This window comes from Haplochromis burtoni, unplaced genomic scaffold (genome assembly GCF_018398535.1).
Source record: "Haplochromis burtoni strain Fernald_Lab_line unplaced genomic scaffold, NCSU_Asbu1 Contig_1, whole genome shotgun sequence".
NCBI lineage: Eukaryota > Metazoa > Chordata > Actinopteri > Cichliformes > Cichlidae > Haplochromis > Haplochromis burtoni.
The window spans coordinates 2,006,593-2,068,956 of record NW_024582362.1 but is presented as its reverse complement, the minus strand read 5'-3'; the positions used below and the strand labels follow the sequence as shown (position 1 = coordinate 2,068,956).

The following is a 62,364-nucleotide window of genomic DNA, read 5'->3' as shown; positions in this document are numbered from 1 at the left end:
TCTCTTGAAGCAATACATTTGGGATAAAAATAAGAACGCAGTGTAAGTTTATAGCTTACCGCTGATGTAATTTCCTCTCTGGGAGCTGTGATTGAGGAGCAGCTCTCTGACACACATGATCACACCTCTTCTCTGCCACAGCTTTGTAACACACAGGCAGTGTCCAGACAGAAGACAATACTCTGTGCTTTGTGCAGTCACATTGCTCCCACTATCTAAGCACCATTTCAAACACCTTCATCCAAGTGGCAGTCACTATCCCACAACCTGCATCTTGTACTGATTACAGCTCAATTGCATACTCGCTTTCTATTGGCTCAACTGTCAACAGCTTTCTCTGCAGCATCAGCACACTATTTATTATAACAGTGTCATAATTGCCAAGTGCATAATTGTGTGCTCTCAGAGTGCAAGCTACAGGTGAGATGCACTTTAATGGTTGTCCTTGGAAGAAATGCTGCAGTCATGCCCATTGAGGATCAGATTAGACTCTCACTGCTGATTGTTTGTGAGGTGATTGTACGACTGTGCCGGTCATGCAAAATAAAAGAAGGACGCTCTGACGAGAGTGGAAGCATTCAGATTATTCAGTATTCAAATAGTTTTATAGTTTTTAGAGTTCATTCGTCTTGTGCAGGTTTGTGTGGAAGCATGTAGTTGTATAGAAAATATAAAAGATAAAAATCCAAGTATATCCAGCAAAAATAATAAGCTTCCAAGGTTAAGACAGTAAAGCAACCGACTTCACATAATCTTGGAATATACAAGTTGCAGAAAGCTTCTTTAGCAGGCATTGATGTGGCCGGCCTGGTTGCGCTTGCTGACGTGAATGTGCGGCTGCAGAGGATTAAAGACGACGGCTGAGTGGCACTGCAGGTGGCAGGCTGTTCTTGCCGACCTCACCAGAGAGAGAAAATCAAGTTGGCTGTCAGTATGATTGCTGTCACAGCGATGTACCTCCATTATGATGCACCATGTGTATCACATTTTCACCTTTCACTTCTGCCAGCAGCAGCATTTAGCACACCTCTGTTCTACATTTTTGAGGCATGAGAAGCCTTTAAACAACAAGAGCTCTTAAACCGTCTGACCATGGGGAACACTGGTAACTGAAGTCTGGCACAAACAGCCATAAATAGATGCTTCCGTTACTGACATGAAAAACCTTCTGCTCTAACCAAAAGGCTAGTTCAAGTGAAAGGAAATCTATCTTTGAACCTTTTAAAGTTAATCAAATTAAGCAATTGATTAATTTGTGTCACATTACAGAAAGTACAGTTTTATCACTGATCTGTTCAATATACAGTCGTGAGACTGTATGAATGTAGTCCTGTGAAAAACTAACTACACCCATTAGAATTAAGAGGGTAAGTAGCAGCCAGGTGCTGTTAACAAATGCACTTGATTAATAGATAATCTGCAAGTGTGAGCACCTCTATACTAAAACAGACATTTTGGCAGTTTGTGGGTCTAAAGCATTCAGGTGTGTTAAGACAATACCAAAGGGGAAAGATATAAACAATGATATTATAAAAAAAAAAAATCAATTGTGGCTGCCCATCAATCTGGGAAGGGTTATAAGGCCATTTTCATACAATCTGAAGTCCATCATTCTACAGTGTAAAAGACAGCTGCCAATGCTCCCTGGAGTCGACACACAAGTTAATTAAATCCGAGGTGAGACTGTGAAATGCTCAGAAAAACTGCAAAAATCTAAGAGCTGCATATCTGTACAGGCCTGAGTTAGCATGTTAAATGTTAATGCTCATAAGAGTACAATTAGAAAAACACTGAATAAGTATGGTTTCCTCAGAAGTTTTTTTTTTTTTACTGAAAAAAGGTCATAGCAACATAGTTTAGGTTTGCAAAGTCTGAATCTGAACAAATCAAAGACTTGTGGAACAACGACAAAGAAGCCAAAGTGGAGATATCTGCCCATAATCTATAGCACCACAGTTGGTAACAACCCACCATGCTGTGGTACTGTCAAGCATGGTGAGGGAGGGGTGATGATTTGGGCTTGTTTTGCAACTTTGTACTCGTCTGAGTATCAAAGTATTCCAGAGTCAACTGTGAGGACGTCTGTGCAACAGCCAAAGGTTGGCACAAGCTGGGGGATGCAGCATGACGAGGAGTCCAAACACAGCAGCAGATCTGCAACAGGATCACTGAAAAGGAAAAACATCAAGGTGTTGCGGTGGCTGCACCTCAACCCGACTCAATGCTGTAATTAGACCCTAAGAGAGCTGTGCATAAATAAATGGTCAGATGCCTCAATGAGATGAAACAATATTCATTGTAAAGAGGACTGAGCAGAAATGCCTCCCCAATGAGAGACTGATAAGCTCATACCAAAAGGATTTTCTTTGAATTATTGCTGCCAAAGGTGATCCTACAAACTTGAATCATGGAGTGTACTTAGTTTTTCACACACTGCTTCCACACTTTGGCTCAGTTTTTGTAAAATAAATAATGACACTGTGTCACATCACACATGTTTTTGTTCTTCTGACATGTTGCTTATGTAATTTTAAAACCTGATGATTTTTTTTTATTATGTTCTGATAGGTAAAACCAAAGAATTAACAGAAGATGTATTTGCTTTTACCATAACTGTATAAAACCTGATAGATATAACAATTGGCCTGAAACTGTGAGCAACACTTTCCTGATGCTTGAATTGATAGCCTGTGAGCTCCACATGAATCTTTTTCCTCAATATTTTCCTTGCCTACAGGAAGCTTTTAGCTTCTCAGGAAGAGACAACGCCTGCAGTCTCTATCGGACGTCAGTCAGATGAAAAGGGATGTGACTGCAATATTTACAATTTATCACAATGCAGAGACAGCACATAATGGAACAAAAAAACCTCAATGAAAGATTCCTGAGATATAGCTCCTATCTCAAGCATGTTATTGAGAATATTTCTGATTTCCTCCCACTTTGTTTTATATCATTGAAACTCATTTGAACCCATTATACTTCAGACTCAGAATTAATTGCTGTGCACTTGATTTGAATAAACAAGGACATACTTATTATTTTTCCCGTGTCCACAATTAACAAAGAGATGTTCCAAATTGTAAAATGTCTTTGTGTTTAACAAAAAAAAAAACCAACCCCCCAAAAACACAGGTATACAAACCGTCTTCCAATTTCCTCTTGTTCTATTCACTCATAACAGGCTCAGCTGGCTGAAGTCCTGCATGCTGTGTGCTTGAATCACAGGCTGACAATGACACTCACAGACACTAATGGTCTCACCTTCACCTTGGGTTAAGGCTCTTTTTTAGAAAATGCAGGCAGGAAAGAAATTCTTGGTGCTTTGATGAACAGCAGCTGCAGCAATGGAAGAATGAATAGGAAAAATGCTGTGTGGGATTATAATGATGGTGCTTGAATTTACCGTGTTTATTGTTTCCCATGCAAACAAATGAAATGTGGACCACCTTGGGGGCAAAACTGTACATGCATTTATTAGCGTGACTGATTTGCTAAACACTCTGCATTAATATTTAAAATCAAGCTCACTGAGCATTAATTAAAACTGAAAGAGATTATCATAAAAGCATTCTAGATATATCCCATTTATTAAGTTTTACAGTTTTAGAGAGAGAACCCCCAAAATTTAAAGGCTAAATTACCTCCTCAACATGTCTTGAAGTTCTCCAGAGGCCTGGTAATGAACTAATCATTTGATTCAGGTGTGCTGACCCAGGGTGAGATCTAAAACCTGCAGGACACCGGCCCTTGAGGCCTGGAGTTCAACACCCCTGGTGTAGGTCCTCAATCATCCACATCATTGTGGTCTTAATCACTTTAGTTAAAAGAAAGCGTTTCACCTCTCATCCAAGAGCCTTTTTCAGGTCAAAAACTGATGGATTAAAGATTTAACCCCTAGTGAGACTATCACCTTGGAGGTGGTGCCACGAGTCATTGGCCCCACCTTGTTACCATGTCAGTCAACCACAATTCATAAGACAGATGTGAGTGGGGGTTGAATTGACTGGAAGGGTTCTCCAGATTGAGTTGTAGGGGGCTGATAGTTGGTGTCGTATGTTGTAAAAGAGGGCACCACCTTTGTTTTCACTCCTCACTCAAACCATTTTGGTCAAAAAATGTGAACATTCACACTCATAAAATCGTCTTTTCTTCATTAATTGCGGATGCACAGCTTAGTCCTGTTCACTTGTGTCTTACATTTGTGGTGCATGCACTTGGCCTCTCCTATGTTCTGTATGTCCAAACTCTACTCACTGCATTGCGCAGCTTACACAACACTGTCCATCTAGTGTTCAGGTGTTTTTGTCCTCTGGGATGAACTGGGATGGAGTTTCTCTGACAAACCCGCTAAATAAAAGGTATTACTCTACCTGTTGTTCTGTTTCCTCTGGTTAATGTCTCAGCTTTTTTGTCATGCTTAATAAAGACCCAGTTGGGATAATAGCATGCTTTGAGCACTCTCTTAATGATTGTGCTAATTTTCTTTCCGTTCTGCCTTGCAGGGAACGTTTTCTGCCAAGTGGCATAAGGTCCTGATAACCTCAAGTCTGTGTTCAAGATAGTGGTGGGAGTCAAAGAGCAGGTGCTGGCCTGTATTTGGGTTTCTGGCAAACTTCAAAGTCCAGGCTATCGTCCTCCCCAAAGTACACAACACAGTCCAGGAGTGATAACCTGTTTTCTTTGGTATCCTCCCTGGTGAGCACATTAACTCAGTGAACAGAAACAAGTTCTGCAGGGAGGATACCGAAGAATCATGATTAGGGAACAAGAAGTCCGCTAAGCTACTGAAACTCAGGATTTAGGTGAGGACAAAGGCAAAAGCTTTGACACTGAGCTCACAGCTTTGACAAAACCCAACCACACTCACTCTGACTTTTTCTGTGTTAAATGTGACTCAGTACAATATCTGCCACAAACTTTAATAAACCTCTTTCTGAGATTCTGCAGAATGAATAGTAAATTCCTATAAATGCAAAAGGCCAGCTGCAAAATTAACTGGATAGTAAAAATCGGCTGTAGGCACAAGAGGGAATTGTCTGGAACCAACTATTAGTAAATCTGGGACTTTGAATAATAACATAAAACCCATTTTATGTCGCATTCATTTTGTTTAACTTAAAATCACATTAAGTCTGAGTAACCCTTGGATGCAGGGTAAAGCACCACCTACCTATAAAGCATTTCCCTTGTTAGCTTTGTAGCTGACAGATAGTAATGGGTATTATCGGCTCTGGTAACCCTCTTGTATACTTCCTACCCCTGCTGTATACCAGTCGGCTGTAGCCTTCGCTCCCACTGACAGCTCCGTTAAAATCTCCTCTCACAATCAGTTCAACACACCCTGTTATTTTATCCGTCACTGCAACATTTTATTGACAATTCACAGATGTAGTTGCCACATCGCCGTGAATCTCTTCGCATATGCATGGCCCATCAGGCATAGAAAAACTAGAGAAGCTGCTAAAATCACAGGTAATGTAACTTACTTAAACCTGCAAATTGAACCCAACAGAATTCATCTTACTTCTTACTGAAAATGTGCTGAAGCATTTGAGATGATTAAAGGAAATGTCAAAATTAGAGTCTACCTACCTAATCCTTAATATTTTCGGAGGCTTCAAGGAGCAATTTATCCTACTTGAGCTATAATTTGGAGAATTTATTTTTTGCCATCCTTTGCCTGTTCATTGTGAAACCATCCCTACACATGGAGGTGGCCTAAGATGAATTCGGTAGCCTGAAAGACTCTTGACTTTACCCACAGAGAAGTCTGTTAATTTTCCATGGTCTGGTGGTCTAATATATCACTCTCTGGATCTAAAGGTCAGATGTGATTCAAATCCAACCAAATAAGAGAAACTATAGATTTATTTTAACCTAATGACTTAAAAAATTGTCTCTTTCAGCACAAAGGCTGCTCTTTGTTACCCATCTGAAGGGAACGCAAAGAGGTTTGTGCAGTCATATATACTTTGTAACAGCATCAGCTCTTTTCAGTAACTCAAAAAATAAGTTTTATAAAACCGTGCCTACTGTATATAAGAAAAAGATTTATCCACCTGACAGGGATCACAGCTTTTCAGTACAGTAGCAGCAAAATGTAAGCCCTGATTCATAAACATTTGCCTGACAGTGGTGCTAAAAATGTTTTAACTCGATGAAAACTGCATTTATATTTTATCTTTGCATACGATCCTACGTTTATTTGCATATTCATTAGTGGTTATATGGCAAATATACTGCAGTGTGCTTTAAAACTACCAAGGCAGCATGCTTAAATGAAACACAAACCAGGGAGTGATGCCATAAGATAGAAATAACCTGTGATGTCACACAAAGCAAGGATTAAGTAAAACAAGAACGCTCTATGTGTTGGTATGTGTTCTGTTGTGTTACGATGGCCTGAGCCAACCACACTATCTATCAATATTCATGGGAGAGCTCAGGCAGAGAAGTCCTTACTGTGCTGTGAGGTCTAGTCAGCTGTGAGTGGAGCCACCGTGACACAGACGGCATGTGGGTACCGCTGTGACTTAAGAAGATGGAGGGGTCGCCCGATGCTGCAGCCAGGATGGATGATGAGTGTATTTGTGTGACTGCAGGGGGACGAGACAATTTTAGAGGCTCTGCGAGAACTTATAGGCAATTTTGTGTCTCTCACTTGGTGCGGCATGTTATTTTTAATCACACTGTGCTCATCTTTGTGAATTAGCAATTACAAAGGGATTGCCCACTTCAATTTGGGTAATGGACTTTTTGTCATTGAAGGAAGTAGCTGTTCAGTGCATCCCTCTTTATAGATTTCTTACCCTTGTGTCAGATCAGGCTTTTACCCCAACATTAGGGTAACGAGCTGCTGGCCACCTGCACTAGACGCGTCTCCTCCTTCCTGCCGCCATAACCACAGAGTGCATCTTCAACCTCATAACTTTTGTTTTCAGAAAACTTTCAGAAACCTTTATCTTATTATCATGCCTTCAAGGATTATTGTATTAATTTATACTGTTGTAAGAGTGGATATACAGTAATGGTTTCCAAACAAAGATGCCTTCAGGCAGCTTTTTTTTTGTATTTGCAGGTACATTAAATTACTGTGAGTGATTATTCAAGTTACCTTTGTGCTATTTTATGTGTCAGATGTCAGTAATTTTTTGCAGGAGTTTGATTCAGTCTTGCCTAAGTTCAGAGATATAAGTGCGATCCCCACGCAGGGAACAGGGAAGCTGGGTTCCCTGTTCCTAGCTCCCAGCTAAAATGTCCAGGCTTAGTGGCTTAAAGTTACATGGTCACTTTATTTGGTAGGCTGATGTTAACACAGGCTGCTAGACATTTGCTAGGTCTAACATCACCTAATTCAAGCATTTCATCTCTGTTTTTGGAGCGTTTTCAGTGCAATTACCCAGCAAACGATACGTCTTCTTGTAGTTAATTGTTAACAGAGTACATTCAAGAAGTCTGCACTGATTTTTGTGTGAGTGAAATTCCATCCATCCATTTTTTTTCATCTAAATCAGGAGGGCGGACTGGAGCCTGTCTCAACTATCATTGGCAGTTACTTGCAGGGTACACCCTGGACAGGTCCAATCCATCACAGAGCTATCACATTAAGTGTGCCCTAAGCATCCTTCGAAGGACGTGGCCTATCACGAGGAGCCGAAGTGAGCGGTTAAATGGAATAGTCTAGCCTACGATGCGCCGCTTCTGTTGCCTAGCAGCTACAGACCTTATCATTGCTCAACATAGATATAGGAGAAAATCTTCATTTTGCCTCATTTGTTTTTACTTTTACTAGAGGAAATTAAGATGTCTGTGATCTGTCTGAGGCTGAGAGACTATAGTCACATAAAAACAAGACTGTTAGCCAAATGTAAAACGTTAGCTTGTAAACAACAGCTAGCTAATGTCATTTATGCGACTGGTGTCATTACAATATAATTTGAATAATATAAAGGGGCCTACATTGACAATGTTATATATATTTTTAATCAAAAATGACAAGTGGTGCAGTTTAACTCAGATGACTCATACTGAGCTTCAGTAAAAGTTTAAGATACATTTCCATTTCATATCATTGAATAGCATCACTGCTCTATCTCAGCGATAAAAAATATTGTTAATATAGCGCAACCTACATTTGTCTGAAAGCTTTACTTATTTATATCTTCTGTCTTTCCCCAGGCTGTCGGACTACTTTACTACGCCCCCTTACTTCGATCACTACTCGATTAATGTGTTACAATAAGGCACTTACCTATACAGGCTATAATAGCTTTGCACACTGGACTGAATATAAGCATTTTGCACATCATGATCCACCTACATATTGCATTTGCTCCCTTCTTGCTCATAACATTTACATATTTTTCAAATTCTGATTTGTATCCTAATAATATCTGTAGGCAGTTGGTATATATTCCTATTGTGTGCACTTATACTAATATTTATATGGCTATGTATGTATTGCATATACTATTCTATATTTTATTTCTGTGTCACTATTTTATTACACCGTGACACCGAAACAATTTCCTCCTGGTTTACATTTAAGCGCAGTATCCCGTAATTTTAGCAAAAGTTAGAAAAAGAACTAACAAGATGTGACCATTTTATGTTTCTCATAAAGTGAAGGACAAATTGATGCTCTTAATATTTCTTTACTGAGTTATAAAATAATTTCATAACTACCATGACAGGGACAGCAAACCATTCACACCAACAGACAGTTAATAGACAAGTAAGCACATGTTACTTCTATATTTAAAAGCTAAATGCTAATTACCTTAAAATCAAACTCACAAACTTACCCAACATGCATAGCGGTTCCAGCCCAGGACCTTATTGCTGTAAATCAACAGTGCTAGCTACACAAAGTGAAAGTCTAGCAATATTGTATTTAAAAGTTAGCAAATGTTAGCAGCTATTGTCTGAATGCTACAGCAATACAGATGGATGGGCTCTGATAACCAAGCTAGCTTTTCTTAGCTTATAACTCAACACTTCACTGCTCCTGTCCAAACATCCAAACAAAAGATGAAAGTGCTTAAACCAGGCGTCAGAACCTCTAATCTACAAACCAATGGATGTCTTCGCCGTGACTTTCTCTGTGTCGTACTGTATACAAGCATCCATCCATCCATGCTTCCTTGCAGTTAGTTTCACAGCCCCCTCTTGATATACATTTGATGGTAGTGAAATGCAAAGTAGTGACGCACTCGAAGAAGAAAACACTAAGCACGAAAACAATACGCACGACAAATATTTAGTGAGTCAGCTTGGTAAATATTTCATGTTTCAGGAAGAAACATATAAAATTGTATGTCATGTTTATTTCGGATTGTAATATTCTCAGTCTCTCCATAATCAATGTTTTGACTCTTTGAATAATGCAATCATCTATGGTTCTAACACATGCAACACAATACTTCAGAAAATCTGCAGGAAAACACCAACCCACACTTGCAGGGTTTATTCCGCAGTGTGTGTTGCCACTAGCCCCGCTGTGGAGAATCGGCGTGTTTGTCTACAAAAGCATGCATTGTGTTCACAATTAACCAGCCTGACAGACTTGTCAGCAGTCTTCAGGGACGTGACAGGCGGCGTGGAGTTGTGAATGGGAGAGGGGGCGGGTACAGGGAAGCAGACGCAGCTCTCCTGCCGGAGGAGCGCACACAGAAAAGCGCAATCCGATGGAGCGTAGGCGGTTTACCTCACACACCTAAACACGCGTAAACATACGCACTCACTTCTCCTCAAACACTTAAACCAGTCTCCAAAGGAGGTTTTTTTTTTTTTACCCAAAGAGAATAAAAAAAATCTAAGGACAGGATGGATTCTGCACAGCTGCTCCTTCTGGTGTTGTGCGGATACCTGCCAAAAGTAAGTCTCTTTCTCTCTTCATACTGAAACCATTAATTTATACTTTTACTACAGGCATATTAGATCAAATCCGCTGTTGGACTCTTAAAAAACATTTTCGAGTGTGTTTAATGTAATAAAACAAAAACCCTTTTACTTCTATTTTACTTTTCCCGCTCTACGATATTTCCTGTTCATCTCCTCGTAAGACATCTGGCTTTAGAAAGATAAACTAGGCTGCTTTCACCCAGCAATATATGTGTGGTTGGGTAATTTCAGTAGCTGGCAACGTGAACAGTTGGCTTTAAAAAAAAAAACAAAAAACCGTGAGTGTAGTAAAATAAAAAGTCCTCTAAATTCTTAAAGATCTCACATGATAGTGGTTCAGATCAGAAACCTTTGTGTGTGAAATCCACCAGCCTGGCTGCTTTTTACTTTGTTCCTCCGCCTGTTTGATTTATTGTATACAAGTGGACACCTCATACAGGGCTCCCCACTATTTTCATCCATTCTCCCAGGTGGATGAGTGGAGTAATTTACCTAGGCTCTATTTTTACTACTCTAGTAAATAGTTGTAGTCTCTCTAGGTTTATATAATTACATAGAAAGCCTTTGAGCATTGCCACCTGGCAATAAGTCACCTTTTAGTGGCACTCAGTGTTTCTGCAGGGAGTTTTTCTAAGCCTGCACTGTGAGTGATGGATGCATAGGCTTTCCCGCATCTCCTTAAAATTACACTCACTGTAGACGTAAGCAGGAGTGAGGCATGAGTCTCTGCTGGTCTGCTCGGTTGTACCTTTCGGTCCTTTTGTGAGCAACAAACCAAAGCGCCGTCAGGTTTTGCCTCATTTTTCAGAAATGTTATGTCAATTTCACTTCAGTTTTATTTTTTTTACTACACAATAGCACCGGTTCACAACAGTCAATATTTGAGAATATTTGGAATGTGAAGAGGGCTCTCACTGCATTTCAGTAACTGAGGGCAGAGGTTTGCTCGTTATTCATCTGATCTCTGTCAGGAACCTGTAGTTTCAGCGAACTGAAGAGGCTTTTTGTTACAATTTTCAGACATGTGGGAGAGAAAAGAAATAGACAAATATCTACTAATAGTTATAATTTTGTGCTGATCTGAGTCATCTGTCCCTGAAGCACAGCTTCCTCAATGCTTTCCACAGAAGCTCTTATCAGGCAGACTACACTGTGAACATCTACTGTATTTGCCTGTGTGAGAATTTCTCCCCGCTCACCTCTCATGACTCTTTGATATCAGGCTCAGCCTGACGTTTTAGCTTAGCCAGATGTGTGATTAGTTGACATACTTTATTGGCTCATATGCCGTATATTTGTCTCTTTTTTCCCCCCTAAGTCCTTAGATGGCTGCTTTATAATAACACACCGTGACATGTTTCATCAATATGTCCAATAAGGAGTTGTGGTGCTGAGTGAAGTGAAGAAAGTGGTTAAAAAGGGTATGTTAGTGGCTGGATGTTGCTGTTATTGATTTAACCGAATGCAGATGGGAGAAGGAGAAGAGCAGGGACAGGGATGAGAGGTGGTGGTGGGGGGTAGGATGGGGGCAATAATGATTTCTCTTCCTCGTCTCTCTCTGAATATGAAACCAGTCGAGAAAAACCTTAAGGAACTTTTCTTCCAAATAATCACAGAAACCCATTTACGCTGTGGGGTGGTGTGGGAGGTGCAGCACAAACGTATTTTATTTCTTCAAACAGTTTCCGTTCCGATGCGTGAAAATGACTTTTCTGTTTTGGTTCAAGTGTGGGAAAAAAAAGCAAATATATTCTCTGCCTTAATATCCTTATGTGTCTGTACCAGTGGCTGAATGTAACTAAGTACATTTACTCAGGTGCTGTTTTGAATTTTATGATAATTTAAATCTCTACTCCATCTCAGAGACAAATATTAATATTATGTATTTGTCTGTAAGCTTTAGTGGCATATTAAAACTATCATATTCCTCCTCTCAAGTCGAGGCAAACCGCATATCTCCAAATTTGGAGATTTTAAAATGAAATCAGGCTGAAGGATATAGTGTTCCTTTGTTGGCTGACAATTCTTTTTAAATATTAGCAGGTTATAAATGTAAAATAAAGCTAGAAAATGCAGAAAACAGAACTTTGAGATGCATAGTTCTCACAGGGCTCTGATCCTACAAACACATGGTGCAGATTAAACCGTCCGACAGTTTATGAAGTTCAAAATAGCTCAACCTTAAATTTCTGCAGCAGTAAAATTCAGCAAACGCATTAATGAATCAGTTATATTACCCCTAAAACATCATGGAAGATAGTAAAACACTTTTACTCGTGGAGTATTTCAACAGTAGTATCATATTGCTTCTTAAAGTAAGCAAGTGAAGGCACTGAATACTTCTTCCACCATGGGCTCTTAAAGTTTAGAGATGTTTCCACTCTCTCTGCAGTCACACAGTAAGTCAGCATTTCCAAACTTTGACTGCGTAAAAATAGAAATGAAAATATCTGTAGCATTATAGGATTACTTTCAAAGGATAAGCATAAAGAATGCTTCAGAAATAACGGTGTGCAAACAAAAACAGTTGTCTAAGGAAGCAGAAGGCCACAAGAATGCAGTTCAAAGCAGGCCTATATTTCTAAACGTGCATGTAATATGATCTTTTTTAAATACTAGCACGTGCAGATATTACGGTATTGTTTGTTCTCTTCATGCTGTTGCAAACAGGGGTTGTAAATCTTATTTATATAAATAAGTAAAAGATAAATATGAGGCCTATTGTATAAAAATTAATCCCTGCAACACTCAAAGCCTGCTCTATTATATAAATCTGGCTGTAGTCTACTATTGTGTTGTCCATTATGTAGCCTCTTATGGCAACACAGTGGCATCATAATATGTCATGTCATAGTTTTGTGCATATAAATTAGATGTTGCTGTGCTGAATGTAAAATAAAACAATGATTTTTCGGGATGTTATAGGTGCACGGACATTAAAAGTTATTCATTTGAACCCATCGGTAGGTGGTTGCTAGGCAACAGGATTACATCATATATGTAATATTGATAAGAACCTTCTGTGGCCGGAGAGGTACCTGTGTGTCAAGTTTGGTTGTTCAGCTCCTGATTGTGTTGGAGGAGTTTGTGGACCAACAAACAAACAAACAGACAAACAGACGTTTGGCCCATTAGGATGTACATGGAGAAAACTGCGCTGTGAAAGACTGATGTGAAATATTCCAAAATTTTAGCTTTATTTATCAAAGATTGTATTTCACAAATACCGCACAATTGATGAAAGCTCACTCTGAACTGATCATAGAGCAACAAGTTGTGTTAAAGCAGAGCTGCTTTTGGTTATTGGTTACAGATGTGTGGCAGCAGCTACTCCGTCAGCTAATTTTGCCACTTGTACTGGCAACTGGAAACGGCACTGCATAATTGGAACCACATAAATCCACAGCCTGATGTTTGATCATTCAGAAACAACATGATAATCACTCAAGCTCTTTGAAGACCATGCATAAGCACATTGTTCTCAGTAACTGAGAGCAATTCAAAATACTGCTCAAGTCGTGTCAGACGTGTCCTGTGCTTTTGTTTGTTTGGCTTGCACGGTGTTCAAGCCTTCGTTTTTTGTCAGATTTTTAACAACAGGCAACCATTATGTAGATGCTGCTCGTTTTTGTTTTGTTCAGTGAAGTGTAGAATTGGGAAAAACATATTAGTCCACAATGTCAGACACGAGTTTCACCTTTCATTCTTCTGTCAGCTCTTCCTCCTTTTTAGAATTTGATTGCTATCTCAAACAATGCCAGACTGGGAGCCACTTTGAATAACAACAATCACTAAATACTTACTTGCACTGCTCACGATGAGGTCTACGCAACCAAAACTTTAAATCCTGCAGGTATTTATGCAACGTTTTCCACCCTGAGACAACGTGCATACGTGTTCTGTGTGTATATGTGCTTGTAGCTAAGTCTTTGATGAGGTCCACTTATCATCTGTACAATTTTGCGTAGTTTGGCGCTGACATTTTGATTCATTCCTCAATACAGTCAACTCCATAGGTGGCTGTCTAAGTGCTTGGTATTAGTAGGTTTCCAGTATCTCAAGCGGCAAGCACTTAGTTTTTGTCTCCTCCTTTTTGAGCCCAGTTATAGATCACTGTCGCATCTCCTCCCCTCCTGTATCACTCCAGCTGTATGAATCCCTTGCTGTGAACTCTGATGACTGTTTTATCATTGGTCTACCTCTTTGTGTGCTCTGGCTCTATTCACAATATACAGGATAATGTGAACTAATAAACTACCTCCATGCAATAGAGAAAGCTTGATCCCAGCAGCCTACAGTAGAAAGCCATGCTCACATTCCACTGCTATGTCTGTTTTCTTCCCTGATGAGGGACTTTGTTTCAGTTTTTCTTCTGTTTATGCAGCATTAATGGCTTTTGGGAAACGTCACATTCAAAATGAGTTACATTTTGCAAAAGCTGCAAGACACGAAGCAACTTTAATTATCATTGACATTTTTAAAATTGTTGGCTGTTACCCAGATCTTTTTATTATTATTATTATTATTGTTTTTAGAAAACGCAATTTATTCAAATAAACATAAAAAAAAGAATTTAAATGCAGATTTGTCATTGTAAGGATAACACGCGTGTTGGGTGTTAATGAGATTCAGGATGGCCCTGTTATACTGTGGGGAGTCAGCATGCATAATCACTAGAGTTGAAAACACAAACAGATAAAGTTTAATTATTTAAACTTATTGAGTCTCTTGCTTTAAGTCCTTTGGTTAAACCCTGCCAGTAGGGGGCAGCAGAACAAACGTGAAATACAAAATATAAGTACATTAATCTCTATATGTAAATATTTGCATGTTAATAGAGTCTGTATGAAAGGGACACAATTTAGTGTCCTGTTTTTTACATTTTATTTTGTAGTCTGATTTCTATTGACCAATCACAGTTGACAGACATCGACCCGAAGTCCTGAAACAGTGGCCATACAAAAGACACCAGACGCCAAGTAATCAGAAAACACCTGACAGTCGATTACAAGTCAAAGAAATTTAGATTTTCACACATAGTTAATTACTCGGAGGGATTTTTCTAAGACATTAGGACATAAAACTGCTTTTTGCTCTCTATTTTTGGTCCCCACGATGAAGTACCTGATAGGACAGCTGGGACTCCGGAGGTAGAGCTGGTCACTTTCTATACAGAAGGTTGGTGGCTTGATCTTCAGGTCCTCCAAAATTTCAAAGTGCCCTTGGGCAAGACACTGAATTTCACTTGACTCTTGATGGATCCATTAGACAGTGTGAGATCCATGTGACTGAAGTGCTTAAAGGCATAGAATAAAGTGCTGTATGAATGGGTGAATGAATCTTTTGGTAAAAACATCTTCTGCAGACTCAGAGTAGAAAGGCACTCTATAAGTACCAGACAATTTACTATTTGTTTGGCTGCTAAATTCTGCAGTAGGTTAGCTGCTTAACACACTAAATAACCAATCACAAGGCAGCAACTCAAACCATTTAGGCTTGTAGGGATGCTCAGAATGACCTGCTGAGGTTCAAGCTGAGTATCAGAATGTGCAAGAAAGGTGATTTAAGTCACTTTGGCATGGTTGTTGGTGTCGGTCTGAGTATTGCAGAAACTGCTGATCTACTCGAATTCTCTCACACAACCATCTCTAGGGTTTACAGAGATCTGTACAACTATCAAACATCAAACACCCAGTTCTATGGGTGAAAATGCCAAGTTGAGGAGAATTTGAGCTGATAGGAAGGCAACAGTAACTTAAATTATCACATGTTAAAACTAAGGTATGCAGAAGACCATATCTGAATGCACAACATGGTAAACCTTGAAGCAGATGGGCTCTGGGAACAGAAGACCACACCAAGGTCTACTCCTGTCAGCTACAAACTCAAAACAGTGGCTCAAACGGTTAGTTCGTGGTGCTAAAATTGCTCAAATCTGCAGCAACTGCATGACACTATCATGTCACTGTGAACCTAATCTCTGATGTTTCTGTCACATAGTTCAGTCAGCCATGAAGTAGCCCAACACAATACAAGTAAGGTATAACTAAAGTGGCCAGTGAGTGAATATTTGACGCTGGGTAATCAGACTGCTGTGGGGTTGTCCAACATTTGGCGACTACAGATGCAAATCAGCTTTAATCTGCATCTGCCAAAGTAAATATAATGTTTTGATCAGTACATTTAGTGCATTGGTGAACCCTATTACAGGGATATCATTACTACACCATTTTGCACACATTTAATAACACTATACTGATAGCAAACAAATATTCTCAATGGTGTAATGATTTTTTTTAAAGGAGCTTTTAGTGACTAATGTAACCGTCACTGTACTTGACATTATAATTGCAGTGGAGATGTTAAATCACTCGTGCACATAATAAAACTTTCTGTCACGGACTGGAGGAACTTGTAGTCTGCAATGTAAACTCACTATGAGGATAGCATTTTCCACTCAGAGAGGTTTCTGGACCCAGATCATCTCTAAAGTGCTTCATTTTTACATTGTCTTACAATCAACATCATTCTAATGAAAAACAGGGTTACTGAAAGGTCTGCCCAACATGAGAGTTAGCAGTTTTCTTTCCTCTCAAACAGTGCTGCTACCATTTCCTGAGGATATGTTGGACTTTCTGCTGTAATCAGTCACAGGCAAAGACTCTCATCCCAAAGCTGTGTGGATTATGAGAGTGTCAGGATGACCTTCAAGAGAGCAAGCGAGGCAATGAGTAACACTCAGGGAAGGCAGTGCAGTGTAGACAGGCAAATTACAGCGAGATTTTACATGGTTCGTACCGTGCACTGAACTTCATCATTAAAATTGTTTATTTTGCTAACTTTTTAAAGGAAAGCCATCTTATTTGAATTATCAATATCCAAGAAGGAAGGACTCAGTCTGGAACCATAGCCCTGGCAGAACAAAAAGCAATCCCAAGTAATTTTTTAAATGTCGTTCTTCTGATTGCCGACCGTCAAACAGTTTGATCTTGGGGAATGACTGGAAGGGTAACTGGTGTACAAACTACCATGTCAAACAAAATCAAACCCACTGTGGTGATTCCACAGCATATGGGAGCAACCAGAAGTAGCTTCTTCTGACAGCTTTTCTTGTGTTTGATCAATCATTGTTTGCAGGTCAGTCACTGGGGGCATCTTTTAATTATCTTTATGTTAGGTTAGCAAAGCTGTGACAACAAAGGTGGGTTCCTAGATTCACAGACATCCTCATCAGTTATATATAGTTTTCATCAAAGTGTCAAAGGTGGGGCCGAAGGGAGGCCCCTGGAACAAAATGCAACAATGGGTGGAAGCTACACAGGGGATAAAGAGGTCTCGCTAGTCCTACCACTCTGTTAAAATTTAATATATTTACTGTTGAAAAAAGATTATTTCTTATCCGGTTAAATCGCTGTTAGATCTTGTGCATCAGGGCACCTGCTATTAAGTACTGCTCTCCTAATGTATGGAGGCAGGAGGTCTGTGCTCGTTACCATCATTGTAACTCAGCGAATGGTCAGCTGGTCAACATCTGGTAGAAACAACCCCCCACCCCCTTACTCATTGCTGGATCCCCCTGTGCCACCCGAATCTAAAAAAAAAAATCCTGTAAGTGCTCCTGTAAGCGTTATTTATGCATGAATAAAAACAGAGTTGTGAAGTAAAGCACTCCAGCCTTCCTGATCTCATTCAAGAATAATTTACTGCTCTTCATAATATTTTAATCTAAGTCTAATATAATGAGTGGGGAGTTGTTTTTGAACTAACTCTGTTGCTGCCAGAAGCATTGAGGCTGCACTAATTTGTTGTTCCCAAAGCTGGATCCCACTTGGATTCTACTATTTGAACTTTAACTAAAAGTAAAAGTAGGTGTCGCTTAAACGTTAAACTTGAATAGATTTTTACTACTAAAAAAGGCTGATGGGGTATTGTTGTTACCCTGTCGGGCAGCTGGACAACTCGATTTCATAGATATACCTGCTAAAAATCTCAGCCGAACTCGAATCTCAGTGACCTCGACCTCAAGGTCAAGGTGAGAGGTCAGGTTTTCTGAACATTTTGTGAATGCAATAACTGTAGGTGTGTCTACTAGGACACAGGGGTAGCACTGGGGGGCTCCCTGTTGATGTTATGGTCCTGAGTGCATGTGATACTGCTTGTTTTTGATACTGCTTACTGAGTAACCTCAGTTTTAAACAGGAATATAACACTGGCAACCAGTTAGGTCAAGTCTCCTATCGCAAAGAAACACGTTGCAGACAAGTTGCACTGATCACAGCAGACACACTCAGACTGATTGTAATGTCATAGAAATCTATGTTTATAAATTAGATGGCAATTGTTTGCAAAGCTTCACTAATGAAGAGTGATTGCAGTCAGTCCAAGTCAGACGATGATTGTTTGGAGACAGGTTGCTTCCCACCAGGTGTCTTGAGCAATCACCTTGACATCGAAAGTGGTCATCTAGAGGTTGAGGGTATTGCATGCTTAACCTATGAGCGACCAGTTAATCACCCCATCTCCTTGTAGTTCAATTAGGTCACTGGAAAGCCGTCAATTTTCACTAATCACGCGGGTTAGTGTTCTATTTTTAATCTAGTGTGACTGTGCTTTTGTGCTTCTGTTTTTGTTTTGCGTCTCCCACCTGCCTCTGTGTTCTGCTTGTAGGTCCTCTCATCACTGTTTTATGACAGCTGATAAAGCGGGACATTTTTATTAGCATGTGTAAATGTCACCTCATTTGATGTTTGACCTGTGGCAGTTAAGACGAATATTGGGCTCATATCAGCGTATGATAATGTAACACTGATATATCAGTGTTCATGCTGCGAGAGGATCACTTGTTTAACAGATGAACCTCTGACTATCCCATGCCTCATTAAACTACTAACATGAGACGTGTCCTTTTTCATTTGTGATGGTTTGAGGTGTTTCTCTCGCCCGGGGTGCGCATTGCATCGCTGACTGCTGTTTACAGCAGCGTAATATCATTTGGGAACTCAACCCTGCACTAAGTAGGACATTTCTGGATGATTGATGAGGATCATTTGATGTTTGACAGCTCAAAGGTGGCCGGGACTCGTGAAGGACCACTTATAGAGAGGATGAGTCGAACAAGCGTAAATGCATCTTTGTGCTTTAGCCCTCCTCACTGTGACCTTTGCTGCTTTGAGCGTTGCCGCTTGGTTAGCAAGGTGCACACTGAAGCTCTTCACTAGGAGTTCATGAATACGCTCTGCTTCACGCCGACTTTTCTCTCCTCATCTCCAGTGACCTTCTCAAGCTCCTCACTGCTCATCTTACACATTTTCATTGACCCACCGGCTCTCCACTAGCAGCTGTCATCCTGCATTTTTCAGCGTGTGTTGACACAGATGAACAGTCACAGCAGATTACTCAGTGGCTCCCTTCTCCTCTCCCTAATTTATTTGCACAAGAAAATCTATTTCCCTGGAAAAAAGGCTCAGTTTGAGAACATTTCTTTCTACTTAGCGTATTATTAGTCATTAGTTCAGTCTAATAAAATATAGCATGAAAAGCTGGTGACGGTGACGAGAAAATGTTTACTAATATAACTGCAAACTCATATTTTCTGGTGTTCTTGTGTGCGCCTTGCTAAATAGAAGTTCTTTCTGTTGCAGGACAATAGAGGCATTTTTTCACTCCTGAAACTTAAATGTGCTTTCTGTTTCATCCGTAGGTGCTGTCAGTGCAGATGTGCGACGTGGTGAACGAGATCCAGCTGGAGAAAGAGCGCTGTGAAAATAGCACCTCTGGGAACATCACTTCAGGTCATTATGGAAAACATATGTAGTCTCTCCAGGTCTTTAGGGTGTGCAAAAGGCTACTTAAAGAAAAAGGGAGGCATAGTTAGTAAATATATAGTAAGGTGAGGTCAGACAGTGTGTGAATTTATATTTCAGAAATACATTTCTTCAGGACATGCAGCCACATTAAGACACGAGAGGGAAAATAACTTTCAAAATAAAACAGGAAGAGACTAAAATAGAAACATGTAACACAATGACAGACAAACAGCAGGAGACACAAACAAGGAGGCACAGCAGTAAGCCACATGCATAACAGTAGTACACTTTTATCCTGTTAAAGTAGCTAAAAATACAATTCAAAATGTAATGTATGCTTCTCTTTTTGGCCCACCGAGATATCTGCTTGGCCGTCCTTCCTGTGACTTTAGGAACGCAGTGAAATATTGATGTTAAACGTTGTTGGCACTATCTCCATTTCCTTTCATTTTAATAAAAAATCACTACACGTGCTGTACATACGGCATGCTGCGTTAAGGTAACAGTGGAAACAGCGTTCTTTATTGCTCTAATGGCCCTTATTTTTCTACTTTCTTATCTACTTCCTCAACCAGAACATAGTTGAATTGGCAGTCAGGGGTCACATCCTGAGTAACTGAGTTAACATGAGTGTTTGTGGGGAACCATAAGCTTACAGACTATGGCGGTGCAACATAATACATCAAGGGATCCTTCAGCAGTTCCTTGGTTTTCTTATAATATTTTGGACATTAAAACATTTTGATCGAAAGTAGATTTTAGCTTGTAGCATTAATCAAGTATAAACATTTTATTAAAGGACAATATGGTGATTGCACAAGATGTCATAATGAAGCTGTTTGTTTGCTTTGCATTGCTCACGTCATCATTTCCTGGGGTTAACTCGGGTGTTGTCAAGTAAGTCGTGTATTTGAAAGGTGCAGCTGAATAACACTTTCAGACTGCTAGGTTTTCACTTTTGTTTTTCAAAATTATGATTTAGAAATTTGTATTTTTTATTAGATTTTATTAGATTAATAAAAAAAATAATAACTAATTATAAATAAAATAATAAAAATGAATTAAGAATTTAAAATACTTAAAATAAAAACAATTAAAAATATGTTCAAAATTGGTAATAGATCAAGAAAAACAATGGTGTGCTTGGTTTCAACGTAACTTTATTCTTTCATGAGTTATTTACAAGTTTCTGACCACTTATAAAATGTGTTCAATGTGCTGCCCATTGTGTTGGATTGTCAATGCAACCCTCTTCTCCCACTCTTCACACACTGATAGCAACACCGCAGGAGAAATGCCAGCACAGGCATCCAGTATCCGTAGTTTCAGGTGCTGCACACTGCTCACATGAATTGCTTACAAGATGAAACTTGTATACCATAAAGAATAAAGTTAGGAAACAAGACACCATTGTTTTTCTTGTGACATTACCAATAAGTTTGATGTGTCACATGGCCCTCTTCCTATTGAAAAAACAAAAGTTGTATCCAAGATGGCCGACTTCTAAATGGCCACCATGGTCACCGCCCATCTTGAGGAGTTTGCCCCCTCACATATACTAATGTGCCACAAACAGGACTTTAATATCACCAACCATTCCCATTTTATTGCGGTGTATCCATATAAATGGCCCACCCTGTAGAGTCAGAATTTGATGTAAACAACATGAAAGCATGGGTCCATTTTACCGCGTATCACCATCTCACAAAGCTCGAATCATCTTAAACTCAGTATCATTTCTTATATATGACAGTGAGTTCACTGGACTCAAACGGCATCCACAGTCACCAGATCTCAGCAAACCTGCAGCAACTGTGGATGAAAATCTCCATCTTTCCCCCCAAAATTGTTTCATCTATAGAATAATTATTATTAAGGTAGGGGCCTAACTCCATATTAGTGTCTCTGATAAACTTTCCACTGAGACTCTCAGGCAGTCCATTATCTCAGATAAATGTCAAGCTGATTAAATATTGATTGTGACAAATCAATATGTTTAAAAATAAAATTCATCTGTTGCTTGAAGACTGGAGGCATAGAAGATGAAACCACCATGAATGAGTTTTTCCTTAACCCATATTATGACATTTACAAAACTCTAAACCTGTAACTAAGTCCCTAAAGTGAAACTGAGTGATAACACGCAGCTGCTGCTTGCCATTAATTACTTATTCAATTTGGCTTTAGTGTTGGACATGATTTCATTTTGTCATCGTGGTGTTGGTGCTTGCACGTGTGTCTCTTACAATATGAGCGATGCCATGTTGATGTTATTATGTTCACCTGGCAGGGTGCCAAGGCATGTGGGACATCATCGCCTGCTGGCCTTCAGCTCGGGTCGGAGAGGTGGTTACAATAACCTGCCCGCCTTATTTCAGCTACTTCAGTGACCATCAGAAAGGTAAATCGATTACATTCAGTGTAAGTGCACAAAAGAAGGAATAACAGATGTTCTCTATGTGCTCTTCCGTAAAATAACAAGCTCGAGAAGAAGAAAACTAACCGTCATTTAAATGTATGTAATTTTCTTTATGAAGGAAATAACTGCTTTGTGGCCAAAAAGCCTAAAGATGCCATAGCAGGACTTCGCTCGGCAGTGCTGTCACGGGCTAACACATTTATTTATTCTTTTATAACTGTGAGTATTTTCATATTTAAAAGGTTATTTGCATACAGTTGAGCCTTTGGGTAGACACTGAAGATAAAATTTTCTCCTTGCATACAAATGGACTTTTAAAATATCAAGGACAGTCACTGGATGCCCAACAGAAAGCCTGCAGCAAACATCTCAGGGGAGATTGGATTGGATATTGATTCATGAGGCCCATAAAGAGCTTCATTTCATCATTTTTGACACAACAAATCCATAAAATATCAAAAGGTTTTGCATGTATCCATTTTATTAAAATGCAAAAAGAATTTAACCGTGTCAGCCTAAAATCAACCAAAGCACATGATTATCAACTTTAATGTTAAAACAGTCCTTTTTATGTAATAGTGGAGCGGGGAACACAGGCAGGATAGTGGGGAGAGAGAGAGAGAGAACGGGAGGACATGCAGGTTGAATCAAAGCCAGGCCTCTAGACATGCGGCATACTGTCGTCTGCTCACCCACTGAGCTAAACTGATGCCCACTAGCACAGATTTTAAAAGTTGACTACTGTTAGTGAAGCTTACCGATTAGCTGTAGAAGTTTGGTGCTTGGAAGTGTTCAGCTGACTCAAGCCTCTGATAAGCGAAATAAAACCATAAATATCAAACATCTCAGGGGCAAGCCGATGCAAGCAATTACAAGGGTTTTAAAATGAATCCTAAGCTGTACAGGTAGCCAGTTTAACGATACCAAGGTAAGTTTAATAGGTTCATCTTTTCATTTACGAGTATCAGCATTTTGGACTAACTGCAATCGTCATAAACGTGCCTGGCACGCTCTGGCATATAAAGAACTGCAGTAATCGAGTGTGGATGTGGTAAAATCACGGATCACATTCTGAAAGTTATTAAAAAAATAAAAGGTCTCATTTTAGCTTTCACTGAGAAAAGCTTAAAAAAAATCTAATCTGCAAATCTCATTTCAGACTCTGTTCAAATTTGTCTTTTTCTACCACATTTTCCCTGATTCCTGATCACGTGCTGTGAGGGTTTTCTGAAGGAATCGATTTTGCAACTTATTAAGCTGTGCTTAATACCTCAAAGGAAGTTGTGGAGTGAAGTTTTACTGTACAGAATTTACCTGCATTCAGTTGGTTATGCAGATGTATAAATGCATAAATTCTTTTACATTTGATTGTAATTTACCACCAAGTCTATTTTATGCTGCTGGAACTGCAGGTAAAAGAGTAAAGATGAGAAGACTAAATTAAAGAATAATTAAATTTAACTTGGATGTGACCACAAATTACATTGCTTTCAACATCTCTCTCTCTCACTAGGATATGCACTCATGTATAAATATAAATATGTTGGCAGAACTATAAGGTAGCAGCTGTCAAAGAGTGACGGTTAAGAAATAAATGTCAAGCACACGAGGGTTAAAATAAATATATTACATCTCTAAATATATTACCTCTCTTGACTCATTTGCAGGATCTGTGTTGCCTTTTGCGATTATATTTTCACATCCCATTCTTTATCTGTCCCTATCACTGGTTTTTCTGATAGTGTCTTTGACAAAAATAGGCAGCCTTCAATCGGTCCATTTTGTGCAGAAGGAAAGCCAAATGACACCTTTTATGTGAGCGTGCACACAGCCTGAAGCAGAGAGAGCTGATAAGCACTGTCATAATACCCGTCATGTCTGATTGAGGTTTTAAGCTGATGTGTTGTCAAGCTAATGCACAGAAAGCCTATAGCTATGCTGAGCTTGCTGCACAGTGAACTGCACTGTTAAATAACTGCGTCATCGTGCTGTGTGGAAGGACATTGTTCTGATTTAAGTGTCTCCACATAATACTAGTGTTCTGTGTTGAACCTGCAATGTGTATGTATGGTGCATATAGAATTTGAAAAAGCGCTTGATGTTAACGTTAAAACTTCACTGAGGTTACTGTAGATGTAATGAATGGACAAAGCTGAGGACTAGATGTAAAGTCTGGACAGACTCGATCACAGTCTGGAAGAAAACTGCTCAGACCCCTGCTTAACCTTTATTCTGGACGACGTACAGACACAAAGTGTTATGTGACGGCTGTGTGCAGGCAGGAGAAGGACCCAAAGTGCAGACTCCGGAGACAGAAAGTAACTCAAAACAGCTTTAATGCTGAACTCAAAAGGGTAACAAAAACTAAGAATACAAAATACACCTACACAGACAAAACACACAGCAAGATAAAGGCAGATCGCAACAATGACAAACTGAAACACAGGGCTTAAACACACAGAGGGAGCAATCAGGGAATGGACAACAGGAGGGAAACACAGCTGGGGCAAATCAGAACTAACGAGACAAAGAAGCTTAATCTGAACACACTGAGATAAGACAGAGACCTTCAAAGTAAAACAGGAAACACATAACAAAGACTGAACAAAAGACACACACTCACATGCAGGCACTACAACAGAGGGAACAGAGACGTGGGACCAGGGCAGACACAGACACTGACTGGACACGGGGATATAGCGGACAGGGGAGACAGCAACTAAGGATTACACAGAGACAAACCATAAGACATGACTCTAACAAAAACCCAAAGACTAGAAATGATAAATAATATAATAAACTCAAAAACCCAGGCATCCTAACACAAAGGAGAGGAAGGGGCTGCTGCTGTTTCAATGAACTAAGACAAGAAAAATAAGCAATAAAACTTTTTTTAATATCATCTACAAAGCCCAAAAAGGTTATATATAAATCACACTTTTGCAATTGAGCCAAGTTTCTTTCCACCCCAGCTCCCTTCTTACAGTAAATTAACACTTTTTACTTCACCAAGAATGTTTGATCTTGTCAATGGCTCTACATAAGAAAAAAAGCTGAACGGTCATTTATCTTTTTGGAATTACATTGTGCCTGTCTTGGATTTTTTTTTTTTTGTTAGCTTTACCTTCTTTTTAAACTTGTGTCCTTCAGTTTTACTCTCAATGCCTTTACAGCCGAAGCTTCACATCTGTGACTAAACAAAGAAATCTCATTTCTTACTCTCTTTCTTCTTTCAGTTGAGGAAAAGAGAAAGAAGATAGATATTGTCACAGATGGTCTGCTTGAATGGACAGACTATAGTGAATCACTTCAGCGTCTGTGCTGCATTGATGTCTTTGTTTTCGAAAGAGAAACGGATGTTTTGTTTTGTGCGTTTTAGGGGTTAAAGTAGGATTTGACAGACCGGAGAAAAGAATTACGTCAAGGCCGGGTAAGGCTGTGATCAGCTGACCTGTGCTGCTCCTCACTATTCACTACTATTTTACTATTTACTGCTCTTTGTGGATTTAACTAAATTCAAAAAGATACACTCTGAAAAAAATTAATGAAATTTTCACTCTCAATATACAAAAAGCAATAATTCAGAGTAAAATGAAACAGAAATGTATAAAAGCAAAGGTTTATTTATTTGAATACCTAATCTGTAAGGAAAATGTGCTTGGTATAAACTGAACGTGTACAAATCAACATTTTACACTGTAGTTGTGTAACAAAATTAGGTGGAAAATTTACATGTAACTAAACTAAATAAAGTCATCAGTTTGAGCAGAAATCTTTTCTTTTCACTCCTTATACGTTGTTGTTTTATGAGCTGTATTCTAACTCATAGACCATATAAAGCTAGTATAAAACATAAACAATGGCATAAACACCTTAAAGCTGCAATGTGTAAAATCTCAATACTAGATATAAGTAGATTGCAGATTGCAGTCGAGTGAGTTTTGTTTTGTAAGCCTCCCAGTTCAAGTGCATAATCCTAGCTAAGTTCACAGCTAAGTTCACATGAACTAAGTTCAAAGCTGTCAGTCAACGTCTGTTTACTCTGCAAGAGGCTGAAAACTTTGTGAAAGAAGTCATATATGAGTCAGTGAAGCTCACTTCTGTTCAATAACAGCAAAACTGAAGTGAGTTGTTGAGCTGAACTTTTACTGTCAGTAAGTGCTGCTGTTAGCCTATGTTAGCTGCTGTTAGCCTATGTTAGCTGCTGTTAGTTAACATTAGTGAAACTGTTTTTGAAGTGGATCTAACGTCATTGTACTGTGGAGGACCCTATTTAAGATGTATAAAAACACGAGTTCTCTTTTCCTCCACCTTTGAGATGCTACATATTGAGCCGGTCTTTAGCTACATACATAACTAGGTTAGGCAGAACTCAAGATAGCGGGGCAACATGGTGGCATCAAACTGGTACCTTATGCACTTTTAATGGCTTGATTAATTCAGTTCAATCCAGTTTTATTATATAATACCAAATCACAACAGCAGTTGTCTCAAGGCAATTAATTAGAAGTTCATTTCAATGTGGCAGTTTGTTGGAAGACATAATTACACAGTGTTAATGTCCGCTACCTTGATGTACCCTAGTAACAATACCCTAGATGCAGCCAGTCTAACATAGTGCATTGCTGTAAACTTTGATGCAGTACTCCAAACTAACCCACCTTTGAATAACACTGATTCAGTTGGTTTCCCAAGATATTTCACAAAAATGTAATCCAGCAATACATCACGTAGATCCAATATCTGAGTTAAAAACTCTAAAATGATTAAGGATATTACTTGCAAATATCCTTAAATTTCCAGTTCATAACTTGCAGGGAAGTCCTTACTTTTGAAAATAATCTCTCATCTTCCTCTGTTTTCCTGTCTTTCTTACATCTTTCTCCATCTATCAATGCCGCACATTAACGTTTTTCTTTCTTCTCCCTGTGAAATATAGCAGCTGTAATTTAGCTCATTTTGTAACAAGTAGCACACAAACAATTTGTGTGTTTGCTGGTATTTGTTGTGCTGTTTGAAAAGTTGCATTTGACATTTTCTGCCACTTAAAAAAAAACGTTATTCCGTTTATGCACGCTTCTCTTCAGTACCACTAGATGTCCGCTAAAGTACCACCAGAATTTATTTACATCTGAACAAAAACACAACACAGGAGGAAGAAAATGGTGAAAGCAGCGACAACATTATTTTCTCATCACTGAGCAAACGTCTCCATGCTGTCACTGGATGTAACACCAGGCACATGAAAAATCAACTCATTTAATAGTAATATGCATTAATCTGCCTACTGGATTTAATCACTCATCAATGGAAGTGCCAGTCCACTTTAACCCCTGGTTATATGCATGCTATTGCTAGATAATTGATAAAAAGAAATCAGTATTTCACGTTAACAAACGTTGGATGGATGGACTGCCTCTGACGGTTTTCATTTTTGCTACACCAAGTACATTTATGCTTTCCAGATGTTATTTCGAATAACAAAATACGAAAAATGTTTTTAATTAAAGTACCAGGAGTATATAAAATATTGTTGACAATGTTTTTATTTATTTCCTATTTAAAAAAAAAAAGGCATCTTGTATACTTTTTATTTGTATGTACTGCCAGGACTTGTGGGTAAATGTAGAGCAGTGACTTGGTAGTCAACATATGTGCAGTATTATAAACTATCATCTCTAATTAACCTTTTCAACCAATGCATTTGTTGGCTAAAGTTATCATCAAGGGTCTGGATGTGACCCTGGTTGAGCTTTACAAGCTCAGGTGTTGTACTAATTCACTAAATATTTTCTGGGGTGCCTGTAAGCTAGAAAGAATGGGCATTACAACAGGTTGGTAATACGTTTGAAGTTTAACCTAAGAGAATTGCCTGTTAAATTGTATACCTTTATGATATTAGTAAAATGACTCATTTTAATTACCATATGACTTCTGAGGAATGAACAAATAATCTTTGAGTTTCTGGGGGCCTTAGGTGCTGAGGTTGTAGTGGTGTGTCGTTACAGTATATCTGTAAATGTTACCGTAATACACAAAATCTGTGTGTGTGTGTGTGTGTGTGTGTGTGTGTGTGTGTGTGTGTGTGTGTGTGTGTGTGTGTCTGTGAACTCATACATCGTCAGTAGTATATCAGATATAATGATGTTTTCATGTTACCTAGCAAACACCTAGCAATGAATTAAAATGACCCAATTGACCTAACTGCACGATAGTCTCAAGGCTCATTTCTTTATCATTTGTTTCCAATGGGTCAGACTTTCTTGTAATTTTATAAAGTGGTTTAAAGTGGTTTCAAAGTTTTTCTTTGGCTGATTTTTCACTCATTTTCAGTCCAGTCCAGCTTTCCTGACAGACATGAGATTGTATTTCTGCATCATCAAAGCAATTCCCAAAGAGGTATTAACGAAGGAAAATGAAGGAACTAACACACTGACAAAAGGTGAAGAGGAGGAAAAAGATGAGACTTTTAACAACACAAGAAAGGAAATCAGTTAAATCCCAAAAAAGGAAATATTCAACAAGAAACCAGAACCATGGCACAGTGCTCCTTATCCTGCTGATGCTCATATTGGTTCTCTTTTATTACTAAATAATGGTTTTAATATTATTATATGAAAAAATATAAAAGGATGTAGTTTCCCAACCATCAACAGTAATGACTATAGCAGTTATGAAGTCATGAAATTAACTCAGTATTTCATGGGAGTGTAAAATAAACTGTCAGTGAACAGGAAGTAATATTTCATGAAAATGGAGAGAGAAGTTTAAAAAAGGAGGAGAGTCGTCCTCCTTTCTCTGCTCCTGGCGAGTTGGGTGTCAGTCACTCAGACGTCATATAGTCTTCAAAAGCATGCTGTGATTAACAGGTAATGCAATAAATTAATCTTGCTGTGATTGTTTTGATTTGTTTTGCAGTAATGAGTGAAATCAAGCAAAGCATTATCTCTCACTTGAGTTTAAACCATTCATTTGTCTCACATGCTGTGAGAGTCTTCGAATGTAGAGGGAACGTGATGATTAATCAGGTGTTAGCACCAGCTTAAAGAGTAGTTATTAAGGTGATAGATGTGGATGCATGGTGCATGTAAATAAAATGATTTCTCTTGGTTTTTGTGGGTTAGGCAGAATGTGGTGGTTACACTTCATACTTAGGTGATGAGGAAAATACGATTGAACAACACTGATCATCTTCCCAAAAGATGATTAACTTGAAAATTTACTGAAGTCTTCAGTGAAAATGACTCCCACCTTTCTCAGATCAACATAGATTGTAAATATTAGGCGATATTATGTTGCACAGACTACTGACAGGAATCGGGGACCTGCTACTGTGAATTTGCTTGCGTTAATCTTGTGCTGTTGAAGGTTAGTGTCAGCGTGTTTGACTGTGACCCTGGGCTGTATTGAGACGGATCGTTAAACTCTAGTTTGTCAATTCAAGCATTATTACTGGCATTCAAGCTGTTTAGGTTGTGAAAAACCTGCAGCAGGTGACTGCATTTTTCTGTTTTCATTGCATTTGCATGTACAGTAAACAAGCTAGAAACATGAATAGAAAAAGTTGGGCAGCACTTTATAATAATCTCACACGCTTAAGTGTGTGTTTAATATAGGTATCATTATTAGGTATAAGACTAGTAAGGTAATAGCAAGCACTTCATCATTTAGATATCATTACTCCTCCTTATCATGTCATTTATAAATACAGATATGCTTATCCATCTGTTACTATTATACCATATACAGCTGTCAGTGTTGCTACATCACTGCTTGTAATAATCATAGTCCTAATAACATATCTGTATTTATAAATGGCCTACGAAGGAGGAGTAATGCTGTATAAATGATATATAATACCTTACTAATACCTTAATCTTGCTCAATAGTGTGCTATTATTATAAAGTTCTGCAAAAAATTGACTTGTGAGTGCTAATAAATGTTTACCCCAACAGGAAACAGGAAGCCACACGATGGCTCTACAGCCTAACGGTGACGTTTCATCACCTGGGATGTCTAGCAGAGTCCCTGCACCACGTTTGTATCTACATCTTAAATAGATATGCAACTTTTATCACTCAGAAACAAACACAATGTGCAGCTTGAACACAGTCAGTTTCATGTGCTCGCGCATGCATTTGGCACAAAACATGAAGAAGGATCTTAGAGTAGTTTCGGTAAATGAAAAGAGTTTATTTAATTTATTTATTTTAATCAACTTTATTGTAGCACTAAAGGTGTAATATAATACTGTTTTGTCAAGCTGCGGGGACACACTGGTTCACTATAAAGATAGTTTTTGCTATAATCTCGTAACACATGGATTCATATTCCCAATTGCTTCTGATTACATTTAACTGTGCCCTTAAAATCTTTAGACCCATTTTTACCATCTCATATTCAGACGTGTTCCTCCTCTGTGTAACCTCTCTGGCTTCAGTTATTGGACATGCAGCTTTTAATAGTTTGAGAAGTATATTAATTCACTGACGTTCTTTACACTTCTTTTTTATCTGCCTCTGATGAAATGTTTGGATATTAAATTAAGCATGGCAGGTGAACAGTGAAGCACGGGATCAAATAACATTTCCTGACACAAACCTCTCAGTCGTTTCCATTCCTCGCTGAGAGCCATTTTTAAATTGGTGCTGATAGATAGCCATTACTTCTTTGCAACACCTGCAGGCTTTCTCCCTGCTCCTGGCTCTGTGACCCAGCAAGTTAATGTTACCCTGACTGATATGTGCTAATATCCAATCACTGTCAGCTCCACTGGAGCAAAATATGGCTGATGGGGCTTTTACTGTTACAAATCCATTTACACTAACTGATGTTCCTCACAGACAGACAGACAGAGAGATAGACAGATAGATTTGATTTAACCATTAACATAACATAGAGTCATAAAATGGTATGTATAAGGATGTAGCTTCTGGGTTTGAGGCCTTAAACCTACATCATCTGGTTATAAAATAATTGGTTAATTATTAGAGACAAAAAGGATGTAAAGCAGACTTTAAACAGTTTTTTAAAATTTTGTTTTTAGGATATAAATAGCGTGACAAAATAGCTCAGGGAAGACTGTAAACATCTCAAAATGTCACCGTTGTTCTTTGAGGGGTGCTTCTGTCTTATTAAGATGTTTTTAAACTCGCCTGTGGTTTGGCTTTAGGTTAAAACCTGGCCTGTTGTTCTGATTATTTGTATAATGTACACCTGTTTTATCTACACAAATGAATCAAAATATGGTAACAAATTATTAAAAACATGGGAATTATTTTATCTTCTGCACTTTTATTGTCAGATTTTGCACTCTGTGTAGTAAAATGTGACCTCGAAATATCTTTATGTTTCATGTACACCCACTCCTGAGCGTCACAGCTAAGCAAAGAGAGACCTGAGCTTTGTGCAGTGGTTAAAAAATGTAATTTAAAACCTCTAAAGCTGAGTAATTAAAATGTTAAAATTCCTTTATTTAACCTGTAGCAAAAGCAAAATGGAAAAACACCAGCTTCTGTTTGTCAGGGATTTAGAGACGCTTGTTTTTTTGACTTAGCCCGACAGCTGATTTGTCTTTTCCAGTTTTAAGGCTAAGCTAAGTTGACAAGCTTCATATTTAACACCTAACTATTGGAAAGTGAATCAGCATCTTAAAAAAAATTTATCACTCCTTTAAATTGTGTTGAACTTGTGTGTTATTTATTTCTGGAAAACGCTTCACTCCACAAACTGTGCCTTTTCTTACTTTTCTTACTCTTAAACTTTTTCACAAAGTTTCCAAACTTAACACCTCTCTGTATATTTTCCCGGCTTGTATCCAAAAAGCAGATGTGGCTTTTTCAACGCTGCATATTTTTTGGGTGTGATGAAAGCCAATCCATCACCTTTTAAAAAGCCAGTCAAAATTCCCCTGAGCTTTTTCTGCAAGCTGATCTCTTCTTTTTTTTCCCCCTCTGGAAGTGAAGATGCACTCATACCTGCATTAGCCCCTCAGAGAGTCAAACAGCAAATTAGAGTCCTGGGGAAATGTAACACTTCATAGATGGTAGATGGATTTTCAGCACTACATGTACAGATGCCTACGTGAAAGAGGGTGAATTCAAAGCTAAAAATCTTGGATTGGTTTAAATGGACCTGTGAGTTTAAAATCACCACAGGCAGTATTGCATGTTGGCCAAATGTTGGCAACCAGTAAAAAAATTCAGTTTATTCATTTTTTACCTTAATATATATGTATTCTGCGCCTGTTTTGGTCGAAAGCATCGCGGCGTTGAAACCATTATCATCTGCAAATTATGGCGGGCGACAGTCATAGCAAAGAGATGAAGCACTTTTGAAATATGGGGAAAGCCAAAAACTGCGCTTCCTCCACTTCTGTAACATTGATTCATTAATGTTGAATTCTCTCGCAGCTGCTCTATTCCCATGTTGTTGCAGTATATTAATGACTAACCTTGTATTGTGGATGAATAATCTCAGTTGTTCTCCTGACTGAAGTTTGGCCCATGTATAGCATCCTGCTATGCGATTGCATTTGTCCCTAACCACCAGAATCCCTCACGTTAACTTTTATCGAGTGGAAAAAAAGTTGGCGTTCATCCTCCAGCTTCACTGTGCTAATGTTATGCTAACATAGCTGTGTCGCTAGCAATCACGTAGCACAACATTATATACCAGGTAGTCCAACTTCAGTAACCCTACAAACGCCACTGCTGTTTAGTTTTCTGTCTTCATTTATGTTGGAAGTGGTAGCAGAGCTGTACGTTTTAATTAGTTTCAAAAATCTCTCAGTCAGAACATGGTATGCATGTTTAGGTGGAAACTAGCGAGCTAACTTCCTGTTAACTTCTAACTCCGTTAAATTTAATAAATTCTGTTTTCATGGATGCCTGGATGTTAAACTTAATTGTTACACCTGGTAAAGCAGCAACGCTGATGATTTATTAAAGATGAAAGAATTTAGACCGTTTTTAACTCTTAGTGTTCGTTTGACTTTGGGACCTGAAGGACGGAGTTTTGGACCCAGATTACTCCGCGAAGCTCCTCACTACGGCAGCCGTAATGCTCTGACAATCCATCAAGCAGTGCGGCTTACCAAAGTTGTACTAAAACATTTTTTAACAGATTTCTGCACGCCCAAATCGGTTCGAGGTCAGTAAGCACAACCAGAATTCATACATAAGGCACACTCTGATTTTTGAGAAAATTAAAGGATTTTAAGTGTGCCTTATAGTGTGGAAAATACGTTATACAGAAGAAAAGAATATATCGTGATATATATCGTTACCGCACATGCTTCAAATTATATCGCGATATGAATTTTAGGCCATATCGCCCAGCCCTAATGCATGTAAAGAAATATATATATATCTATATCTATATCTATATATATATATATATATATATATATATATCTGAATATTATTGGAGTGAAAAATCTCACCCACCAGTTAATGGGGTAAACTTTACTTTAAAATCAGTTTTTCGTACTATACAAAGTGTTGTGACAAATATACTTTTCTTAATGGAAATCTTTGTTTCGTCCCTCAATTTTCTGTTATTCACTTGAATTCGCTCTTTTTGCTTGCCCACCGTCTTATCTGTCTCTCAGATTAAAACCACGATTGACTTTTAGCTACAGCCACTCTTTTGTGATTGCTTCACCTGTAATAAGAGGCATAAGTAAAGAGAAATGGCTTTTACCCGAATCCAACTCATCTCTCTCTCATTTTGTGTTAAAAAGCTGTCTTTTCTATTCTTTAATCTTCGGTGCATTAAGGAGCCATGTTTATCAAAAAGCCCACACTGACAAACGCAGCCGCTGTCCATATTTAGTAACAGACTTTTGTGTTTCAGTAAAATTTCTGGGAGCTTATTAAACCCAAAGCGTACTCCTCTTATCAGCCTTAAAACACAAGGATTCAGCATTACACTTATGTCATGTGTTACATTTAGAGATCTGGGTCTCTGCTGTTTTTGTTCCCACCACTCACCAACACACATTGGATTAAAGTGAGAATATTACCTATTAGTTTCTCATTCAAATAACATCATAAAACTGTAACTAAACTATTTTTTTTATTATTTTGATTTCATCAGTCTCTTATATTAGCAAGCCTCCCTGAGTTTTTGCAGTGAATTTTGCAGGATTTCCTTTTGGGATTTCAGGATTTCAGTCATCATTTTGGGAATAAATATCTTTCGAAGTGAAATCCATTGCAGTGCTAACACAGACAGGTTGACTTCAATTCCCACTGTCATTCATATCTATGGCCGAGTCACCACCTATCCTAACAGGCATTTCTTTGGACAGTTGGAAGAAACTCATCTCACCTCTAGTACATTTTTGATACCACAACATCAAAAGTAGGAGGGAGACCCAAAAAAGACAATATTCTGCTGACAGTTTTTAAACGTTTCTTTCCCAAATCAGCTTTTCTGTATTGGAGTTCACTAATAAAAATTATCTAGCTTCAAGTAGAACAGACTGAAACTGCTCCAACCAGAAAAAGTGGGGTTTTTTTGTTGTTGTTGTGGATTTAAACCCACCTCCTTCCTTCCAAAAAGCAATTTTTTTTCCCAGTTCATGTTTTTTTTGCTAAATTGTGTTGTGTTCTTTTGTGGCAGCGATACCAGAGACACAAACTAAAGGCAACCTTGGAAAAATTACGTTACCTTTGCTGTCATGGTGGGGGGATTTCCCTGAGCGCTTGTGATAAAAAAGCTTGTTTACTGACATGCCTGGTGGAGAAATCACAAGCTTTGCTTGTTGTGAGCTTCTTGTGCTCTCACAGCTTTACACCTGAGCTGCAGCTGACATTTGAGTGGCAGCGTTAGCGCTTTGTCAGAAAAGCTGTGGAATTTATTTAAAGTCCGAAGTTCTGAGTTAGGTAAAAAGTATATATGTAACAGGCAGGGAGGTCGGTGGCTGCAGTCATTGAATATATGAATATCTGGAAACCTATTACAAAGACAAACAGCTAGAGAGAAAAAATGTGTACATGAAATAGAAAGCTTGATGGTATTACCCGCTGATAACAACGACAAAGAGTGAATGCAAATAGGCAAATAAACAGAGAGGGAAATAGTTTGAGGTAAAGTCCTCTCGAGGGATACAAAGACCGCAACTGCATGTCTGGAATAAATCTCTTTAATCTTCAAACTCTAAATGTATTGTAAATATTATTTACAATAGTCACATATTACATATGGTAAATATTATAGATGTTGCGCATGTCAGCATCTGGATGTGCTGCGTCATGCTGGGCATCATGATTAGCTAGCGTGACTTTAACCAAAAAAGACAACCAGGACTGAGCCGCATCATTTTCCATCTAAATATCAATCTGACGTCAAAAGCAACACCACATGCCAAAATGCATCAATTAGTGCTGAGAAGCAGTCCGAAATATCCCAGCACTTAAATTTGTAACAATCTACTGGCTCGTCAAAAATTCAATTAGAGAAAATTGCGAGCTACTAGACTGTGGCTATTAGAGATCAAATGAGTAGGAGATTTCTTTGTGTCCCAGCGCTTATTTGCAGTTTGCAGTTTGGCAAAGACAAATACCCAATAAAGAAAAATCAATATCAAAGAGACGAAAATAATCTAATAAATCTTTGCCCTCACTTGAGTCATAATTGATTCGAGGGCATCTGTAGCCTTTGTGTGAGCTTTATTAAATACGCTCATGTAAATGTACTCATTTTTTTTTTTATGGAAATGACAGAGGACAAAAAGGAAATTAAACAAATTAGCATCAGAAATGATGATAAATTCGATATTATCCTTCATACTTGAGGGACGAGTGAGATAAGTTCATTCATAAATGGCATTTGAAGATGCTCCTCATAGAGACCTGACCATTGTGGTGACTATGCTCCAGCTCTCAGAGGGCTCTCCGTTTCTCTGCAAATGGCTCAACCATGTGACCAGACAGCAGATCTCCACTTATGCAGCCTGACAGCATCCTGACAAAACATTAGTCCTGCATGAGAATTCACAGATTAAGCTGTTAGTCAGCGTAATGGGACTCTCAGAGTCCGCCGGTATCGCCTCTTATTATTATTGTGAATTGTGTCCATGCAATGAAAAAACAAACAGCAATCATGGATGACTTTACTGGTGTGTTTCTGCTGAAACTGTTAACATGCTAAATAAAGTGAAGAGTCCTTTGAAATCAATTTTCTAGCTTTTGTTTCTGTACTTGAAGGTGGTTGAATTAAAATTTTGCTTTTTCTCCCCCTCTTTTCTTTTAGAGTGGGATTTGTTTGGATTATTGTCAATTTTTTTACCATATTTAGCACTTTTTGTTAAACCATATTCGAAAACATCTCTTATCAAGTAGTGGGTGCTGACAGACAGCCTATTTTCCAACTCTTTTGGGACATTGGTATATAGATTTCTTTCTGTAATCTAAGCGATCCATATAAACACAACATTTGTTCAACGGCTCTATGCTTCAAAGTTTTATTTGTGAAATGGTCTCGAGTATAGTTCAGGTCACACTGCTTCTTGGCGATTTTCTGCTTTGCTGTTCAGCAATACCCTGGAGTAAATCTTGTGGAAAGACCGAATCCCTTCCACCCAGACTATAAATGAACATGAGTCCATGTGCCTATACGATTACTTAAAGTCAGCTTTAGTCAGTGTATTCATTCAGGATTCTCTGGAGGATTTAGCTCGTGCCGTTCGCTTCAAAAATTGTCTGAAAAGTTGTGTGGTGACAGATGAGGAATGTGGAAGATGTTGATTTAATGAGCCTGATGTTGTGTGTGTGTGTTTACTTACGCATCCATGAAGGTGTGTTTGGCAAATTGGGAAATTGATTTATGGTAAAATAAGACTCGAGCATCTGAGCATGATGCGTAAATGCAGTCACAGAAGAGGTATTCAGTCACATGACCGCTCTGCGCTGAGCAGTGTTTATGCTGTAGAAACAACCTCCTGCTGCACATTCTTTCATTAGCATCTCACTGCCTGATATCATTTGGTTATAAGCGGCTTTGTTTATATGCACAGAGCAGCTTGTCTGTCGGTCACATTAAAATTAAGGTCTTTTAGTGGTTAAGCTGTTTACATGAACCGTTGATGCCCCATGAATGAATAAACCATGAACAAATTTCACAAATAAACCAAATGACAGAGTTTCTGCTGCAGAGTGAGAGAAATAGTAACTAAACATCCTTAAAATAACGTGGCTCAATATTTTTTGTGACCATCTAAAGAAGTCTCTATAGGAAATCCACAAAAAAGAAGAAAAAATAAACTCAATCAGAAATATTAGAAGTGAAAGTTCAGTTCCATACAAATCAATAGAAATCAGGTTATGGAAAGCAGATAATATCGGTCACAGATTTGTGTGATTCTCTTTTATTGCATACCTCATTTCAAAGTCAGGAGGTTTAAAAAAGAAAAGAAAAGCTATAATGAAAAAAAAGAAATAGAAAAGAACAGAAAACTTAAAATATCACCCTGTGACAGACTGCGACCTGGCCAAGGTGTACCCTGCTATTCGCTCTATGGTAGCTGGGATTTCTCAAGAAATTGTGTTTTTTCTAGGAGTGATTTATACCAGTTTTGAAAGAAAGTCTCACACCATCCAGTCAACGCTCTCTGTCAATATATTATGGAATTATGTTGTAATTAAATTAATCTGGTGAGGTGCAAAATGTTGAGACGTGCAGTATGAATCACTCAGAAGGTTCCAGCAGAATCATTCATTTATTGTTTTTTGCCTACGTATATCATCTTACAATAGAGCCAACCTGATATATCAGCATGGTCAATATCGGCCAATATATCAGTACCAGCATTTACAACAGAATTAAAAACATCAAGAAGAAATAGAAACACCCTTCAACAATATTATGAGTCCTGAGTGCTGTTTCATAGTTTACCCACCAGAGGGCACTCTGCAACCTTACTGTCACCAACACCAACAACCAGCTGATTTTAGCTGACAGATGGTACACAAGTAATATATACAATTTGTAACAATTTTTTGCAAAAAGATTATTATTATTATTAAAATGTAATCTGATATTATTATAACTCATAATTAACAAATCAGGAAAATCTGAAAGAAAACATAACCCTCTATCTATATATAATATCTATAGTAGACCTATCATGATTAACATTTTTAATTATTTTTATTCATATTATCATCAGATGTTAAACAATAGGCTGTTAGAGTAAATTTTAAGCAGTATGTTGTGGGCATGGTAGTATTATCTGGTGCATGCATTCTTGCCTGGATCATTATGTGGGGTTAGATGAATGGCAAGATACGGATCAGTCAATATCTGTAACAGCAGAGTGCCTTTCTGCAGGCTCAGGTAAAGTACAAGTCAATAGCGGCTCACATTAGCAGGAAAGACTTTTTGTGGCACTTTGCAGAGTTTGGTTTTTTTGCCGTTGTTTGCTGTTTGCAGTGACCTGTTGGGTCACTGACAATGTCACAACGTGTCCAATTTGAACCTAATGGGTGGCAGGCAGAGGAAATATAACGCTTGGGTGGCTGTGACCTCTTTGGTTCTTCTCCGTCTCCAGGTAACCTTTCGAAAACCTGTACAGAAGATGGCTGGACCGAGATGCATCCTATTGACATTGCTGTGAGCTGTGGATACAATCTCAACAGCACTAGCGATGATGTGAGTAGACTGACACAGTCTCATAGTGAATGACCAGAGCTGCACAGCGGGAAATGGTGTCCAGAGCCAGCGGTCAGGAAGAATTGAATGAGAAGCTCTTTTCTGTGCTCTGTGGGTGGGTGTTATTGGCTGTATTGGGGAAATTACTGTATTGATTGGTTGCCACTATGTACCTCATATACGCTTTTGTTCACTCCTATGTATTGAGTTGTCTCAAGTGACTGAGTCTACAGAATATATAGAATGAAGCTGTCAAAGAATACTGTTTATATTTTCATGTACAGGCTTTTTATTATTGTTGGACTAAATGTCAATATAATATAGAAATGTCAGGAAACAGCAAGATGAGGAAATTAATGAACAGCTGTTCGTTAAACTGCATTGTAAGAAATTTTCTTATAAAGCAAAAGTTAGCAGGAACACAGCAACATGCCCAACTAACTTAACAGCTTAATGCAGTATGTTCCTTAGTATAGTCAATATACAGAGGAAGGTGCATTAAATTCACTGATTCATAACTGTGAAGTGCTGCGTGAGATACTTTGACTAGTTCAATATAAAGTGTGGAAGTAGATAACCTGCTAGTCTTTACAACGCTAAAGATAGCATTACTTAGCATTACTGCATTGCTAAAGCGTACTTATTTCTACATATTGTATTTACATAGTCGCTAACTTAAAATTGTAATCTGATGCATGCAGGTTACGCAGGTCTGCAAAAAAAGTTTTCCAGCTGCATGGGATAATTTTGGGTAAATTTGATGTTTTTTAGGTACTGAATCTAAAAATGATCTCCATTTCCCTCACAGTTTTTCTTTTTTACAAAACAGGAGGAGTTTACATTTTAAAAAAAGCACAACAGCAATGAAAAAATAAATATTTTATTACAATTAACTATGCATAATTTTTCGGAGATTCCTTACCTTTTGCTATGAACAAAATAAACCTGTTGGGACATGATCATCTGAGCTCCTCACACTGCCAAGCCCACCGTGCACTCCCCCTCCTACTGACCCCTCAATCCCTTGCATTTTCTATTTGTATTTCTCTTGAGTCTCGCTCTTAGAAATATTCAATTAATGTGAGAAATCATTAGTGGATACGATTTTTTGACTCAAGTATAGGATACCAGATTTCAGTTTAAAAGGGGAAATGAAACTAAAAACATGAGTTTTGCAAGAAAACCTGATGTGATGGAATTTTTAAAATGTTTTTCCCGGTTTCAGTAAAAATCCTAAGCAGTTTTTTGGTTGCAGACCTGTGCTATTTAAGAGGAATACATGTTTGTGTACAGATTCAACAAAGAGTAACAATGTGTTCTGATAAATGTATGTTTTAACTGTAAAGATAACCAGAGTAGCTGTACCCTGTGCTAGTCATACATTGGGAGAAAGATGGGATTAGAAAGTAAATCTATGGTTATAAGGTAATTTGGTTTGATGCTGTAACAAAAACATTCGTATTGTAATTAAAATAAAAATGTCTTTGAAACACACTTGACATAATTGACACAGACAGGTCAGTAATAACTCCCGCCTCCGTTATCAGGCATTATGAGTCATTAGAAGTTATTCAGAATCCTTCCAGGAGTAGGACCAGAATAAATAAATCAAATGCTGCTCTTATTTAGTTCAGTTTTACTGCAGCCAGAGCTAATCTTGTCCGTGTTGACGAAGGTGGAGCAGAGTGAAGAGTGGATGTGCACTGCAGGGTGGTAAAAGCTTTCTTGGTGGGCACTTTGCTCTCTGAGTCAAAGAGGCGGCCTCATTAGTATGCCACATAGGAAGTCAGGAGGGACCTGGCCCGGTGAAGTACTCTAAAAGGAATTTGATGTCCATCTTACTGCAAACATGATATGTGTGAGTGTGCCAGAGGATGCAGGAGATCTTAATTTAATTTCCATCAAGCGCACAACATACAGTGGCATGGCAGTAACATAACGAAGCTTCTCTGAAAGGATCCAGAAATTCAGGATGCTGTTACAGTATATCGCATGACTGGACTGATCCAGTATTTGGTAAGAGAGAGACACAAATCCGTGGTTCAAGAGCTCTTCAGTTACAACACTTAAAAATGACAGGAGTGGAGCCTAAATGCTTAACAACAATAATAAAAGACATCTCTAAGCCAAAAATTGAAACAAATCAATGTTTTGAATGGTTAAATCAACTAACACAAGTGATGTCACTGTTTGAGTGTGTAAACACGCACCGGCTGTTTCCTTTTCTTTGATTTGTTCTCTGTTTTTATGTTTCTTTGTGCAGGGAAAGTTTTTTTGGCAAGTGAAGATCGGCTACACCATCGGCCACAGCGTCTCGCTCGTCTCGCTTACTACCGCTATTGTGATCCTCTGCATCTTCAGGTATGTAGATGCACAATAGCTCAGCTGTTTTATATTAAGTACTTATGTGCTATTTAATTGCACTCACTGTGAATTTCATTCCATCTGGATTAACTTCTTTTTATGTGGTCAGCTGTTTAGAAAAACGATGAACGGAACAAAAAGCGAGACTTTTGTGAAGAACATCAGTACGTGCTATTATCTACAAAGCACGCTGACAGTGGCATTATCCCTGCCGGCTGATGTGACATGAACATTGTGACAAATTGCACATTTCTGTGTCACGCATCAAACACTTTTCACTGGAATTTGATCGTCTCTGATCACTGCAGCTTCACACCCGAGTATAATAGCAGGCTTAAACCAAGATGAAAGATACAAATAGCTTCCAAATGAAATAAACTGTCACTCAAACTCTGCTATCTTTTGATGGCGCATGCAGCACTTTGAAGGTTAGACGTTTGAAGTATTGCGGGATAAAAAAAGGACCGGTATTTTTGCTTGATAAGCCAGGGAACAATTGTAACCTCCTCAAGTGCAATTACAGTTCTGAGGAAGAATAAGAAGCCAGCTTTAAATTGCAACATCTTCACCCTAAAAGATAATGAATGGACATTTCAAGAGTGACTCGCATAATACCGCACATTACTTTTTTTGGAAAAGCTGCCTTATGCAATTTGTCTGCCTGAGTAGGACGCGAAGTGAACTTTTCTCGCTGAATGCTGCAAAGAAATAACTTTTGTGTACAAAGACTGTATGTGTAAATGGGTGGGCCACATTCGAGCACTTCTTCTTCCTGTGTGCTACACCCCCTCCAAACACTGTAAACACTCTATACTCTATATACTGTGCAGCTGCAAAAATTCACACCTAAGTGCATGAGCTGTGAAATGATGTGTGCTGATTTTATCTCCTTCAGTTTCAGTGATGATGCAACAGGTGTTTTCATTTCTTACATGGAAGCTGCTTTCTCTCAGTGTACTGCCACCCATTTCTCTTCGTGGCCGCAGTGGTGGAGTAACATTTATTCGGAATTTTATTTTTGGTCACATTTTTCTTTTTGAGTCTTTTGCCGATCATGTCACCGGAAAGTGCCTTATTGAATTAGTTGCTGATAAGAGGCACTTTTCATGCTTTCTGCAAAGACAAGCAATAGGTGTCAAAGTGTGTCCACCTGAGAGTTTTGCTCACCGTCACGCACCCAAAGTCACAAGGCCGGCCATGGTCAGGGAGATAAAAGGTGTGAAGGTGTGAAATCAAAACAACCCACAGATTTGAGCCAGAAAGAGAGTTATGACCGTGGGGTATTATGAGCAGTATTAGTGCTATATGGTTCACTACACGCATTTCTAAAAGGCAACATATGCAGGAACCCCAACACATTAGAAGTAGATTAGATGAACAGTTGTTGAGCTCATACAGACATTAAAAGTCAGGTTTACAGTTTCTAGAGTCAGATGTGAGACCATCTGTCTGACACTAAAGGCTGACCGAAACTGAATAAAGAAGAACTAGAAGAAAGTAGAAGTAGAAGAAAAATAGGGATTTAAATGAAATAGCAGTTGCTGTTTGATGTGAGTATAAAATCTGGATAACATTGGTATCATGGCAATTTACTCTCCTGGGAATGAGGTACGGTTAAATGAAACTGTTATGATGTCCAAGGGAACATTAACTGACTGGGCATATGCTGTACTCCAGGCGAATATTTACCTGCCAAGACAACAACCATTTCTGACTTTAAAAAGTGATTGAAGCTATTAGGAACCTGTTTTCCCCAATTACCTCTAAAGTATGATAATGTAGTCAGCAGAAGAAGTGTTAAAAGAACTGATGTTTTAGGACTACTTGCTTCTACTACTGTAACTTCTTAGAAATCCACCTCTCCTGCCTATTTTCAAAGGTGTGTGAAGAACCATAAAAACCATTTATTGTGCTCTAAAACTGATCCACCCACACAGTGAAAGGGAACTAAGAAACTTAATTATGATTTAACTGTCTGTGAATTGCTGCCATTTTAAGCTATTAACTCTGAGGACATTGTGTAATTAGCATGCAGGGCCTCTTTATTGAATTCTCCGCGTGTCTTGTCGTTTTGTCTTGATCTGTTTTCTTGTATCTCTCATTCTGTGTGTCCTAGGAAACTCCACTGCACAAGGAACTACATCCACATGCATCTATTTGTTTCATTTATCCTGAAGGCCATCGCTGTCTTCATCAAAGATGTGGTTCTCTACGAGGTCGGGGAGGTGGACAACTGCTCCTCGGGCTCTGTGAGTTAATGCTGCTTGTTAATGACTGCTCTCCTAGAACTTCAGATAACTCAGCAAGACCTCAATACAGTCAGTATTACAGTACATTCAGTACAGTATTAGTACAGTATTGTAGCATCACTGATCATTATTGATAATTACTGACATTTTAAGTTCTCATATCATAGCTGATGAATAACTTAAAAGTTTTGAAAACGGCTTGTGTCAATTTTCAGTTTCAATCTCACAACAAAAGCCACATATTAGCCAAGTATGTTAATATTAAAATAGTAATAAAAACATGGACTTACAGCCCACAGTCTTTGATTGTTGTCCTTTGGCTTTCAACCATCACCCCTTCACAATGAGCCACAGTCCAAAGCCCCGTCAGGTGTGTGGCCAATAAACATGAGGTTCATGTTACAGAATTTAGCCACACAATGAGCAGAGGCTCACTCTATTTGTTAGTGAGCTTTGTGGTCGGCTGCACTACGTTAATGGACTCGCTGGGTTGACGGGAGCCAGCTGCTATCATGGCACATTTGAAAGAGACATTATAGAGACGGGTCTGGTGCTGCGGTGCTCATCGTGACCCCAACATTAGTTCCATTACAGCTGTTAGCATTGCTTCTGCTGTGTTTATCTGTATGTGTGCAGGTGTTCTGCATGCTCCATTCATTATCTCTTCTCATACAGCTGGATGTTTGCCATAGTTAAACACCTGATTAATTCAAAGCATATTTAAAAAAAGCATTTTTTTAAGGTACGAGCATGGATCCGTGTCTGAGCTTCCTGTTATTCCCTGTTTTTCCAGTGGCATAATATCTCACAATTTATCCTCCTTTAGCGACTAACGGCAGGCTTTTTAAAACTCAGCTCCAGCAATCAATTTGTACTGATTTGCACATATTAAACTAAGCAGCAAGGCTTAGGCAGCCCATCTGGGTCCGTTTTCTTCCCCCTCAACATGCCAAGTGGGAATCAATTTATATGGGTTACAAAATTCCTGTCAGCCCAGTAACAGCTGCTTCAATGAGCTGTCCCAAACTTTAACTCCATGCACAAGGACTAAAACAGAAGAAGACATTTCTGGATTATGTGAATATTTTCAATACAGCGCATGTTTTTGGAGAAGCTAGAAGCAAGACATTTCATACATAAAGACTTCTGTCTACTCAGACGGGTTGCTCGTTTTGTCTATATTCTGCCTGTGTAGAACATAGACTGCATACAAAAGATTGCCAAGGCCACTGAAAATAGAAAAAAAGAAATCACTCACCCATACTGGAGACTTTTTAGACAGGCTGCAACATATTTTTGGTATTAAAAGTGCTGCAAACAAAGTCAAGAGACCCAGTTCTTGGATTTAAATTAACTGAGTTGATGACTAGCAGAGAGCCACCAGCACAATGTCAGCCTCGAATGCTAGTTTCTTTAAGTCTCCTAGTCATTAAAAATCCTCACGTTCAAGCCAGATTCAGATATTATCAGATAGCCATAGATTATCATGTTTATTTAGCTTTCAAAACCTATTTCCCATCGAAAATATTTTTTTTAAATTCAACATCTAAACAATAGCTCCATCTAAAATGTACTACAGTAGAAAGTGGCTATAACAGAAAGCATGTCGTGATTGCATTTTGCATTTTAGATTTTTAAGAGGTAGGTTCTGTCCAACTACACATCATTATTTGTTTGTTCTTCTTTCAACTCTATTGTCGTGACAAAGACCTGACAGCTTTTTCTGATTTTCTTTTCTTTATTGTGACTTTATTGTCTTCTTTACTGTCCACTTTTCTCTACCTATAATGCCCTTCAGCCCAGCCCTTCCTATTGTGTTGCTGCACTCCAGCTGCTAAAGTGCTCAATGTATTCACTCTTACGGAGTCTTTTTAAAGGAGCACAGTTTATTGATTTTTCTTATCCGTGTGATGTCTTCTGCGTAGGATCTCCGCGTTGCTCACTCTAAAGCTGCTTGTACAGGCTTGTAGATCTGACCAGCAGAGTGAATTTAGAAACACTGCAGGCAAAATCAGCCTTTTTATACATGTCATTGTGTAACAATGTCAATAGCAGCCTGCCTCCCCAGCATTCAGCATCGGCAAGCTCAATTTTGAATGAACTCATCCACCCTCACGCAAACGTTGTTCAGCCAACCAGAAGAGAGCTTATTGTGTTTTCCTGTGTTATGGAAATCTTGTGAATGCAGACTCAGATGTCTTACGCAGAAACATTTTATTCAGCTATCATAATATCAAGCAGAATAAGCACGCCCAAACAGGCTGTGAAGGTGTATTGTTTCCCAGCGAAGAAGCTTATTCCCTATCAGGGCATCTACTACTACTACTCATAAATCTACTAATTCAGCACACTTGCCACTTCAGTCACACTCAGCTTCGGCTAATCTCAGAAGCTATGGGTCATTTTGTTCTTTGGGAAAACATTCTTTAAATCCAATCTTTCGTAAATGCTTCATGAGTGCTTCAGTGTTAATCCTGCTCACTTCCTGCATTATATTTCGGAACATTTCTGCACTTTGGCAGCTTTTCTTTCACTGAATGAGGCAGAGAGCTTATAAAGTGCAGGCTGAATAGGACACAGATTTGCACTACCTTTAAAGCCATTATTTACAAAAGTTTCATAAGTAGTAACTCACTTTTTTGTGCAATATGTCCATTGAATTTATTGATAATAAAAGAAGCATTTGAGTGAATCTCTGCTTCCAAGTTATTAATAAGGGCACAAGAAAAACTAATTGTCATTCTACTGCAGTCATAGGATTCATATTGTTATATAAGAACACAGATATATACCTGCTTTCACCAACAGGAAACAAACAACTCCAATTTATTCTTTCATTTTCTAAATGCAGTTTTTGGCCACAACTGGGAATAAATTTCACCGTATCATCTTCAACATAAGGTTGTCCCTGTTAACTAGATCATTGTATGATTCATGCTTTTGTGTCCATTGCCAGGTTGGCTGCAAAGCAGTGATTGTGTTTTTCCAGTACTGTATAATGGCCAGTTTCTTCTGGCTGCTGGTGGAAGGCCTTTATCTGCATGCATTGTTGGCCGTTTCCTTCTTCTCCGAGAGGAAGTACTTCTGGGCTTATATTCTGATCGGCTGGGGTGAGAAAGTCTTGTTTCTTGTTCTATTAGCGAGACCTTATAGAGTGTCAGCAGTATATGAACTACATGTCGAGAACCTTACAGCTGGAATCCACAGTAACTTTTGGTTGTATACTTTTTTTTGCCCCCAGGCGGTCCAGCAATTTTCATCACAGCTTGGAGCATCGCTAAAGCCAACTATAATGATGTGGGGTGAGAGACTAGGGAACTGCTAGGCCAGAATCGAGCAGAAAATACTCTTTTGTGTTGTTTTGTTTTTGGGTTTTTGTTTTTTTTTTGGGGGGTTGCTTTGCTTTGCTACATCTTATACATTAAAACTCTTTCACGTCTTACCAGGTGCTGGGATATAATAGAAAACACCGATGTGTTCTGGTGGATCATTAAAACTCCTATTTTGGCATCAATTCTGGTAAGTTCATGAGCTTTAAAAACATTTTCATGGTTTACATCAGCACTAGCCAGCTTGAGCTAGCTCTTTCAAAGTAAATGGCACTAAGAGTGGAAAAGTTGTCTTCATTCGTCTATTCTGACACAAAGACTGAAAAAAGCACTAGAAAACAACAAAAACCTATCTCTAGTTAAGCTGCACGCAATCCAAGATATATACAGATGTACTGGTAAAAGTATTCTCTTGCTATCCAAATCATTGAATTCAGGTGTTCCAATCACTTCCATGGTCACAAGTGTATAAAAGATCTAGTCATGCAGACTGCTTGTACAAACATTTAGGAAAGAATGGGATGCTCTCAGGAGCTTTGTGAATTCCAGCGTGGTACTGTAATAGGATGCCACCTGTGCAACAAGTCCAGTTGTGAAATCCCCTCATTACTAAATATTCCACAGTCAACTGTTAGTGGTACTATAACAAAGCCATGAAGTGGTAGGCCACGTACAAATCACAGAGCGGTGAACTGTGCACCTCAGTTCACAGAACTCGCCAACTACAGATATCCAAACTTCATGTGACCTTCCGATTATCTCAGGAACGGTGCATAAAGAGCTTGATGGAATGGGTTTCCATGACAGAGCTGCTGCATCCAAGCCTTACGTCACACAGTGCAAAACAGTGTTGTATGCAGTAGTGTAAAGCACGCTGCCACTAAACTCTAGAGCAGTGGAGATGTGTTCTCTGGAGTGACAAATCAGGCTTCTCTGTTTGGGCAATCTGATGGATGAATATGGGTTTGGCAGTTGCCAGGATAACGGTACTTGTCCTATACACTGTGCCAAGTGTAAAATTTGATGGAGGGGGGATTATGGTGTGGGATGTTTTTTCAGGAGCTGGATCTGCCCCTTAGTTCCAATGAAAGGAACTCTTAATGTTTCAGCATACCAAGACATTTTGGACAATTTACAGCTCCCAACTTTGTGGGAACAGTATAGCAGTATGCCACTTCCTGTTCCAACATGACTGTGCACCAGTGCCCAAAGCAAGCTCCATAAAGACACAGATGAGAGAGTTTGGTGTGGAAGATCTTGACTGGCCTGCATAGAGTCCTGATAACAACCTAGCAGAACACTTTTGTGATGAATTAGACTGGAGACTACAAGCCAGGCCTTCTCGTCCAATATCAGTGTCTGACCTCACAGATGCACTTGTGGAAGAATGGTCAAAAATTCCCGTCAACACATAAAGCCTTCCAAGAAGAGTGGAAGCTGTAATAGCTGAAAAGGGTGGGATGACATCATATTAAACCCAATGAATTAAGAATGGGATGTCACTTAAGTTCATGTCCTTGTGAAGGCAGACAAGCGAATATATTTGGCAGTATAGTGTAGAAACAAGTTATAGTATTATGCGACAAAAGGACTCCAGAAGGCAAGTGTCCAGTCAAACCAATAATTTAATCCATCATACTCAGTAAAACCACAGATATGGACTTTTACACTGTGGTTCTGTGCTCGTATTCAAGTCTTTGATGAAATTCAGACAGAAATAAGCTGTTAAAAGCAGCTGCTTGCCTCATTTTTAAGTCACAGTTTCAAAGTCAAGATAACAGGCTGCTGGAAAAAAGTTTAATATTTAGCATGCAAATTTGAAAGCAGAAAGGTAATTTAAAAAATGAGTTTTTCTCCAGTGCACGGATCAAAACCCCAAAAGATAAAAATGCTAAAGTGTGACAGCTCAGATGCAGATTGAACCGCATCTCTAGTAAGAAAAACAGACTCTAATCTCTGCGTGAGTGAGACTATTTCAGAGGTGTGCAAAGCGTTCAGCGGATCCCGTTGAAATACTTCTTCCTTCCTTCTCTTAAATGTACTAATGTGCACCCTCATTGATGTTTTATTTTGCAGGTCTATAATTTCCTAACCATTTTTTGTTCAAATAAAAGTTTACAACAGTGCACAAGAGAGGTGAAGAAGAGAGTGCAGGCAGGGTGAAAAGACTTATGTCAAGGGTGATTTGTGACAGAAGGATAGCAGCAACAGTGAAAGGGAAGCAGAGAGTGGGGAACAAGATGGTAGTGAGACCTGCTATGATGTATGGTTTGGAGATGTGGCAATGACAAAAAGACAGGAGGCTGAGCTGGAGGTGGCAGATCTTGAGATTTTTATTAGGAGTGACCAGGAGGGACAGGATTGGAAATGAGTACATCAGAGAGACAGCTTAGGTCTGGACATGTGCAGAGGAGGGATAGTGGATATACTGGACAAAGGATGTTGAATATGGAGCTGCCAGGCAGGAGGGAAATAGTAAGACCATAAAGAGTGTTGAGTGAAATAGAGACCGATGATCTGTGGCGATGAGCAGTTGCAGTTGCAGTAAAAATAAATGCTTAGAGACATATGCAATAGAGAAACGTTGCCAAGCTCATGTGTCCATTTGAACACAATGAACATTAAAGCTGCATGTTAGTGAACACTGGTAGCTTCACACAGTGTTAGTTAGCTTTTACACAACCCAACACATGCTAGTACTCAGGTTTTTCTTTTTGCTAATACAAACGTTGTGCTTGAATTTCATTTAAATGGTTTAACTTTACTACTTGAACACTTGTTTTGGTCTATAGTATGCTAATACTCAAAAGTGGCCCACTTTTTAGAAGCCTGCCTATAGCTTTACTCGAGCATTAAGCTAATTTAACGATACCAGAAGCATTATCAAAGTTGAAAAGAAGAACAGACTCTGGCTAACAGCATGCAAAAACCAGGCCAAGTCCAAAAATGTACATTTTTCACTTTTAAATTAAGAAAACAGATTTATTTTCTATGATTTTTTAACTTGAAGGTCGTCTAATCTTTAAGTTGTTGTTGTTTAGTAATGATGTTGTCGCCATGGTTATGAGATTTCTAGTAACTGGCATAACATATGTGTGTTGTCACATTACCTATTTGGTCACTCGTGAAGTGACCTGAAGTGAACTTAGCATCTTATCAGCTTTCTTAATGGAAGTAATCGCTATAGTAACAAACACTGGAAATATTGTCTGGTTGCTCCTGATTACGTCATTTCTTGGCCATTTTTGTGCAGCTGGGGTCCACAGCCTACGTCTTTTTGTGTTCTGCGTCACATTTATAGAAAATCTAGCAGATGCTTTTTGAACCTTTTGCAAAGAACCAGCTGTTTTCTGTGTTTAAATATTTGTGGTTAGCTAAATCATGAGTGAGTGGTACTGATCTTCTCATAGAAGGTGAAAAAAAAAGCTTTTAATATAATTTCCAGCTATTAAAAGCTTGCTCTGGACAAAGTGTCATAGCAGACGCCTACTAGTGTCCAAATGGGTCTGTTTAGTTATTTGCTAGCAGTTGTTCCCAGAGGAGGGTCAGCTTCATTATTTAACATGAGTGTCAGCGGCCTTACTGTTAGTACACTCTGTTTTTCTGTACTTAGCCGGTGACTGATAGCTGGGAGTGCATCATGATGACTGATGTGTTGCAAGTTCACACTCACAGCCCAGATCATCAGTTTAGAAATGCTCATTTTCCTACAGGCCAGCGCCACAATCCAACGCTTCTGTTTATGAGTTGAATCTCACAAACATCTCCCTATATGCATTAGATGCAGTGTGAAATGCCTCAGTGCTTTTCTCACATGACTTTTGTAATGTATTCTCCACAGATGAACTTTATTCTTTTCATCTGCATCATTCGGATACTTCGCCAGAAGATAAACTGCCCCGATATTGGAAGAAACGACTCCAACCAGTACTCGTGAGTGTAATTAAATTTCTTTTTCATGCTGGAAGTTTGTTTTATGTATCAGCTAATAAAGGATGAAATGTCACTGATACGAACGAGGGTGTTTGGAAAGAGCTCCGCCACTTCTGTCTCGGTGGACATTCTGTGAACATTAGCTGCTTTTGTAAGGATAAACAAAGATTCGTTTGAATAAACTTGCAGAGCAGCAGAGTAGCACGCACTCCTGAGTATTCTTCCTGTAACTATTGCTGCAAATGTAACTTTTTTTACACTCAGAGCGATGCAGGGATAACTAGTCCTTTTGGATTTCAGAAAAGAAAATCTTAGCATGCACAGCACACTGTGGTTTTCCACCATCCAGCAGCTGCTTTACACAGAGATGTAGTGTTATATGTATTTAAGTGGTTTTTCATATGATGGAGAGCATCTCATAAGCCAGTCATAATGCATGAGCTATTTTCCAACTGACACTTTTAATGGTGTTTTTTTCCCCCCCCCCTCCGTCTCTGGTCTGCTGAGCTGAAATTTAAAATGAAAAGTACTCCTGAGCTGCATTTCATTATTGGGGTATACAGAGACAGATTGGATGCTGGTTTGACTGGAGGGAGGGATTTGAATTTGTTTTTGCCTTATCATTTCAGGCGACTGGCAAAGTCAACGCTGCTTTTGATTCCGCTGTTTGGGATCAATTATATAGTGTTTGCATTTATCCCCGAGCAAGTGAAGACTGAGCTGCGGCTGGTTTTTGACTTGATTCTGGGATCATTTCAGGTATGAGATCAAATGTTTTTGAGGAAAAAGTGATTGTTAAAAAAATACCTGTAGATTCCTAAAATCCAGTGCCTTAAAAATAAATGTAGTCTTCTAGAAGTGTGGTCACTTAAACTTTTAAAAAGTCCAAAAATAGTGATTTGGCATGCTTTCAGCCCTGAACTAGCGAGTGCTACTATTAAAGAAAACTGCATCAGGTCTCCAAGCACTTTGCTGGCTGGCTCAGTGGCACTGTCACTGTTTAAAGCTCTGATGTTATTTCAGTTCATCATTTAATGAGGAATGATAGAGAATGCAGCCAGACAGCACAGCTGCATTACAACAGCTTGGAAGATATGGAAACCTTTCCAACACAATCCTCTCCTTACTCCTTTTATTCCCCCTTCTTATTACAACTCGACTCCCATTTGTTTTGTCTGTGTAATACATTTATGACTGTCATGACTGCCACATGTTATTTTTTACAGCTTTTCCTCTGTTGCTTTGGCTTAATTAAGACAGTTAAAGCTGTAAGAAGGTATTTGGAACACAAACACAACTGTCTACAATCTTTATAACCAAGAGAGATTAAGTTTTCTTCATGAGTTAAATAGTTGTGCTCACCAACTACTTTGTTAGGTACTCGTTGCTAATACTGGACTGATCCCCCTTTTGCATTCGGAACTGACTTGATTCTCCGTGGTAGGCTGGTGTTACCAAAATGAAACACCAGCCTACCACGTTTTTCCAGTCTTCTGTTGTCCAATTTCCCTGAGCCCGTGAGAATTGTTGCCTCCTTGTCTTAGCTGACACGAGTGGCACATAATGTGGTCTTGTGCTGTTGAAGCCCAGCTGTTACAAGGTTCAGTGTGTTGTACCTTTAAGCTCCTTTTCCATTAGTACCTACTACTAGTAGTCAGATCATCAAACCCATTTCCCATTAGGTCATAGTACCTGGTACCAGGTACTTTCTTAGTACCTGCTTGCCCGAGTTTCCAAGCGATCCGAGCATGTGCTAAAATGTGACATTGTCAGACTGCATGCACATCACAAAGGAGTGTGGAATTTCTCGGGACTTGGATCAGCTAATGTCACATACTGTCCAGTTAGCTAACAGCTGAGGGCCATTAGTAGGAGTGTTGTAAAACACATTTACTGAGCTTTAGCGCACCAACGTGTCACCAGTTTGAAAACAAGGAAGAGCCCACTCAGATACACCGAGGAATCGGACTGGACATTGAAGAGAGAAAGGAGTAAGGAGGTGGGAGGGGAAGACGACGTAAAAAAAAAAAGTGTAGTGAAAGTTTGTGGATTATACAGGGGTTTCTCGCTTCTTACACTGCAAGGGAGAGCATTAACCGTGAGGTGCATGAGAATCGGGAGAGCGAGGGAAGTCCAGTGAATCATACAAGTTAAAATCATGTCTTGTTGAATCTCTCAGATAATAATAATAACAGTTCCACAGAGTAGGTATTCAGATTTGCTAAAAACACGGGGAAACCATCCTTAGTGCTAAGATCTTAAAAAGGATGCCTCTGGAACTGAGAAAAACTGTAAAAATAACAAATAATTGATAAGACGAGATGATCAAAGAAGAAATTTAACCATTACATCCTCTGCTCCTGCTTTCTTATCAGTGTTTTTCTTTCCTTTTAGGGCTTTGTGGTCGCAGTCCTTTACTGCTTCCTGAACGGAGAGGTAGGTGATGTAAACACTGCTGATATAAACACACCACAGTACTTCCACACAGAGATAGCCTGCAGTCGTGCTCTCATTCTCAGAAAATGTAGTTTATCTGTAGTTTCTCCGTCGCTCCCTGTGCGCACCATTTACATTCACACACAGTCCTGACAGGTAGATGGAGCGGCGGGTATGAGTCACCGGCGCTTGTCGTTCCAGCTCCTCTCTTGGACCTCCCTACAGCATATTTTCTGCACTTTGCCTGCAGGGTGGGAGGGCTGTAAAAAGCACACAGTCTTTTTGGCAGGGAGCTATTCAGTGATGTCTGCACAGGCTCTCTGTGGGCAGATTATTTATGTTCTCAGTGCTGGGCCAGATTGAATCTGGGCTAGATGGCGAGGCTTCACACTATGCTGCCTGAATTTTAATCTCATGCAACTTCCAGGTGTCCTTTACTAAGTGTGGAAGATTTGTGCACTGCTGGTAAGTTATGTTAGGTTTAGTTGTTGAATTCTCGGTGCTTAAGGAATGGCAGACATGTCGATAGCAAGAAAACAAATATTGACAAGGTAGAAGTGGAAGAAAATGACTGAAGAAAAAGCTATATTGATTTTCTTTTTGCCTAAATAATGCAAAACAGTTTTTAAAGTGTCATACTCTCGTAAAATTCATGCAAAAGAAAAAACTGCTGGACTCGATTGCGAGGCAGGACTGTCTTTAAAAAAGAAGATACGTGGGTCCAAATGAGGGGTTGAGGGTTTTCTGGAGAAGCCGGTGGAGAGTGTGCAGCCAGGTTTACTTAACAAGGAGTTGGCCGAACAAAGAGACGCAAGCTGGTAGAGCAAGAGGAAGGACCTAGACTCTAGGTCCTAGAGAAATAAATGTGAAGCCTAAGTGTTCTTATTGCTGCTGCCGATGAAAGCACATGATGGCGAGTGTGTGTGTGGATGACTGTGTGTGGGAGGGGCGGGTTGATTAGTCGATGAGTGTCAGGTGTGCCAGCCAGAGTCCAGTGGGAGCTGGAGCAGTGCCACATAAACAGGGAAACATATGCACACGCACATACTCAGAGAGTGAAAGGAGACCTTGGAGATGCACGCACTATTTGGGGGGAAAATGAATGTAGTCTAATCCAGTAATAGAAGTGTACAGTGTGCAGAATAACACAAACACCTGGCACAGCCCCTTAACCTGTAATACATGACACAAAAAAGCAACAAATTTCCAAAACCTGCAACTGACTGTAGATAATGTTCCAACGTAAGAAAATATCTGCAAAAAAACAACAAAAAAGGCACATTTAAAAATATTCAATCCTACTGCAGAAGGTTTGGTTCACTTTCCTCCCTCTGACATGGTCTAAATGAAAACTAATGTCAGTGTCGGGTACTGCTTTTAATGGCGCGCCACCTCAGCGCTGGCGGCGTTTAATTCTGTGGATTTTCTCTGGGTGCTTTTCATTTTTTCCCCTCCGTCCTTGAGCTTCGTCTGCTGCTGAAAATCACGCCAACCAATTTGTTTTTCTGTTTAATTAAAATGCAGGTCACCCGCTTTTAAGAGATCTGCAGTTTTTATAGTCGATTATTCAAAATCTTCTAAATTGTCCAAATTTGTTGTATGAAATAAATTCAAGTAAAACACTTGGAGGATGACAGAGGTGTGTAGGGAGTAACAGCAGGGCCTGTCCACATGTACACGGGTATTTTGGAAAGCATTTGGCAGCATTTTGTCCTTTTGTTAACATATAAACTCTCTTTTTGGTCGGAGGTGTCAAAAACATTATCAGTGAATTCCCAGTAATGTTTTATGTTGGTAAAGAACATGTAGCTCTACTTACTGAATAAACATGTAATTGTCCCTTTTGCTCTAATCGGTTTCAGGTCCAAGGAGAGATCAAGAGGAAGTGGAGGAGGTGGCACCTGCAGAGATACATGGGCTCAGACACCAAATACCAGCACCCGTCTATTGGCAGCAGCAACAACTTCAACACCCAGATCACCATGTTGACACGGTGCAGCCCGAAAACTCGCCGGGCTTCATTATCCTGTCACGATGACTTGTCTAGCATCTGAGTCACAGTGACACAGACACACAAAATGCTGTACAAAATGCTCTCATGCCAAACATTAGGCAGAACGTCGCAGCATATATAAGCTTTACCATAAGTACTCTTGGGTCATGTGTGTGGTGCAGAAGATGGAAAGTGATGAAAGGATTGGAAAAAGAGATATAAGGACACGATGTGACCATAATCAGCTTTGACGCAGTTTGTAACTGTTCCAAAAAATACATTTAAATGAGAAGGTAAGTTGCACATTGCTTAACAAACAAAGCGTTTGTGGAGAGAGTCATTTTTGCGCAGGTCACCTGTACAGGTGAATTCAAGTCATATCACTACAGCTCTTATATTTTAAATATCCTGTGTGCTTAGGTGAGTGGGCTGGTGTAACTCTGAGCCTTGTGCACTCCTGCAGCTCCAAATAGTCAAGTTTTGCGCTAAAGCTTTGGAAGAAATTGAGGTGATGTATTTTTCTAACAGCAGCATCACAGGCTAACAAAGGTACTATACCAGAACTGGACTGTGAGGGTGTGTTTGAGTGCTGAATGTAAATAGTGCTGGAAAATTTGCTTTAAAACATACTTTAGAGTATCCAGAATAAGCATAATACTACACTTCCCCCCCCCCCTTTGCTGTGTAGGAAGACAGAAAAAAAGACAGGCTTACAGAGCAGGAAACTTTATTTCCATAAATGCCAAACAGATTAGGCTTCAGACCAAGTGATGCTGATTCACAATGATGGGTTTGGAGCACAAATGCCCTTCTCTGCACTATCATGCTCATGAGAGACCGGTTGCCCTTTGCCTTCTTTTATCAACACAGCCTTCCCTCTTGGCGTGTGCGATTCTGAGCCTATGATTAGGTAGATATTTTTCATTATTTAGGGCACTGTGGCGGTTTTGTGTCGATCACTGACGAGTGCCTGGGTTTGGTGTGTTGAACCGACTTCTGCGGTCTAGTCTTTGCTGGCTGTTGGGCAGTACAGCAGCTCTGAAGAGGAGATGTCCATATGCAGCTCATTCCTTGAATGTTTACATTTACTTGGGAAGAGTTATAAAAATGATGCACAGTCAAGTGTGCAGTGTAAATAAACTTGGAATGCTTGTGCCATACACATCACATTGTGGTTATAATAATAGTAGTGAATCACTAAGTGTCGTTTTTTCAAATTAAAGCATGACAGGATTCAGAATCTTCTGAATCTCCATTATGCATAATATTTTTTGAATTCTTCAGGTTCAGACTTACTTCTCCATCGGAGGAGTCTGAACTTGACAAGTCAGCAGAGAATGTTAGATCCTGTATGCAAAGCAAAGTGACAAGGATGACTGGCCCTGTCACAATGATGCTGTCTTTGTGCTTTTGAGCTCGCGTAGGTTTGAAAGTAAGGCTTGTTCATTCTAGAGGGAACAACGGGGGAATCCAGCTTTACACGGGAGGAAGGAAATCATCTCAACCCACCAGTGATTTAAAGGTTTAGATCATCAGTAAGTTTAAGAATAAAAAAAAAATCTAATGTGGTAATATGTGTCAAGGAAATATTGAATATCAATATATCGCCTTCAGATTGCTGAAAGTAATAATTATACTTTTAGAGAAAAGGAAAAAGATTGGAACCGCTTTCATATTGTGGTCAGAAGTTTACATACACTCATCGTGCTAATTTTGGCCTATTAATGACGTCTTTGAACCGTTCTCTTTCCAAGGTGGAATGATTGAACAGCATACATTTATATTTAATTAAAAATAACTGGGTAATGGTCCCATGCAAAATAACATTCAAAAGTATCCATGCAGGCTCAAATATATGCGTAAGCTGAACACTGGCAAAAAACAGCCCCAGAGCATGATGCTACCACCATTGACATCACTTGACAGTTTGCACAGCAGTCTTAGTTTTTCACCTTTACTCCTGCAAACGTAATTCTTGCCTTTGTCAACTCAATCTTTGCGTTTGTCTAAAACCTTTCTCCTTCAAACTCGACTGAAATGTGCAGTTGCAAATTTGAGTTTGAAGGTGTCGATTTTGGAGCAGCGACTTCTTTCTTGATCAGCACTTCACTGTGGACAGTGACACTTAATCCTTGGCGGTTCCTGCCTTGTTCCTGAACATCTAAGGGTGACATTTTCGGTCTTCTTCTAGACCTTGGCAAAGTGGTAACAGAACTATTACTTATGTACAATTGTTTGAACGATTTTCCTGGAATCTGCAGTATCTGCAGTAGAAATGGCTCCAAGAGATCCAACTGGAACCTACCACGTGTAGTCAATCATGATCAGTAACAAGAAGAATAATGGGCCTTGACCTTGTCAAATTAAAAGACATCGTGAAACTTCAGCACTGTATTTATACTGTTGACCCTCTTGGGGTTTCCTACAATTGATGGTAAATTCAAAGTTGTGCACCCAATTCAGTTTTTAAATGTGTACTTTTAAAAATGGATGCTGTACAATCTTTCCATCCAACATTTCAAAAATTGCAATCACACTCATATCAAAAGAACCAGTAAGTTACTGTACACAGAAAACATTCATTACTTCATTAATTCTTGGTCTACTCACCTTCCAAGGGACAATTTCAAACAACCAGCCCAATTGTCTAGCATTACTTTTCATTTTAATGGGAAGTAATCATTGCAGGTTGGAATAGGTAGGTCAGTTCTCGACCATTATTCTCTACAAGTGCATTCATTAGTATTTCTGGGATGTTGTGGCATGTCCATGTTCTGATTATGCCACAGCAGTTCAGCGGGGTTAAGGTCAGGACTTTAGCAAAACATGAATTTATTGCTGATTTACTTTCTGTGCTTTGGGTCATGGTCTTGGTGCATTAATCATTCACTTTAAGCTTCATGTCATGTGCTCTGCTACCCAGACATGATCCAAATTTAAACTAATAATTTCCTCAATGATTGTTGGGAGTCAGATTTTGTTTCACACGTCTAGAGGAGATTGTCTCTGTTTAGAATAATGTTTTCCTCCATATTGTCCTTCTATTAACCCCATTCTTGTTCAGTGTTCGTAGTGGACAAGGTCTTAACAAGTTACAGGTGTTTTGTTCTCTCTCTTTCACCTCCTTTAAGATTGAATAAAATGTTCAGGACACCCACAGAGAATATCAGCAGTTCTTTAGTTTGTAAAAAAAATTTGTCTTATTGTGCATTTCTGAACACCAAGGTTGTTTGAAATGCTTTAGTAGTGATTTTCTGCTTCAGGCATCTCTATAACGATTCTTGTCTTTGTGGTCTCCTGAAGATGTTTGCGATCAAAGCACGGATCACACCAGCCAATCTCTTTTGAGAAAAGTCAGGCTATTTTTCACTGCACTTATAGCCTCCTTGATTGAAACACCTGATTCCAGATAGAGTTTTGGTAGAGTTATTATCACAGTGTGTGTTTGTGTTCAATCAAGGACATACAAAGAGTTATATAAAGTACTGCTGATTTTGTATTATTACACCACTCAGAAAATTTAAGGGAACACTTGATCAACACAGTGTAACACAAAGACAGTTAAACTATTATGACACATTCTGTCCATTCAGGTTTCACAGGAAGTCCAGCTCCTCCAGGGTGGCACGTCCTAACAAACTGTCAGAGCTGGACTCTGTGAGGGTGGCTAACCTTAGTAATAATAATAATAATAAACTTTATTTATAGACGCGTTTAAAGACCCTCAAGGTCACCTTACAAAAAAATAAAAACATAAGGTAAATGAAAAATAAAAAACACGTATAAAAGTATAAAAGCAAGTATAAAAGCTAAACAAGGACAAAATAGACTAAGATGGAATCATGATGAAGGATATGCAATTTTGAATAGATGGGTTTTAAGACGGGATTTAAAAGTGGAGAGAGAGTTTGTCGTCCGGAGATCTGGTGGAAGTGTATTCCAAAGTCTCGCTGCAGAACAACTAAAGGCTCTGAGTCCCATAGTCAACCTTACAACAGCATGTATGGATGTGCCACCCCAGGTGAGCTGGAATGGGGTGCAGGTGATAACTCTTGTAATGAGCAGGGGTATTTGGGAGGGTGGGGGTTGTCCCGTTCTTGTCTTTCACCTGTTGTAACTGTGCAAATTCACAGTTTTATATTTCCTAACTGGATAGATTAGTGTCCCTGAAGTTTAACTTTTTTATTTTTTATTTATTTTTTTTAACAGTGTAATTTAGTTAGACTGCGTTTTTAGTTCTGAGTTACATGATGACCAGATCACATAATGCATGAACCCTAGGAATTCCAAATAGTTCACAAACATTACTGACTCTAGCTTCATATTTAGTGTGCACACATGAGTCAATTTAAGTCGCAGCATTAAGGCAAATAGACACATTTGCCAAAAAGCACCAAATCACAACAACAGTCACCTCAAGTTGCCTGATATTGCAACTTATAGACCATGCAGAGAAATCCCCAACAATCAAGCGACTGCCTACGAGTGACCATTTGGCGACAGTGGGAAGAAAAAAAACCCTGTTAACAGGAAGAAACCTCCGACAGAACCACACTTGGGGAGGGCCAGCCAGGACAAAAGGCACATTGCGGAAGAGAATCAGAGATTAAAATGTCATTTTTCATGTTGCTTATAAGTGTGTGCTTAAATACTCCTACATTTTTTGCGTCTGTCTTTTGTCGTCAGTAACTTTAGTGTAATTTTGTGAATTTTCCAGTATACCTCTTAAAATGGTGAATGTAAATAGATGTGTACAAAGTGGGAAAGCAATTATATTAGACAGTGTTTCTCAAATTCAGTCACATATGTCTCTTGGGTTGATTGTTTTGGTTACCAAACATTAAAAAGGGATAATATATATATATAAGAGTGCACTTAGAGTAACTATGTGCAATGTAAATCTGATTTTTTGTTAACTGGATAATGCGTTGTGCATATCTGGGTTTAAGATCATTTGTTTGGTTTGCTGTTGTGCAGTTTGTGTAAGACTGGTGTAAAGCATTACATTGTAAATCTGCAGTTGTACAATTTGCTCACATCTGTGTACACATAAAGCCATGCTTTCCTTTTAAAAACTGCTTAATGTGCTAATTAATTTTGCCATTTTAATGTGTAACTTTAAAGGTGTTATATCAGCAAAAAACTTACATTACCAAAAAACCTTTCTCCTCGTGTATTGTATGAAATAAATTATTCAGAAACACACGAGAAAGTGGAAGTCTAGTGTCCCTTTGTAAAGTTCCTCTGTGCTTCAGTATTGTTTTAAATTCCTATACCTTTAACGTAAAATGAGCTTTTTTTGTGAAAGATATGCTACACCATGCTTTTGTTACCAAAGTCAGACTTATTTTCATAAGGGCTTTTGGCTACTCAACAAAGGCTCGGCTTTAACCTCCTAGGACCTGGCGTCCACATATGTGGACATCACATTTTGGGTTATTTAAACTAAAATACTCAATTTTGCTCTACATGGGCCTGATATCCACTTACAAGGACATTATACAACTACTGTTCTATCAAAATTTTAAACTAATATCCTCATATGTGGCTCTTATTTTTCTTAAGAACATAAATAATGTATAAAAAAAAAAAATCTGGTAATTCTTTTTTTTACATTCATCGGGCCCCAATATGCCCAAATATCAAAGAGAAATTAAAAATGCATGCCGTGGAAGAGTTCAGGTCTTAGGCGGTTAAGTCACTTATTTCTTTATATAACTCTGAGGAAGACTCACTTAAAGCAAGTTTTTCATGCAAATATGCTAATGCCTGCAATAAGAACAAAAATCTGCCCTCCTTTCCTTGTATATTTAAATATTCACATTTTACACCCATTTCCTCTTTGACCAGCAATTCTGATCATGTTTAGCAAATAAAAATGTGTCTATTTCAGGACAAATTTCAGCTAATATGAGTGCGCAATATCATCACAAGGGAGTACATTCGATTCTTGTGGCAACAGCGTGTTTGTAGCAGACAACCCAATGGGTTGAAAACACTCCCTCTCTGCACCCCACACAAAAGTATTATCCCATTAAATGGCTGTAGTTTTTCCCTTCATTATGTGCCGTTACAGGTCACAGTGCCCTGAGAAGAACAAAATAGCTTAAAACTTACACAATACACTTTTTTCCCCTCCCGGGGCTTCAGCTATTCAGTTAAGCAAAGAAAGAATAATCAGATTTACATAAGTGGGCGACATATATTTATACATATATTTAGAGAGTATCTTCCACCAAGGGCGGGCCAGTGGTTTACAATGGAAGAACTCACTGAAATCTCACAAATCTTGAACAATCCTGACAATATAAACTTCTTGACATAAAATAATCATTTATGCCAATAAGATTTGTAAAGACTTGAAGAGTTCAGTTGTTTGACATCTGCGTCATCTTTCCACTGCCTTAAAGATGACAGTAATGGTCCCATGCATTAGGAGCTAAGCAGAACAAACAGTTAATTATTGCTGGTGGGAAAATGGCTTTAAAATTCATTTTTAGCATTTCATGTAGGAAATGTATTCATTATGTTTGTAAGATGTTGTTGCTCAATTTGGATACCCGGGTTAGTAGTACATTTCTGCACTTCACAAACATTTACACCTATTAAAGATGACAAAAACGTGAAAAATACAGGAATTTTGCAGAGGTTTGTCTTATGGATTTTGATTTTCTTAATCGAATTAAAACAGCTGATTGGCTACTGTGTCTGATTTTGTGTTTGTTACAATGTGTTGCAACATCAATGAAATAAAATGCTGCATTAATAAAATGACTACAATTTGGCCCTCAGAGATATTTTTCTTTAAGTAAAAATATACATATATGAATGAAAGTAAAGATTCCTGCACCTCAAACTGATTTTCAGTATTTGATAGATATGACTGACCCTCAGAGTTTGCTTTTGTGTATAAAACTTCAGCTATTAAAGTTCATCATTATGTTGTCCCTCATTTTTATTTCTACAATTCACTGACTTGAGTGTGGGGCACCTCGTGCGGAGTTCAGCAACATAAAGAAAAACAAATTCAACAAAGACAAGGCTCTGTGTGCCATAAAAGATTAACAACTACACTCCTTCATGCCCTGTTCCTCTGATCAGCTGCTTTTGGGTCTCATTTTTCATTAGCTCTGTCCATGAAGGCAAATTGAGCTTGCATATAATACGATTACCAATGCACTGGAAAGGTAGCAAATGTAAATAAACGGATTAACCGGTTTGGAGGATTCTGCATGAAATTCAATGCAAAAAATAAAAAGAAGAACCTTGAGG

At 38.8% G+C, this 62,364-nt stretch overlaps 1 protein-coding gene across 1 annotated transcript; it reads left to right on the top strand.

Moving 5' to 3' along the window:
* Nucleotides 1-9,646: 9,646 nt before the first annotated feature.
* Nucleotides 9,647-60,300, top strand: vipr1b (vasoactive intestinal peptide receptor 1b). Its single transcript, XM_005912281.3, has 13 exons — nt 9,647-9,879; nt 19,607-19,697; nt 22,003-22,113; nt 38,688-38,788; nt 41,052-41,149; nt 43,269-43,401; nt 46,358-46,511; nt 46,643-46,703; nt 46,848-46,920; nt 50,572-50,663; nt 51,293-51,422; nt 53,058-53,099; nt 54,962-60,300. The coding sequence occupies exons 1-13, from the start codon at nt 9,829-9,831 to the stop codon at nt 55,151-55,153; spliced, it is 1,329 nt and encodes a 442-aa protein (XP_005912343.1). The 5' UTR covers nt 9,647-9,828; the 3' UTR covers nt 55,154-60,300.
* The last annotated feature ends 2,064 nt before the right edge of the window (nt 60,301-62,364 follow it).

What these genes read in the sequence shown, in the direction of transcription:
- vipr1b (XM_005912281.3), top strand. Translation starts at nt 9,829, where the DNA reads ATGGATTCTGCACAGCTGCTCCTTCTGGTGTTGTGCGGATACCTGCCA. An exon ending in TCAACAGCACTAGCGATGAT is followed by an intron (nt 38,789 to 41,051) that starts GTGAGTAGACTG and finishes TTCTTTGTGCAG; the next exon opens with GGAAAGTTTTTTTGGCAAGT. An exon ending in AACGACTCCAACCAGTACTC is followed by an intron (nt 50,664 to 51,292) that starts GTGAGTGTAATT and finishes TTATCATTTCAG; the next exon opens with GCGACTGGCAAAGTCAACGC.